Source organism: Photinus pyralis, unplaced genomic scaffold, assembly GCF_008802855.1.
Source record: "Photinus pyralis isolate 1611_PpyrPB1 unplaced genomic scaffold, Ppyr1.3 Ppyr1.4_LG9, whole genome shotgun sequence".
NCBI classification, from domain to species: Eukaryota; Metazoa; Arthropoda; class Insecta; order Coleoptera; family Lampyridae; genus Photinus; species Photinus pyralis.
The window spans coordinates 17900591-17969620 of NW_022170878.1; the positions used below are offsets into that span (position 1 = coordinate 17900591).

At 38.3% G+C, this 69030-nt stretch overlaps 6 protein-coding genes across 6 annotated transcripts; 4 read left to right on the top strand and 2 right to left on the bottom strand.

Annotated features, from left to right (window-relative positions):
* Positions 1-547: 547 nt before the first annotated feature.
* Positions 548-1078, top strand: LOC116181182. Its single transcript, XM_031501464.1, has 2 exons — positions 548-616; positions 664-1078. Exons 1-2 carry the CDS (start codon positions 548-550, stop codon positions 1000-1002), a joined length of 408 nt encoding a protein of 135 aa, XP_031357324.1. The 3' UTR covers positions 1003-1078.
* A 19792-nt stretch (positions 1079-20870) lies between these two features.
* On the top strand, positions 20871-21893 carry LOC116181123. The gene is made up of 2 exons (XM_031501398.1): positions 20871-21011; positions 21063-21893. The coding sequence occupies exons 1-2, from the start codon at positions 20940-20942 to the stop codon at positions 21414-21416; spliced, it is 426 nt and encodes a 141-aa protein (XP_031357258.1). The 5' UTR covers positions 20871-20939; the 3' UTR covers positions 21417-21893.
* Positions 21894-28537: 6644 nt separating this feature from the next.
* On the top strand, positions 28538-31261 carry LOC116180955. Its single transcript, XM_031501151.1, has 2 exons — positions 28538-30309; positions 30355-31261. The coding sequence occupies exons 1-2, from the start codon at positions 30238-30240 to the stop codon at positions 30706-30708; spliced, it is 426 nt and encodes a 141-aa protein (XP_031357011.1). The 5' UTR covers positions 28538-30237; the 3' UTR covers positions 30709-31261.
* A 171-nt stretch (positions 31262-31432) lies between these two features.
* On the top strand, positions 31433-57807 carry LOC116181086. Its single transcript, XM_031501345.1, has 3 exons — positions 31433-31490; positions 57288-57404; positions 57457-57807. Exons 2-3 carry the CDS (start codon positions 57336-57338, stop codon positions 57805-57807), a joined length of 420 nt encoding a protein of 139 aa, XP_031357205.1. The 5' UTR covers positions 31433-31490; positions 57288-57335.
* On the bottom strand, positions 40149-40713 carry LOC116181085. The gene is made up of 2 exons (XM_031501344.1): positions 40606-40713; positions 40149-40561 (listed from the first exon to the last, which is right to left on the bottom strand). Exons 1-2 carry the CDS (start codon positions 40669-40671, stop codon positions 40184-40186), a joined length of 444 nt encoding a protein of 147 aa, XP_031357204.1. The 5' UTR covers positions 40672-40713; the 3' UTR covers positions 40149-40183.
* A 7503-nt stretch (positions 57808-65310) lies between the features above and the next one.
* On the bottom strand, positions 65311-65888 carry LOC116181216 (general odorant-binding protein 69a-like). Its single transcript, XM_031501513.1, has 2 exons — positions 65821-65888; positions 65311-65772 (listed from the first exon to the last, which is right to left on the bottom strand). The coding sequence occupies exons 1-2, from the start codon at positions 65884-65886 to the stop codon at positions 65422-65424; spliced, it is 417 nt and encodes a 138-aa protein (XP_031357373.1). The 5' UTR covers positions 65887-65888; the 3' UTR covers positions 65311-65421.
* Positions 65889-69030: the final 3142 nt, after the last annotated feature.

Below are 69030 nucleotides of genomic sequence, written 5' to 3' on the forward strand. Positions count from 1 at the left end.
AACTTGGAACTAATTCCCTGAACACCAACTTAGGAAAACTATTCCTGTAGTTTTATTCTTCATTTAAAGACTTCCTAACATCGGTTGACTACCGGAAAAAATGCGTATTTGAATTTACACGCAACGGACTGTTACGTACCGGGTGACCCAATAAGACCGTTCCTTGGCCATATCTCGAGAACCGTTCGTCATCTGACTGGGTAAATCGGTGATGAAGAATCGCTGGAAAATGTTTTCAAGTTCTAAAAATGACCAACAGAGTGCGTAACTGCCATCTGAAATTTGAGAATGGCATTTTCTTTAAATTTCGCATAATAAACTAAAAAATTTTTTTCAAGAAATTAGACCGACCAAAACTTTAATTTAAGGTTGAGTTTTGCAATAACCCCATAAAGTGCTGAAAGCCTGATTTAAATATAAATCGCTTGTTTACACAGTTGTATCAAGCTGTAAAACTTTTAATGACGCATTCTTTGCAAAAAAACCTCTACGTACTGCGTATATAAATGCGGTGCTTCAAAACGAAAATTATCTTTTTGTAGCCAACATGACTAGGTCAGCAATCCTAATTTTAATCGTCATCATCCCCTCAACGGTGCTTGCCTACAGCTCTTCCGTAAGCCAGTGTTACCTATTACGTACGTTTCTTAGCTTTTGCCTTAGATAACTGTAAAACAACTGATGGACGCCTGGCGCACAAAAGCTACAAGCGAACATCCCGAATGCATGACCATATCGGGTGCTAACCAAGAGGAGGTCGACCTGTATTGGTTCAAGTATCGCGGCACGGACACCCGCACCTTTAAGTGTTACCTCGCGTGCATACTTCAACGATTCCAATTGGTTTTCGAAGATGGCAGTTTGAATGAGGATGCTATCGTCCACATCGACAAGGTGACGAACGACATGATTAAGGACTGTCACAGAAATTACGTGCACCCAGACCTGTGTCAACTGTCTTTCGATTTCGCCACTTGTATCATGAAAGATTTGCAAAATTGATCGTGTAACTAATCTTCAAATCTTGTAATAAACAATAGTTCTTCAGGTATTCAAGAAACTGTTCTAATATATTTTCCAAAAATTGTTATACACGGTCTTCCGTCCTTCCTAGCGATTCTTCATACGAAACCCTGTCAGAAATGGATTTTGGAAACCCAGGAAGCCTCTGCGAACCTCTTTAAGAATGAGTGGATTTGGTCTTCGAGCCTGGAAAAGCATCTCTAGGGATTGGAATCTTCTTTATTAACTCGTGCAGGGATGGTGTTTTGTTTGGGATCTTTAGGGACCGCTTGAGTAATAACAAATTTGACTCCGCGCCCATGTTCGGGGTATTATTTTGGTTACTAATGGACCCCAAGGGGTGGTTTCGATCCCTTGATTGGTGCCAGACAGTCGTGGGTGGTGTCATGCAATCTTCTTATGGAGTGTGCCGGTTCTTCTTCAACTTTGGGAAAATCTAAATTCCTACCATTAGCTTTTCTTTGTTGATCGACTTTGCATCTTCTGCGTTGCTGATACTGTCGAAAAGGATTGGTCACCGACGATAAGGGATGAATGCGGATCTGACGCATTATTTCCATAAAAATGATACTGATTCCAGAATTTTCTAGAAGATAGTGCTTGCAGTATTGCCTCAGGAACCTCAGGCTGGTTGGCCAAAAGTCAAAATCTGTAACAGTTTGAAGTATTTGAATTGTTTAGGAATGTTAATATACAGTGCGTTCGAGATAAGAGGGTCACCTCAATATCTCTTTTATTTGGGAGATATCGTTGAAAAGCAGGTTGAAAAGAGAATTTTTTTAGCAATAAAAATCAAGCAAAATATGGTTAATTCAGTTGAATCCTTCTCCGCCAGGGGGCTAGTTTTGACACTATGATCCAAAATCCTAAAAAAATCAAAAAAATTAAACGGAATGATATGATTTTTTCTTTATGACAAAGTAGCCAAATAACATCCAAAGAGGCCTGTGAAAACCGTTTTTCAAAATCTCGTGCCTAACCTCAAATATTGGGAAAATGAGATATTAATCTCATTTTCCCAATATTTGAGAATATTAATTATTTAAATGCTTAAATTGTATCTTAAATTTACTTTTGACCTATTTCCGGTATTTGTCGATGGCGCGAAAGAATGTTTGGAAAAGCACTCTACACTTTTAGGCAGGCTTTGGAAAATTAAACAAATGAAACACGATGCATTATAAAATAATATCAGACGTAATTTGTAAATTATTCTGCTGTGTTTACATTCAGAAAGTGCAGTTTTTTGAATTTGCAATCTTTTCTAAAATGCCGATTTCAAACCAAGAAGTATTTAATATGCTGGCGATATATTTGAGTGTTTTCAAAATGCGACCGTCGCTACCCGCATCTTCTATTTGCGTTATCCGAATCAACCACGAACCATCGCCGCCAGCATATTAAATGCTTCTTGGTTAGAAATCGGCATTTTAGAAAAGATTGCAAATTCAACAAACTGTACTTTCGGAGTGTAAACACAGCAGAATAATTTACAAATTAAGGCTATTATTATTTTATAATGCATCGTGTTTCATTTGTTTAATTTTCCAAGGCCTACCTAAAAGTGTAGGGTCCTTTTCCAAACAATCTTTCGCGCCATCGATAAATACCGGAAATACGTCAAATAAGATACAATTTAAGCATTTTTAATTATTAATTAATTAATCTCATTTTCCCAATATTTGAGGTTAGGAACGAGATTTTCAAAAACGGTTTTTGCTGGCCTCTTTGGGTGTTATTTGGCTACTTTTTCATAAAGAAAAAGTCATATCATTCCATTTGATTTTTTTGACTTTTTTGGGATTTTGCATCATAATGTCAAAACTAGCCCCCTGCCGGAAAAGGATTTAACTAAATTAACTATACTTTGGTTGATCCTTGTTGCCCAAGGAATGCTCTTTTCAACTATACCAAATTTGTTACAATCGGTCAAACACTTAAGAAGTTAAAGTTGGTTATTGCAAAAACAATTGAACGCCCCACACCATCTTTGTTTTTGAAATAACTGAGTTTTTGTTTTTGTTTTTGACGAAAATGATAGATAAACTGGTTCTCTTTAAAAATGTGAAAGAAGAATGTTTAGTTTATTATGCGAAATTTAAGATGCCCTCTGGTGGTCATTTTTAGAACTTGAAAATATTTTCCAACGATTCTTCATGACCGATTTACCCAATAATATTTTATACCCCTAAGTCATACGACGAACGGTTCCCGAGATATGGCCAAGGTACAGTCTTATTGGGTCACCCGGTACATGGTTGAATAAAATTGAGAAATTCGGGATTCAATATTTGCAAAACATGAAATCTAGCACGCCGTGTGCTATCAAGAGCGGTGTCTGTAATGTTACATGTGTAGATCGTATCGCGCAACAAAAGTGGCATCGATTTTCGGTTAAACCGGAAGTGATACCGGAATTTTCAATATACCACCGGATAGATCGTAATGTCACATATAAAATTATATTTGACCATTTTTTTGTATTTCGCCAAATAAAAAAGATAACTATAAATAAAAAAGTTGCCATGCCGCAGTCATGTAAACCTCTCATTTTTACAATATGCGATATGCTTGTCTTACAAGTGTGTGAGTACACATCTCTAGAAATAAAAAAAGTTGACTTTGCGCACATTCGCACGACTGATTTCTACAATGAGCGATATGCTTGTCTGTATTAGAAGCATCTGTGACTAAAATTTCAAAAAATCTCTATAAACATGAAAGGTGACATTGCGCAGACTGCGCATGCGCATATGAATCATCCAGATTTTTCTTGGTTGAGTTGCCAGAGCTATTAGCAACCGAATGCAAAAAAACGAACTAAATATCTTGAAATGTGTAAGCAGTAGTTAAGGCCTCGGGCGGACGGACGGACGGACGAAGTAAGGGACTATCGCCTTCCATATATTGATAAATATATTCAACGGAAGGCTAACTGGTGAACGGAGAAAACAATTAAAGGAAAAATGGTTGAGGTCTCTGGTCTGGAATACACAAGAATAAGATTTCTGGTCAGTTAGTAATCTCGGGAAAAAGTGTGCATGTGAAATATTTTTTATTGGGGACAAGGAGGACCACAAACAGAAAGGTTTATAAGAAGGAATTTCACTTTAAAGAGATGGGACGACAGCATGCGACATCTAACGTGGGGATTTCACAACACCTATTACAGGAAATTACAAATAAAATACGTACGTTACAGAGGTTTCTACAAGCCTTTTGTCTGCCATATAACACCTGGAATTGTGGTTAATGTCCGTTCCAACATCGACGTCGAAGTGATAAATCGTGAGATTTCCTTTAGTGTTGCTCATAGGGATTTACGCGTAAATTTGAGACCCATATGTTATACGTTATAGAAATACTAGTAATCTGAAATTGCGCACACTGATAAATACGGTTTCAACAAAAATTTCAAATAGAAGCCGAGGAAAAAATATTTACACGTTTTTCTAGAGACAAGTAAAAACCGCCGGCAGAAACTGACAAGTTGATAGAGCGTGAAATAAGAGTCGTCCTTATCTTAACAGATTTAAATGAAATTCATAAATTACCAAATTCAGGAATGGCTTTTAGCTTTCAGACGTTACGATGCAGGAATAACACGATAGAGCGAATGTAATGCCGAAAACCCGAAAGTTCGGCGATATTCCGTTGCCGAACAGCCGACGGTTAGTGAAACAATAAGATCCCTTTGAGAATCAAAAATGCCCTAAAAACCCACGGTCTACCAACCAATTTAAGGTCCTTTATAAATTAATTAATAACTCATTGCACATAAATAAATCACGTATTAAAATTTATGTTAGCAAAAAAGGCCTGCTGAACCACTTTGATAATGAAATATTGAACTGTGTTCAAAATATGGCCAATGAAAGTTATCAAAACTGAACAAAACCAAAAAAAAAGGAAACCGTATTATATCTCATTTCGAAAAATTTCAAGATTAGATACCAATTTAGTAGACATCCTTACAAAACCCGTGAGCAAAGACCCTTTTTGTCAATCCAAATTAGGATCTAGTATTGCAAAAAGTAAAAATTTTATTATAAACAAAGGGGGCTGATCGGCTATTGGTTACAAAGGGACGCCAGTCTCCAAAATTGCGTTGGTTCCTTTGATAGCCTAATATAAATAGAAAAGCGCACAGCGAGTCGAAGAGACTTGTGGCGTGTAGGGAATGCAACACGATCGCAGGAACCCGCAATACCAGAATCCCGCATGTAGATGACGCGGATAACGGATTATGGATGGAGCCATACAAGATTAGTCACCGGCGACAAGAAACAAAGGCGGATTTGACGAACTTGTTCCGGGAAATACAAAACGTTTTGTTCGAGTGTATTCGGTTAACGGGACAAAACTTTTTATTTCCCATTGTATTTCAAAGTTTGCGGGTTCCCAAGGGATTAACACCTAACGATCTTGCAAATACCGGGATGCTGAGGGGTTGCATTCCCTACTGACGTCTTTGAAGGTGTTCACACAATTTACACATTATGGCTCCATCCATAGTAGAAAAATGTCAAATAATTAAGTCAACGTTAATATAACATTATGATCAGATAGGATGCAAAAAAGGTGACCACGCAGGTTCCTATTATTTTATTTTGATGAAACGAAGGTAGATATAGAAGGCCGAACCTGGCTCAGTTCAAGGTCGTTCGCCTCCTAGTGGTGACCCTGGAAATTAGATCAAGGTGAAAGTCACGCGCCACGTAGGCGATGACCTTGGAAAGTAGGTCGCGGTAAATTCCAAAGGGCAAGCTGTACTGATCGTATTACATTTTTGGCGTGTGAATTTACATTTGCAAGGTCATACAAGCTCAATAGTCTCAATAATTGATGTAGTGTTAAATTCTATTTTCAAGGGCATTCAAGGTCATTGACCCCATTGTGTTAAATTACATGTTCGAGGTCATCCCAAGTCAATGACTTCAATTGTGGTGTCAAATAATTTTTCAATGCGATCTAAGGTTAATCGCTTCAATTGTGGTGTCAGAATTCATTTTCAATATCATCCAATGTGAATGACCCATTTCTGTGGTCCGAATGTCTTTGATCCCATTTTTGAGTACATTTCTAACTTTGTATGCCATTGAAATTGTACACTTAAATTTCAAGGTCACCGTTCACGTGACACGCGACCTTCACTTTGACCTAATTGCCAATATCACCCCCAACTCGGCACACGACTTTTACCTGGACTTAATTTGCAAGGTCAGCGCCACGCGGTACGCCACCTTGACATACTTTCCAAGGTCACCGCCAGGTGAGGAGCTGCCTTGAACTGAGCCGGGTTCGGTCTTCTATATCTATTGACGCGATTGAGTGATTACTAGATAAAGAGAGACTGTTTGTAACCAGATTTTTAGGTCAAAGTATACCAAAAGAAGAACTCATAAGGTAAGTCCGTACCATACCCATTTGTTTGAGATAGCAGATGCAAACATTTTGAAATTTCTTAAAATAATCCCTAAGCATGCCAAATTTGCCGCTCCAACTGGAGACTCCCAAAAAAGGTCTGCATTACGCACTACGGCAGGGATTCACCCACTAAAGTTAACACGTCATAAGCAAAAAACACACTACCCCTTCTACTAACACCTCATTGTTGCATCCACAATCTGTACCCATTCGTAATTGTAGCGGAAGCCCGCAGCCGGACGGTGCCAGATCGTGAAACCGATGTGGACTTCAATGAATTTTGAATATCTTGGCATGATAAAAATTGAATTTAATTATTGCGTGGTTATGGTTCTCGGTAATTGTAACGATTTATTTCTTCCATTACGAAGAATTATTATAGTTTAAGATTAACTACTTGTCGAAAAACCCCCGTAACATTTGAAGCCATTTGATAGATGACCTATTGATGGAATTTTACCACTCAATTACCGCGCAGAACGTCGTAAGTACCGCCATATTGCATTTAAGTAATTTATGATCGATTTTCAAACGTCAATGGTGTTGGAGACCAGAGTTGGTCAATTAAGTATCGTACCTGGTGTGAAATCAGATTATGAGTAGGGCGAAGCCCTTCAGGCATTAATTAACTAATTACAGACTGGACACTGCGGCTTGGGAAGTCTTTCTTTTTTATTGTTTTCAAGTTTTGACCCGAGAACTGAGCTCACTTCTTGGCATCAACGTCTAACTTTATTCAAGGTAAGAGATGCCTTACGTGTTTTATTGTACTTGGCCATATACGTGCGAATTTTTGCCGTGACATTTACTTGACATTATTTTATTCTTTTGGGGGAAGTTAATCGGGAGTTTAACGTACACGTTTGGGGTAACACTTTCGACGCAAATACACGTTTTGAAGCACCAGGAATCCGAATCAAACAAAATCTCAATGATGTCGGTCTGTCATTCTGTCAGTCTATCGGTCTGTCGGTCCGTCTGTGCTCTCATTTCCGGCTAAACGGCTGAACCGGTTAGAACCAAAGGGCAGAATCACGCATGCGCAGGTGTGCGTGTGGTATCTGCGCTAGCCACAGCAAAATTTTTATTAACTTTTTCCTGTATTAACCTAAAAGAAGAAGTTTCTACCACGCAAGATCGAATGTTTTTGTCCAATGCATGCATTTAAGACCAGTTTATCCTTTGCTACGAATTTTAACTCAAAAACCGAGTCGCTTTTTTTGTTATTGCTGCATATGCGCTGGAATAACTGTAAAGAATCTTCCTTTGCGCAAAAAAATACGACACCGGAACGTTTAATTTATTTGTCCCCGACTGAAACAGATAAAACCAATTAAAACAACCGGCAGTCCGTTGACAGATCTCCTAAAGCTATTATGAGAGCAATACTCGATAAAATTTAAATACGCAGAGCAAAAATATAACTTCTAACTTTAAAATGGAAATTAGTACTCTCCACTATGAATACTTTCTAAAAGAAAATCGAAAAAAATGAGATCCAAATTAGGAACTATTGTTAGACAATTACTTTCAAAATAAACCGACTCCTTTAAGATTGTCAGTTTCAATATCTTGAGCTATCCGTCGGCATAATTTTAACTGGAATTTAACATTATTTACAAATTAAAAATGTAATAGCACGAGCAGGTATTTCCAATTTGTAACTGTCCGTTACATAGTCACCCCAAATGTAAAGCCATAAGTGACACACAATTCCAATTAATTAAATTTGGTCCGCTCGTGGGTAGTGTATTGAAAAATTTCTCATATTTCTTATCGTATAAATAAAATCTCTAGGTTATTGAGTTAATTTTCATTGAATTGAGAAGAATAATCCAAACTACGTTCGTGGGACTAACTCGAGCGTAAGTACATTTTCAGTCTTCATTATAAAATTGCAAAATTTTCAGATACGAGGAAACGAAATTTTCCGTTCGTGGGGTTTGCGAATCAAAGAAATCCCCCAGTGTCTGAATATCTCGGGCGCCACAGAGGAAGAGGTTGACCAGTTATTCTTTCATCACCAGCTATCCTCTACGCGCGGCATGAAATGTTATATCAGCTGTATGCACAGATCTTTCAACTTTTTGCATGAAGATGGCAGCATTAATGCAGAGGAGATCGTTAAGAATGTCGCGCGGATTACTTCCGAAGTGGCCACTCTCTGTGCCAGTAACGTGCGCGATATATCGGACCATTGCGAGATGAATTACGGGTTCTTTTCTTGCGCCATGGATGCCACGACGTTCGATTTTGATGATGAATAGGCTGTTACCCTTTTACTGAATACTCAGATCGTTATTAGTTATTTATTTAATCAGTGGGATAACGGCCTCATTAACTTACGAATGCGACAATTGCGCATACGAGGGCGTTAGCCCGAGCTATTGTAAGAGCATGAGTATTGTAACGGAAATGCTGCAGACATGACGTCGCCTTTGGCACTCTGGAATTTTCTACGCGTATTCGAGAATGTACTGGACTTACATTGCTTGCGTGTATAAATGGTTGCGGACCGAACATCGCGGCAGTCTACTATCGAACGAGATCGAGTGCGAACGAAACATAGAGCGCGAAAAGCTGATATAAATTTCGAAGTGTGTGATATAAATAATCGATATAAATTGTACGGATTTTATAGTGTTTTAGTTTTGTTTAATAAATATTGATATAAATCGAACCCGAATTTATAAATAACGTTACATTGGTGTCAGAAGTGGGATTAATTAAATTAATTAAAAGTTAGTTTAAATTAAGTGCTTGTGCTTGTGTATGCCTGTAACAAGATCTGCTGCCGCTAAAATGGAAGAAACGATGCTCAATTTGCTCCAGCAAATCCAAAATGGCCAACAGGTGTTGCAACAAGAAATGAAAAGCACCCAAGAAAATTCTAGAAATATTCAAGAGAAGTTCGAGAAGTTGGAAGAAAATTCTAGAAAGATTAATGAAGAAATTTCTAGAAATATTCAAGAGAAGTTCGAGAAGTTGGAAGAAAATTCTAGAAATTTTGAAGAGAAGTTCGAGAAATGGAAGAAAATTCTAGAAATATTCAAGAGAAATTCGAGAAGATGGAGGAAAATTCTAGAAAGATTATCGAAGAAGTCTCTACATCAATTGAAGAAAAAGTTGAAGATAGAATTACGGAAGTTTCCAAAACATTTAAAGCAACATTCGTTGAGATTGAGCACAAGTATGAAGAGCTGCGCGAGCAATTCTTGCGACTGACTACGGAAGAGCGTACTAGTAGTGCCCCAGATGAATTACTGACGGACCGTCTTCTTGAGGTGCCACAGTCTACTCATTACAAGAAGGTCGACCCAGAAACAAATACAAGAGTAGAAGGCGACGTTCAGCAAACCCGAGTAAAGCCACCTACTTTTGATGGTAAGATTCCTTGGACCACGTACGTTCGACAGTTTGAAGCAGCGGCTGCGGCAAATAAATGGCTTCAAGACAAAACTACAGCCCTGATTCTTGCTCTGAGAGGAGATGCTCTGGATGTGTTGCGGACTATCCCCGAGGATCAACAGAACTTCCAACAAATAGTAGCGCGACTCGATATGCGATATGGCGATAAACACCTTCAGCAAGTTTACTATGCCCAAGTCAAGAACCGAATGCAGAAATCTGGAGTTTGCAGGAACTTGAAGCGGACATCGCTAGACTGATTCGATTGGCATACCCTACGGCACCGGAGAGCTTTCTTGATCAACTGGCTGTACAAACATTTATCGATGCCGTTCGTGATGGAGATGCCCAGCAGGCTTTGAGACTGGCTAGGCACGACAAAATTGAGAAAGCTTTGGCCCATGCGTTAGAATTCGAAGCCGCCAAGAAAGCTAGTCATGGAAGTGCGCGAGTACGTATGGTGGAACCTCGCAGTGAGAGCCGGGTAAGAACCATCGAAGAGGAAGGTGGCTCTGAAAGTTTTGAAGAAAAGGTCAGTAAAGTAGTGGAAGAAAAGGTCAATAAAGCAATACAGTCACTGGCAAAGAAACGTGAACCACGATGTTGGAATTGCGGCGAGATTGGACACGTTCGCCGCAACTGCCAAAAACCATTACAGCAATCGGAAAATCTATCTAAAGGAAAGTATCCAAGAGAGCTGATAGATATGGTCATTAAGAACACTCCAGATTTGGACAATAGACAACGACAAAAGGTGAAAAATATGCTTGTGGAATTCCGAGATGTGTTCGCGGTAAACGACCAGGACAAGGGCATGACAAGCATAGTCACCCATAAAATAAATACTGGCAATTCCCAACCGATTAGACAACAGCCAAGGCGACTCCCATTGGCTAAACGAGACGAAGCGGAAGAGATTATTAGAGACATGAGAAATCAAGGTGTCATCGAGCCATCGAATAGTCCTTGGTCATCACCGATAGTGCTTGTAAAGAAGAAGGATGGCTCCACAAGATTTTGCGTTGACTACCGTCTATTGCCCCCGCGACGTTTGAGAGACTTATGGAAGCAGTTCTAAGGGGACTAACGTGGCAGACATGTCGGGTATATTTGGATGATGTAATTGTCGTAGGAAAAACTTTTGAAGAACACCTAAAGAACCTGAGAGAGGTGTTTGGACGATTACGAGAGGCCAATTTAAAACTAAGTCCCAAGAAATGCTTTATGTTCCAAAAAGAAGTTAAATATTTGGGGCACATCGTATCTCGTGATGGTGTTACAGCTGACCCAGAGAAGATTATAGCGATTCAAGAGTGGCCGATTCCTGAGAACAAGCACGAGATTCGAAGTTTCCTCGGTTTGTGCACCTATTATAGACGATTCGTGAAAGGATTTGCCAACATTGCCATACCATTAATAAAGTTGACAGAAGAGGGCAATGAGTACGAATGGAGTGAAGACTGTCAAAGAGCTTTCGAACATCTCCGGCAAGCTCTTACTAGCGCACCTATCCTTGGCTACCCCAGAAATGAAGGAAAGTTTGTGCTAGATACCGATGCCAGTAACACCGCCATTGGAGCTGTTCTCTCTCAATTGCAAGACGGACAGGAAAGAGTCATTGCCTATTTCAGCAAAGTACTGTCGAAACCCGAGAGGAATTATTGTGTGACTAGGCGAGAGCTCCTGGGTGTGGTAAAGGCATGCGAACATTTCCATAAGTACCTTTACGGCCGCAAGTTTCTGATAAGGACAGATCACGCAGCGCTAAAGTGGCTCTTGCAGTTCCGAAACCCAGAAGGACAGGTGGCAAGATGGTTAGAACGTCTTCAGGAATATGACTACGACATTGAACACAGGGCTGGAAAAGTTCACAATAATGCAGACGCTTTGTCAAGAAGACCGTGCAAAGACAACTGCACACATTGTTCTAAAATAGAAGACAAGATTGGCCATCTGCGACGAACAGCTGTAGAGAGTGAGGAGTGGAAGCCAAGCGAAATCAAAACGGCCCAAGAAAACGACCCAAGTATAAAAACTGTTCTGAATTGGATGCGCACCGGACAAAGACCAGACTGGCAAGACATTAGTGCCACAAGTCCTGAAGTAAAGAGTTATTGGGGAAAATGGAATAGCCTGACTCTGAAAGACAACCTGTTGTATAGGACCCTTGAAAGTGAAGATGGCACCGAATCGACGCTGCAATTAGTAGTACCTAGAAGCAAAGTGTCGGAAGTATTGCGAAAATTGCATGACGGCGCTTCCGGAGGACACTTTGGTATTACGAAAACGTTGCAAAGGGTACGTGAGCGATTCTATTGGGTCAACCGTAAAGAAGATGTCCGGCGATGGTGTCAAAAATGTGAGTTATGTGCTACTGGAAACGGACCAGTTTCCAAGAAGAAGGCACCCATGAGGCAGTATAACGTTGGTAGTCCGATGGAACGAGTTGCTATCGATATCGCAGGACCGTTTCCCGAGACAGATGGCGGAAATAAATATATCCTAGTGGCTATGGATTATTTCACAAAGTGGACTGAAGCTTACGCCATTCCAAACCAAGAGGCAGCAACAGTTGCAGAAGTGTTGGTAAAGGAGTTCTTTACACGTTTTGGTGTTCCTATAGAAATCCATTCAGACCAAGGAAGGAACTTTGAATCGGCTTTGTTCCAAGATGTTTGTCGATTGGTAGGAGCCAATAAAACCAGAACAACACCTTTGCATCCTCAGTCAGATGGAATGGTTGAGAGAATGAATCGAACGATGGGTAAATATCTTTCAAAAGTCGTGGCAGAACATCAGAAAAATTGGGACCAGTACCTCCACCTGTTCCTTATGGCATATCGATCAGCCGTCAACGAGACCACGGGTCAGACTCCTGCCTGCCTTATGTTGGGTCGTGAACTACGCCTTCCATGTGATCTCGAGTTTGGGCGTAAACCCCATGAAGAATATGTCGCAGGTGAAAATTATGTTGACCAACTAAAGGCGAAGATGAACGACATTCACGACTTGGCTAGAAGTCATATTCAGATTGCCAGCGATCGCATGAAAAATCAATACAACCTCCGCTCGGCCAATGAAACTTTTGAAGCTGGAGATCTGGTATGGCTGCACAATCCACAGAGACGAAGAGGTCTTTCTCCCAAGCTACAAAGACAATGGGAAGGTCCGTATGAGGTGATCAAGAAAATAAATGACGTGATATATTGTATCAGAATGAACCACCGGAAACCGAAAGTTGTCCACATTAATCGACTCGCACGATATGCCGGATCCAACAACAACGAAGAAGTTAGAGGTATTCGAGAAGAGGAACGCGGCTTTGGGATCGAGCCAAACTTTAACGATTTTATGTCAAATTACGCCCAGCGGAAGAAAGCTCGATTTGGCGTTACTCAGGAAATTTGTCAAAATATTTTTGAGCTTCCGATTAACGTTTCCATCGCCCATTGTGTCGCCGAAGACCTTCGCATGGGTAGAGGTATAGCTTCCGTATTCCGGAAAAGATTTGGAAGAATCGACGAGTTGTTAAAGCAAAGACCACGAGTGGGTAAAGTACTGCGCTTGGAAGATAGTCAACGCTCTTTGTTCTACTTGGTTTCAAAGAAAACGTCAGAAGGCAAACTCACCTAGGAAACTCATGGCATACTATGACATAAATAGCTTGGCGATTCCGAAGATTGGATGTGGTTTAGATGGGTTGGACTGGAAAATAGTGCGAACCATGATCGAAGTGATTTTTAGAAACACTAGCGTTCGAATTACAGTATGCTGCTTCAACCCACAGGGGACGACCCTCCGCAAAACTGTGGACTGTTACTTTTTCAAGAAAGGTGTTTGTCGAGCAGGCTCTGACTGCAGATTCCGACACGAGGCATTAAAAAGTAATACTAACGCAGTTTCTGAACGAGACGTCCAGAATTAAGAAGGGGGCAGTGTAACGGAAATGCTGCAGACATGACGTCGCCTTTGGCACTCTGGAATTTTCTACGCGTATTCGAGAATGTACTGGACTTACATTGCTTGCGTGTATAAATGGTTGCGGACCGAACATCGCGGCAGTCTACTATCGAACGAGATCGAGTACGAACGAAACATAGAGCGCGAAAAGCTGATATAAATTTCGAAGTGTGTGATATAAATAATCGATATAAATTGTACGGATTTTATAGTGTTTTAGTTTTGTTTAATAAATATTGATATAAATCGAACCCGAATTTATAAATAACGTTACAGTATGTTAATGGCCGTTAGCCCAAGTATTAAATACAACTTTTTATCTGCGACTGTTCTTCTACTGCTAAAAACGAAAAATAAATTTGATGCATTTTTTTTAAATTTCAATCGAAGTAGCATAGTTAGCAGTTTTCGACGCCATAGAAACAAGAAAATCCTAACGTCAAGAAAATTTGTACGTCAAAAATTTTGCTTCTGATTTCTTTACTTATGTCATGAGTGAGTCTGGAACTCTTCCATCAGACGTTAATGTTTACAATATATAATCTTGATAGTTGATTTTTGATCATACATTGTTTTGACAAGGGCTTATCCCACTGAGTGTGGTAATGAAATTCTTATCCCACTGAGTGTGGTAATTAAGTTCTTATCCCACTTAAAATGACCGGGATAAGTGAGAGTTATCCTACAGGCGCAGATAAAATATATTATCTACCCATGTGGCGTTTATAGGTAGAATTAAAATAAATTCATTTGATATTACTTACGCAATTTGTTCACTTGGAAACTGGCCTGGGAAACGAAAACGATTTTACCGAATTGAGAGTATACAAATAGTAACCAAACTGAGAAAATGATGCAAAAGTTGCTCGAGGTCAAGAAGCGATTTTTGTGCTATATATAGTTATGGATACAATCCCTATGGTTAGTCTGTCTAATGTAGGCAACTTGATGTAAATCTTCTGGTCGAACGAGCGGCCGGTTGTCTAAACACCGTCGACAGATTTCTGTCAAAGGTCGAAATAAAACAACCTTTAACGTGTTTTATTCTCCTGATGGTACGAGATGTGGATTGAAGCTTGTAAAACATCCTAAAACGGATTGTTGAACTGCCTCTTTGAAGGGAAATGGGGGGGGGGTGATGTTTGGAGTTTGTCACAGAGAAACCTAACCCAAAAATTAATTAAGTTTGACACTTCAATATTTAATTAAGGCGTCCGTTTGGTTTGGTTTGCGGAAAATAATTGTGAGATTGCCCTGATGCCGCTTAGTGGCGATTGTTATTTCATCAAATACGTAGATTGAAACCACGCGGCACGTTTGCCCGGAGAGCTTGCATATTATTTGTATTCACCTACTATCATGTGACTAAGTATGGATGGTAACGGATATGCGGCAATTATATATGTCGTATGGTAAAATTTAATTATCAATTTGCGAAGAATATAGATTGACTAAATAGTTACGGGCAATATATTACAGTTCGCGATATTAAAGTGTATAGTTTCGAATAAAATGTTTACTGAAAACTAGCACTTTGAAATCTAGAAATTTTACAATTTTTTTGTAAACACTCTGTATCATTAAATTCAACTTTCTCATTACCAAAGTGTTTCCTTTCCGTGTAGCGCAGTTCAGTGGAAGCTCGACTGCGGTACAGGGTCCCTGGTTCGAATCCGGGTTCGGGCATGGATATTTGTAAATGTATAGTGGGTTGGGTTGGTAGAGCAGCCTCGGCTGAAACCCCGCCCACTTAAAAATAAAGGCAAAATAAATAAAATAAATAAATAAATAAATAAATTATTGGTTTCTATTTCTTGACTTTAAAATCAAGGTCGCTACGATTTATCAAAGTGGGGCTGGTTTATAGAGAATTATTCGGAAAAAAATTAATAATTTGGCCTGCAGAGGTTAAAGAATGACATCGAATTAGCTAAAAATAAACAGGCTGTTACATTTCAAAAAATCAGCTGTGTATTGACACCGTAAACATGAGACACTCTGTACATTCAAAAATAATTTCTGTAGATGCACAACCTTCTATAGTTGACATTTGCACAAAAGATTTTTTGCTATTTTTTTACCAGATATGAACTAGGGAAGACCGACGCAGTGTTATAGGACCCTGTATAATTGTTATAAAACGTAAAAAACGAAGAAAGAATGGGAAAATTTCGGAAAATTTCGTCTTTTTTGCATTTGACTTCAATTATCTCGTTATCTATTGCTCTGAGGGAAAATGAAGAGAAATGAATTTGTTTAGAATCGAATTTTCTATAAGATACAATTGGTATGGAACGTGCATTTACAAAAGTTATTGTTTTTTTTTGGGAATATATAAAAAAAGTAATCCCCAAAATTAACAATCGGTTACTAAGCAAAATTCATCCTCTCTTTTATATTATCCGTAACTTGATAACAGAACAACACGGCAACCGATCACACGATCACCATAGGTATCATAGTCATTGATTAATTAAGAATATAAATTAAAAAATCCATGCTTTGTCTTCCAAAGTGAGTGACTCCCAGATTGTCCCCCAATTCTTTCCGCTAGTGGAACCCTAAGCAAACCGTTCCCAACAATTGTCCCGATGATTCTTGCAAATCGACGGACTGTCAAATTTTTTTTTCAAAATCCGAAGAAGTTTGCTAGTTAACAAATGGAATAATTTCCGAAATATAACAAGAAATGTAACTCCATAATAGGCGAACAGAAACGTCTCGGAAAATGTACATTAAAAAAAAATACGTCGAAATCTGTCCGTCAATTTGCAAAAATCATCGGGACAACTTTTTGAAAAGGTTGCTTTGGGGTTCCACCAGCACTTTATTATGTTTTCTGTTCTGTTCCCTTTGCCTTTAGTCTTGCTTACGGAAAACTCAAACCGGCTGGTCAGAAACCAAAAGATCGTTTACAGTTCGTGATTCAAAGGACATGGTTCAAAGTTCATTGATCAGGGTGCAAAGTTCAAACTTCAATATCGAAAGCTCAAAGCTAAAGGCTCAAGGTTAGACGTTTAAAATTATAAAGGTATATGAATCAAGGTTTGAGGTTTAAGGTTCAAAATAGGTTCAATATCCAGCGTTCAAGTTTTGAGTTCAGGATTTAGTATTGAATATCTTGGTTTAAAGTTTACAATTCAAGGTTCGATGGTTTAAATATATCAATTCAAGATTCCAAATTCCATTGTGGTTAATTCCAGGTTTTGAGCTCAAGGAATAAGGTTGAGGTTTATGATTAAGGTTCAATATTCCAGCTTGTGTTGAACTTGCAACTTGCAACACCCAAGGCTCAATGACGTAAGCTTCAGGTTCAGTGTTAATGGTTCCTGATTAAATTCTATAGACCAATGGCCAAAATTAAATTCAGGACGGATATTCGTGATCTCAAATTCAAAATTCAAGATTCAAGATACCACTGCACTATTTAAGGTTTATGGTTTAATAGACCATATACAAGGTTCAAAGCCGGAGGTTCAATAACCATTGCTCACCATGCACAAATACAAGGTTTAATGTTTGCGGTTAAATATTCATGGCACAAGTGTAGGTAATGTCAACGGTTAAAAAAGCAATCAGATCTAAAGTTTAAATTTTGAGGTTTATACTTCAGGCTCCAACGTGCGAGGTTCAAGGATCAAAATTCCGATTTGGGTTTCAAACTTGTAAATATAGATTTAAGATTCAAACCTTAAGGTTTGCGATTCAAGCTCAATCTTTTTCCCGGACTCAAAGTCAAGGCGCAAGATTTGAGGCTAAGATCCAGGGTACATTTTCAAAATGCATAACTTAATACTTAATGTTCAGATTTCAAGGCGATTTGCGATTTGAGGTTTAAGGTTCAAATTTAAAATTTAAAGTTCAAAGTTTTAGGTCAAGGTTCAAATTTTAATGTTCAAGGTTGAAGTTCACATGCGCAAAGTAACCACATTTTCAAGTACAAACCTGAAAGATCGAGATTGAGATTCAAGATATGGGGTTTTTTAACTTTTGGTCCATGGTGTTCGGTTCTAGGGGCCAATTTTGCGTCTAGAAGTGTTCTACGGCTTCCAAAATTCGGCACTCAGGATCTATGATTCAAGATCAAAAACATAAGACACACGATCCGAGGTCAACGAGTCAGGATTCACGGTTCATACTTTAAGGTTCAGTATTCAACGTTCGAAACCCAAATGTCACAGTGCACAATTTGAGGTTTGAGGTTAAAGCTTTAACGTTTAAGTTTCAAGTTCAGATGTACAAAGTTTAATCATTATTCATGTGCCCAGAGCGAAGACAGGATTCAAGGTTCAAATATTTGGTTTTTCGGTTAGAGGTGTCAAATGACCGGTTACTGTGGCGGGCGAATAAAACATCCAGGCGTTCTATTTCATCCCTTTTTTCCAGGTGATGCGTGCTCGACTTGTGTGATTTCTATACCTTTCTCTCGCACCGATTAATTACGACAACAGTGAATAGGTACCCTCTGGAACGCTGGGAATACAAGGGCGCTTATTTCAGGAACCTCTTCACAGAAGTGTATTACGGAGACGGTAAAACTGTAAACTTCGGTAGCTGCATTTATTTCGAAGCATTTAGCCCACCATCAGATCAAGTTTTGTGAATTATTATAATAATTATGATTCAATTCAATTAATGAATGTTATATGAAAAGACGTTACCTTGAAGTATTCCTATGGTATTCTACTCTTCACCCTCTTCGCCCTAAAACGGTTACTAAGCCACCCACAAGCACCTGACCAGCTAAATTACTCAATGTACTATCAAATTCTTTTATATGAAATGTAACATTTGGCGTCGTAGCTCTCAACTAATTTTTGTGTATAACAAGAACTTTTTTTAGAGACAGACTGTCGCACAAAAACAGCAAACTTGCCAATCAACAGAACGATAGGCGGCTACGTTTCAGCGTCCTCAAAAAAAACAACGATTAACGTTCACCACCAAACAAGTCACGATTAACGTCCATCTCTTCTATTTAATACAAATTCCTTTTGTGTTCCATTTTCTACTGTGTCTTCGAATAAGTTAAAATACGCAACGATAAGGGGCTTATCGAAATGACCAGAGATAACACTTTTACAAAAAGGATTAACTCCGTCATTTAACACGTATCTCATTTCTTTACAATTAATTAAACAAAAGAGAAGCGATTATTTAAACGAAATTGGCATTAACAAAATCGCATTGTCTTCACATACCATAATCGAAATTGTGTTCATTCTGAATTGGCGACCAACATGCAAATTGAAATTCACATATACAGGGTGAGCGAACATTACGGTAGTGCCAGAGCCAAACAAAACGTACGCTTAAATAGTTTACACAACAGCACTAACCCATATTTGTTACATGTGATTTTCGGTGCATTTACAAGTGCAATATTACTTTCTTAGTAGAATAGTGAATTAAACTAATCCCGTGACTAATCCGTTTACAAAAACGTAACGAGTACGAGTACAGCAATTTTAGCTTTTACCCTGTAGATAGGATATTTGTCAACTTGACTTTTTCTAAATGTCAGGGCTTTTGTGGCAATAAAATCCATATTTACTGAATTGTGTATAACTTTTAAGACAGATTTGTCCGAAATTTTGTTTCAATGTTCTCTATAATAGTTCTAAAAGCTGAGAATCGGAAATGATTGGGAAATGTGAAAAAATGGCTATAAAACATACTCGGTGATCCAAAATGAGTGTACAAAATTTGAATTTCCCGCAACATTTATAATGTTGATGTCATATCAAATGCCATGGATCACTAAACAATAATCAGAATTAGTAAATTTAACAACCACATCTTCACTCACCAATTCTGTTTTCAAATATTCATTCTAACGTTGCCCGGAGGATACTCATGTTAATTAATCGATCACCGTAAAGTTCTTTTGAGTTACACATGTGCAATAGTTCTGGTTATTTATTTCTCTTCTCATAAAAAGATATGCTTCCTCATCAAGACTTTCTATGTAAATATTCTTATACTTTACAATGCGTGAGCCGTCGTACGTCGTAATCCGAAGTTGGTAATCCGCAATTTCATACCGTTATCCGTAATCGGTAACCCGAAATGTGTAAGTCTTAGCTTGTGTAATCCGTCGTCGGCTCTTCGTTATCAGTAACGCTTAGCCCGTAATCCGTGGTACATAATCAGAAAGGTGTACTATACACCCCACAGTTTTTACTTTATAGGCCATACTCTATAGTCCACGGTTCACTATTCACGAAGGCGTGGTTTGAGGACACAACTTAATTAAATTTAGGGTTAACGTAATTGGGCTCTGCGCTTTATTATGATAAATTAAAATTTATCTCTTGTGAAAGACTAACGGCAACAATTTGTAATTGGAATTACCCAAATCTGCGAGTAGCTAATGTAAATTATATCATGAACAGAAATTAGTTTAGGGTAGTTATAAGAAATTAACAACAGCAGACAGTGAGGACGGAATTTAGCCTTAAACTTAGATTCTTCAGGCCAGTTTAACCCTTAACACCAGTTCGCGTTTCCGTAGCCAATCGGTCCCGAGTACTGCTACTTATCCGTGCGCTCGTAGTGCGTCGAAAGTTAGGAGCCCTGTTGACGAAAAAGAAGTGAGTATAATCTCAGCACATCCGACTTCACCCTTACCGAGAAACATAAAATGACATACGATGCCAATATAGTCTGACCCAAAAGATGGGCGGCGGTGATGTCGTGGCGGGCGGTTTAGGTCATCGGGTTTAGCACACACAAAAATTAAAATGAAACACTGGGCCAAGCACTAGATTGCAAAGGTCGTGCACAGTGTAGTCTTAATTCATTTTAATTTGTTTGTTATTATGAATATTCTCAAAATAATAATTTTCTGAGTTATATATGTTAATTTTTCGAATTGTCATAAATTCTTCGAAATATGATTCAATTTGCAAATCTAATTTTTTAGTTGTTTCCCATAGAAAATCACTTATGCATTTTTGTGGAACTTTTCCACGCTTATAAATTAATTGATTACAAAGCTAATTGAATTTCTTATGGAATTGGGAAGAAAAAATTCGTGGGACCAACTCGTTGTGTGTAGCGTGCGCATCAGTAGATTGTCGTTCAAGTAGTGTAATTAAAGTGGTTGTAGGCAATTCAAAATGACGAAGACTGTGAATGCGCTCCTATTAATTCTTGTTTCCTCTGTGACCGTCTTTTCTTTTAACTCTACCGTAAGTAATTTTCTTTTCGTCCTCGCTCTACAATACTGCAACACTGTTTAGGTCCCAACAAGGGATGTTTTCGACACGTGGTTCTCGCGAGTCAAAGAACACCCAGAATGCGTGAGCTCATCGGCCGTAACCGAAAATGATCTGGATCAATTCTTTCTTCATTACCAGCTTCCATCTACCACCAGCTTCAAATGTTTCCTCACTTGTTTCTACGGATCTTACGACCTAACGCACGAAAATGGCACCATCAACGTAGACGAGGTCGTCAAGGACGTCGCGCGGATTACTTACGAAACGGCGGCCGCTTGTGCCGGAAAAGCACGCAATATACCGGACAAGTGCCAAATAGTTTATGTGTTCCAGAATTGTATTCTTCATGGCAACTCCTTCGAACTGACGGAATAAGTTGTTGCTGTATTGCAAAAAGCAATTTTTTTGTGGTTATCTCACAGTGGGAAGCCTCATCAGTCATCATGTCAAATATAGAAACCGTTGTGAACGTACGAGTTATTGGGAAAGTGGCACTAATAAACAAAACGTGGAAAAGTTGTATACATCTTTGAGAACTGGCAACCGCGCGTTTTCTTAGAACAAAGGAAAAGCTGTCGGTGCCGCCTTGAGAGCACGAATGCTTCTTACGTTGCAGGCATATAGGTTTGGGCTATCGTCGGGAGAGCATCGTGTAGGTGTTTTGTGTTATTTAATTGCAGGTAATAATCGTTGCTCTCCTGTATAATTATGTAATTTATTTATGTTCTGTATACAATATTCTATGTTTTATGTATTACTTTCGTTATTTGTTTTTGAAATTGACATACTTTAACTTCGGTGCTAGATCACACGTGTGAAAAATGCCGTTAAGTTTATTACTTCATTATCATTTTTGGTGTAAATGTTTGCTCAATTGATGCATTGTCTTACTTACATGTTTCTGTTTCCTTTTGCCTTTGGTCTATCTTACAGAAAGCTCAGAAACCAAAAGATGGTTTACAATTCGTGATTCAAAGGACATGGTTCAAAGTTCATTGATCAGGGTGCAAAGTTCAAAGTTCAAGGCTAAAGGTTCAAGGTTAGACGTTTAAAATTATAAAGGTATATGAATCAAGGTTTGAGGATTAAGGTTCAAAATAGGTTCAATATCCAGCGTTCAAGTTTTGAGTTCAAGATTTAGTGTTGAATATCTTGGTTTAAAGTTTACAATTCAAGTTTCGATGGTTTAAATATTTCAGTTCAAAGTTCCAAGTTCCATTGTCGTTAGATTCCAGGTTTTGAGCTCAAGGAGTACGGTTGAGGTTTATAATTAAGGTTCAATATTCCAGCATGTGTTGAACTTAGTTGTTGCAACACCCAAGGCTCAATGACGTAAGCTTCAGGTTCAGCGTTAATGTAAATAGAGATTTTAGATTCAAACCTTAAGGTTTCAAGTTCAATCTTTTTCCTGAATTCAAAGTCAAGGCAAGATTTGAGGCTAAGATCCAGGGTACATTTTCAAAATGCGTAACTTAATACTTAGTGTTAAGAGTTCAAGGCTAATTATACACAGTTTGGATTGGATTTTAAGGTTTTAGGTCAAGGTTCAAATTTTAATGTTCAAGGTTGAAGTTCGCAATTATGCCAAAGTAACCACATTTTCAAGTTCAAATCCGAAAGATGGAGTGTGGAGATTCAAGATACGAGGTTTTTTAACTTTTGGTCAATGGTGTTGGGTTCTAGGGACCAATTCTGCGTTTGGAAGTGCTATCCAGCTTCCGAAATTCGGAACACAGGATCTATGGTTCAAGATCCAAAACGCAAGACACACGATCCGAGATCAATGATTCAGGATACACGATTCCTACTTTAAGGTTGAGTATTCAACGCTCGAAATTCAAATGTCACAGTGCACAATTTGAAGTTTGAGGTTAGAGCTTTTACTTTTAAGTTTTAAGTTCAGATGTACAAAGTTCAATCATTATCCATTTGCCCATAGCGAAGGCTGAATTCAGGTTCGAATATTTGGTTTTTCGGTTAGGGGTATCAAATGGCCGGTTAATGTGGCGTGCTCGTGTATGCACGACTTGTCCCATTTCTATACTTTTCGCCCCACCATCAGACCAGATTTGTGAATTATTATAATAATTATGATGTATTCAATTCAATTAATGAATGTTATATGAAAAGACATTACCTTGCAGTATTCCTATGGTGAATTTCAATTGGATATAAATTACGAATGCTCGATAAAATGCACATTTCTACTCTTCACTCTCTTCGCCCTAAAACGGTTACTAAGCCACCCACAAGCACCTGTTCAGCTAGATCACCCAATAAAACACATGTACTATCAAATTCCTTTATACGAAATGTAAAATTTGGCTCTTTGATGGTGGAAACTCTTCCCTGAGAAACAACTGCTCCTTCGTAAACTGCACAGTTTGATTTACATCCATTTCTATCACGATGGATTAATTGTCTTAATACTCGCAGTATTGAACTACATTTTGTCTATAACAAGAACTTACGATTTTGGAGACAGACTGTCGCACAAAAACAACAAATCTGCCAATCAACAGAACGATAGTCGGCTACGTTTCAGCGTCCTCGAAAAAAACAACGATCACGTTCACCACCAAACAAGTCACGATTTAGCAACGATAAGGGGCTTATCGCAATGACCAGAGATAACACTTTTACAAAAGAATTAACTCCATCATTTAACACGCGATTTCTTTACAATTAATTAAACAGCTTAAACTAGCTCAGTGGTGGAGCGTTGGGCCACAAAACCGGAGGTCGGGTGTTCGAACCTGAGTTGAGGTGAGTTTTTCATCTCTGGCAGAGATGTGAATATCCTTAGATCAGTTTCGAGCATTCTGCCGGCTACTCCGAATTAGGTTTGCAGTTTTGCTAATTCGTAAATACCGGAGTAGTATAGAACAACTTAAGACCTTCTGCAGGGGCACCTCTAAAAATCAATATGCGGATCACTCTGTAATTGGGCGTAAGCCTGTTGAGGGCCTAGAACAAGAGGGACAATAAATAAATAAATAAATAAAAATAAACAAAATACAAGCGATTATTTAAACAAAATTGACATTAACAAAATCGCATTGCCGTCACATACCATAATCGAAATTGTGTTCATTCTGAATTAGCGACCAACATTTAGCGTCTAAGAATTTTGAAATTCACATATACAGGGTGACCGAACATTAGTGTAGTGCTAGAGGACACAACTTAATTAAATTTAGGGTTGACGCCATTGGGCTCTGCGCTTTATTATGATAAATTAAAATTTATCTTTTGTGAAAGGCTAACGGCAATTATTTGTAATTGGAATTAAATTTACCCAAATCTGCGAGCAGCTCACGTAAATCATATCATGGACAGAAATTGGTTTAGGGGAAATTAACAACAACTGACAGTAAGGACGGAATTTAGCCTTAAACTTTAATTCTTCAGGTCAGTTTAACCCTTAACACCACTTCGCGTTTCCGTAGCCAATCGGTCCCGAGTACTGCCACTTATCCGTGCGATCGTAGTACGTCAAAAGTTAGAAGCCCTGTCTACGAAAAAAAAGTGAGTATAATCTCAACACATCCGACTCTTACCAGGAAACATAAAATGGCATACAATGCCAATATAGTCTGGACCAAAAGATGGGCGGCGGTGATGTCGTTACGGGGGGTTTGGCTGTCAGTTTTTAAGGTTTTAGGTTTCAATTGTCCTAGCACAAACACAAAAAATTAAAATTAACCACTTGGCCAAGCACTAGACTGCAAAGGTCGTGCACAGTGTAGTTATAATTATGTTTATTTTTCGAATTGTCATAAATTCTTCGAAATATCATTAAATTTGCACATCTAATTTTTGAGTTGGTTCCCATAGAAAATCACATGAATTTTTCGTGGAACTTTTCCACGTTTATAAATTAATTGATTACAAAGCTAATTGAATTTCTTATGGAATTTGGAAAAAAAATTCGTGGGACAAACTCGTTGTGTGTGGCGTACGCATCAGTAGATTGTCGTTTAAGTAGTGCAATTAAAGGGGTTGTAGGCAATTCAAAATGACGAAGACTGTGAATGTGCTCCTATTAATTCTTGTTTCCTCTGTGACCGTCTTTTCTTTTAACTCTACCGTAAGTAATTTTTTTTTCGTCCTCACTGTACAATTGTGACACTGTTTAGGTCCCAACAAGGGATGTTTTCGACACGTGGTTTTAGCGAGTCAAAGAACACCCAGAATGCGTGAGCTCATCGGGCGTAACCGAAGAGGAACTTGATCAATTATATCAGTATCAGCTCCCATCTACCACCAGTTTCAAATGTTTCCTCACCTGTTTCTACGGATCTTACAACCTAACGCACGAAAATGGCACCATCAACGTAGACGAGTTCGTTAACGACGTTGCGCGAGCTAGCTATGAAGCTACGGCTGCCTGCGCCGTTAAAGCGCGCGGTGTATCGGACAAGTGCGAAATAATTTATGTGTTCCAGGATTGCATTTTTCATGGTAACACCTTCGATTTCGAGAAATAAAATGTTGCTGTATTAGAAAATAGTCAGAGTTAAATAAACAACCTTTTTTTAGTTTATCTTGACAAGTCTCAGCACGTCAAATATACAAGCCGTTTTTAACGGATGCGAGTCGGCTATTAACCGAAAAGCAGAAGCTTTGATGTAGTATAGATTTAGAGGTTCCACCCTGTATATACAACGTACGGCGATGCACATATTTTTGAGAGTTGGCATACGCGCGACTTCTTAGAAGAAGGGGAAGGCTGTCTGCACCGCCTCAATAACAGAAACGCTTTTTACGTTACAGCCATCTTGATTTGAGCTGTCGTCTAGAGAGCATCGTCAAGTTTGTTGTTCATTTAAATCTGTGGAAATTGTCGAATAGCTTGATGTGTTCCTTTTGGCAATAGGATTTTATTGCACCAGAGATGAGTCACCTATTGTACAAGTACAACCATCACGTTCTGCTACCTACTTGCATCCTAACCATTGCTTTGTCTTAAAACTGGTTTTCACCTGTATGTGTATCATCCTTTGTGCATGAGATGTACATTTATCATGTTTCATTATCAATGATGTAATGCAACTTATTATCTTGCGCATTGACAACATTTTCACTATTACTCATTCGAGTTCTTGTCCGGATGAACCCTCTTGGTTCTTCTATAGAATAAGACACTTAAAAATCGCGAGTACCTTAGTCTCCAAAGATCGTGAGTACCCAAGTCCCCCTTACAACACGGTTTCAAATCTGGAGAATAGCCTCGTGGTGTTACTATGTATAAGGCTATAATCGCTAAAAATCGTTACAATCGGACAAATATCGAGAATATCGAGAATATCGAGAATATCGGGAATATCGGAAATATCGAGAATATCGAGAATATCGAGAATATCGAGAATATCGAGAGTATCGAGAGTATCGAGAATATCGAGAATATCGGGAATATCGAGAATATCGAGAGTATCCATAGTATCGAGAGTATCGATTGTATCGAGTGTATCGAGAATATCGAGAGTATCGAGAATATCGAGAATACCTTAAATATGGCATATGACCGTAACGCAACCACTGGAAGGTTAATGAATTCAATTTCTCTTGACTGTTAATAATCCCGAAAATCCTGAAGATGCAGAAGTGTAGAACATAAGAAGAAGTCAAATGTCCAACAAACCTACAAGGCTAAGGACGCTGAGAGAAGCCGTAAGGTCTAGGACATATTCAAAGAAGTCGGAATATCCAGAGTTTCCAGAGTGTCTTTGTTCTGCCGATAACGCATGTGATCTGAAGCATCCAGAGGAGAATCGGGCCATAAACTCATCCAGAGGTTCAAAAAGACCGGAAGGCCTGGAAGTTTCAGAGGGTTCAAAGGAACCAAATGGTAGAGAATATCAAAGTGTGCAAGGTATCCAGAAAAACCGATTTAAAAAAAAACAAGAAATTAAGAAGATTGGAAAAGCTTCGACCAGAAAATCCAGAAAATTAAGCATTCAGGAGAACTGAAAAACGGAAAGCTCAGAAACTTCAGACCCGGAATATCTAAATGCAGAGTCTCCTAGTCTTGTAAGTAACACAGCAGATAAATATGACCTTGAATCATTCCGATCATCCAATACGGTTATAATTCTGGCGATTTAATAAATGTACATGATCCAACATTTCGAAATGACAGCTTCTAGAACAAGGGCTGGAAGATACGCGAGATTTAAATAATAGGAAAAAACCTTCGGAACTGCCAATAGAAAAAAATGTGGAAGAGAAAGAGATATCTGAAATATCTGAAATGTCTGAAACATCTGAAACATCTGAAATATCTGAAATATCTGAAATATCTGAAATATCTGAAATATCTGAAATATCTGAAATATCTGAAATATCTGAAATATCTGAAATATCTGAAATATTTGAAATATCTGAAATATCTGAAATATGAAATATATGAAATATCTGAAATATCTGAAATATCTGAAATATCTGAAATATCTGAAATATCTGAAATATCTGAAATATCTGAAATATCTGAAATATCTGAAATATCCGAAATATCTGAAATATCTGAGACATCTGACACACCTGAAACATCCAACACGTCCGAAACGTCTGAAACGACCGGAACGTCCGGAAAGTCCGGAACGTCCGAAACGTCCGAAACGCCCGAAACGTCTGAAACGTATGAAACGTCTGAAACGTATGAAACGTCTGAAACGTCTGAAATGTCTGAAACATCTGAGACATCTGAAACACCTTAAACATCTGAAACATCTGAGATATCTGAGTGAAACTTCTGAAACGTCTGAAACTTCTGAAACGTCTGAAACATCTGAAACGTCTGAAACGTCTGGAACGTCTGAAACATCTGAAACATCTGAAACATCTGAAACATCTGAAACATCTGAAACATCTGAAACATCTGAAACATCTGAAACATCTGAAACATCTGAAACATCTGAAACTTCTGAAACATCTGAAACATCTGAAACATCTGAAACATCTGAAACATCTGAAACATCTGAAACATCTGAAACATCTGAAACATCTGAAACATCTGAATCATCTGAATCATCTGAAACATCTGAAACATCTGAAACATCTGAAACATCTGAAACATCTGAAACATCTGAAACATCCGAAACATCCGAAACATCCGAAACATCCGAAACATCCGAAACATCCGAAACATCTGAAACATCTGAAACATCTGAAACATCTAAAACATCTGAAACATCTGAAACAAACATCTGAAACTTCTGAAACATCTGAAAAATCTGAAACATCTGAAACATCTGAAATATCTGAAACATCTGAAACATCTGAAACATCTGAAACATCTGAAACATCTGAAACATCTGAAACATCTGAAACATCTGAAACATCTGAAACATCTGAAACATCTGAAACATCTGAATCATCTGAATCATCTGAAACATCTGAAACATCTGAAACATCTGAAAAATCTGAAACATCTGAAACATCTGAAACATCTGAAACATCTGAAACATCTGAAACATCTGAAACATCTGAAACATCTGAAACATCTGAAACATCTGAAACATCTGAAACATCTGAAACATCTGAAACATCTGAAACATCTGAAACATCTGAAATATCAGAAGTATCTGGAATATCGAGAATGCCTGAATATCTGGTGTATCTGGAATATGGAATACTTACAATATCTGGAATATATGGAATACCTAGAATATCTGGATATCTGGAAAGGATGTTGGAAACCTAGAAACTTGGGGGATCTTGATCTTGACATGGTAGGAGGAAGGTTTGAATCTAGTGTCTGGAGAATTTAATTTGCACACATGATTGTGGGATCCGAAAGCACAAAAGGTAGTACTGGGACGTGGAAACAGAAGTAAATAAAACTACAGAATTCAGATCAGATATTGAAAAGACTCAATTTATCTTGATTGCTAAATAATCCAGTAAAGCCAGAAGGTTCGGGAGATGTATAACATAAGATGAAGTCAAAGATCTAGCAGATACAGACGAATCAATCCGAAAAATTTAGAATACCAAATAGTCTTCAAGTCCAAAGGGGCTCAGAGAAGGCCGAATGTCTAGGATATGTTCAAAGTGGTCGGAAACCTAGAGTTTCCAGGGTGGCTCGGTTTTGCAGATACGCATATGATCTAAATCATCCAGAGGAGAATTCGGCAATAAACTTCAAATTATCCAAATCATCCAGAGGGAGTCCAGAAGATCAAATTGAAGAAATCCGAAGGATTAAGAAAACTTAGACCAGAAAATCTAAAACACTCAAACCATTCAGATCTCAAAAAATAAAAATAAGTCCAGAAGCTCCAAAAAGCTTAACGGACCCGGAAACCCCAGACGCAGGGTCTCCTAGTCTTGTAAGTAATGCAGCAGATACATATGACTATCAAAGGATCCAATAAATCCAGATAATTCAAAGAGTTGAAGATTTAGTAAATGTACATGATCTAAAATTTCCAAAGGGTAGCTTCTGGAAGAGGGTCTGGATATTATGGAAATGCAGTACCATCGGAACTGTCAATAGAAGAAGATGTGGAAGAGACAGGACTGTGTGATAGCGATGTACGGAGAAAGAAAGGGAGAGATAGGTCGGAAGGGAAAACGTATGGAAAACTAGAGAGAAATGGAAATAGGGGACTATAAGGAGCACTTGATCCAGATGCTACAGAAAAATTAAGGAGCAAAAAGAGTATAAGAGGAAAAGCCGAGTGAGAAGAGGACGGGGTGAGAAGAGGAGGAATAGGGTAAAAATTACAGGAGCAGATGAGAAGGCAGGGGGTCGAAAGGGATGAGTCAAAAACCCGACATTGATAATATAAGCCACAGATCAAACTAAGAAGAAGTTGAGGAGGCTAATGAATGAGATACAAAAAATAAGGTCTACGAGAGAAAAAGAAAAAAGTGGTAGTAGTACAGGTTTACAAAAGAAGGAGCAAAGACCAACTGAAACGCTATACAAGGGCAGAGTATAGGGCACCTGCTAAAGGACTGTAGAGATTATCTCTGGATTACTCGCGCTTTTTCTGCAGTAGCAGATTTGAAGACGAAACCCGCTTCACATTTAAACTCAGAAGGAACTATCCGTCGGGAAATTGAAACCTCCAAATTACCACATGTATTACCTTACGCTTGTAAATTAACTTATTATGTAAATCATTTTCGTGGGACCAAGTGCGACAAAGTGTATATAAAGGGATGTGGGGTACTAGTAAACTCACTCATGATGAAAGTAATGATGGAGTTATTGCTTATTTTACTCGCCTCCGCAACCGTTTTCGCCTTCAACTCCAGCGTAAGTATCCATTATGTGGCTGCGGTTTTGACAGGTACCTTTTAGATATCCACCAGGGACACATTCAACGATTGGGGCGAAAAAGTCAAAGAGTTTCCCGAATGTCTGACTTCTTCCGGCGCAACCCAAGAGGAAGTCGACCAGTACTTTGGTTTTTACAAGCTATCGTCGACGCGCAACTTCCGATGTTACATCAGCTGCTTGTACAAGGCGCTAGAATTTCTTTCTGATGATGGCCTCAACGTGGAAGAAATCGTTAAGGGCGTCCCGCGTCTTTCCTACGACGAGGCGGCCGCCTGTATCGAAAGCGTACGCAATGTTTCGGACGATTGCGAGATCTCCTATGGGTTCGCCTATTGCATCGTTCATGGGAAGACCTATGATTTTAATGAGAACTAATTTGTTACTGTGTGAAATAGTCAAATAAACAATAATACAGTTTTTTTGATCGGTCAACAGCAGTTGGCAAATGTGAATTGAACAGACCAATGTGCAGACTCGCTGGACAACGAGAACAGATGTCGAGTAGCAACACTTTTTCGCCCTTATTTCTGAACGATACGTATAAAAAAAAAACGAATCCAAAAAGGGAGCTGATTTGCATTTTTCGTCGCCAAAAGATACAGAAACAGTTTTGCATGGGTACACGGTTTTATTACCGAATAGACTGTAAAATCTCGATTTAAAATTCAAATTGAGCTCTTGTTTTTTCTAGATACGCCTAGTCGTAGAGGACGTTTCGGCACTAAATCACTTCGAAGCGAAGTTATACCGGCACAAGGCCACATGGATGGAAAGATATTGTGGGCCGAAAGTCCCTTTGGTATCAAGTCTTCTGGGGACGACTTCGCCGGTACCGCATCACGTCGTCAATTCTGATTTTAGGAATATTGTAATGCCAACTTATTAACAAGAAATTAATTTATAGCACAATAAACCTTTTTCTTAGTCTAATTGACGTATTTCACAAAATACAGGTTTTTCACGCAGAATTGAGCGTTATTTAAAAAATAAAACCAAAAGCCTTTATTGACCAGTGTTTTTTTTTTGTTTTAGGGTTACTTGTCAATCAAAATAATTGTTGTAGCTTACGACAAGTCAAGTTCGACCATTGTTTGATACAGTTCACTGGTGCCAAAGCTTGAATAACCCAAAAATGCCATCGGGTTTACCAAGAAAAAGTAAGCAACTTAGTTCTAATTTTAATCGTTGTGTTGAACGAAGTCAACATAATAGCTAGTGAACGGTTTTAGGCGAAAGTGTATCGCCCTTGCGACGTTCAACAATCAGCTGCAACGTACGTTAATGTTTTTGGAAAAAATATAATGTTCTTGGAAACTTGAAATTCGCGATCTGTTACACAATCTGAAATGCTTTGTGAATTTTCTATTGCTTTTCTTGTTTTTGATAATTTAGTTCGTGCATTTCTGTGGGCTATGCCAGGGTTTTTGCTCAGAAGAAGGTTTTCCTGGCACAGCCTGGTTGCGTGCATAATATGTTTTACACGTTCTCGCCGTTTCTTACGCACAAAATTATGCGTTTTTGTTCAATTTCCTTTCCCAATTGTGTATAAAAATAGCCGCCAGTTTTAACAGCGACTGCTACCCGAATTCGAAAGTACTGTAGTGTATTTAACCCCCCAGGTTCAAGAACACGGAAATAAAGTCAACCCGGCAACGTTTAAAAATAGCCACCCGAATGACTATTCCCTCCAAAACTAAACAAGATCCCGCTTAAATTTGAAAAGTGGTGATCAAACATCTAAGGCAGGACCACCTTACGTTAGTTGTAAATAACGCTATGACCTAAAGGAACGTAAAATGAAGCACTGAAATTGTGAAAAGTTTGTTTAATAATGATCGCAATTATTATTGATTGTAAAAGCTCGGAAATTTAAGTCGAAATAAATTACATTGCAAAAATAAAAAAATGGTATATACAGGGTGGAACCTCTCAGTACCGCCAAACGTCTGCCGTTTTGCTATGAATGTAACGGTGGCGGTGCTCTTGAGTAGGGGGTAGGTCGTGATTACGGTTGAAGTTCCCAACCAGTGGTTGTGCGTCAATCGCCGCATCGTGTTTCGGTGGTATAGTCAGTTTGGTGTAGAGGTTTAAGGCTCGGACTGTAACCTCAAAGATTGTGAGTTCGAATCCCGCAACGTGCCAGTTTTTAGTGGCACCGAGGGAAGGACGATTCTTGGGAGAAGACAGCGACACATCAGACGAGAACAAGGACAGAAGGGAAAGGGCGCCTAGATATTTTCGCTCCCACGTGGGTCATTAAGACTGGTGGCATGATGATAAGTTTCTTTCTAGCACTCTCCGATATTTTAGGAAACAAATCTCAACCACGGGTAGGCCAACTACGCAAGTGTTTATCAAACGCAAGAGGACCCAATCGCAGGTTGAAGTTTCACCCGAGGTTGGCCGACCACGGGTACAACCGGAGTTTGACCCTCAAAATGGTTTTTCTTTTAATTTTGCCTTTACGTCCAAGTATTGTTCACCTTGTTAGTAAAAAATTACGACAAAAACATTAGACAACCTGTTACAAATAACTACCGAAACATTTTTTTTAGTAATTGGTCAATAGGGGTCGTTGATGTAGTGGGTATACTAAAGTCACTAGATATAGAAAGTACCGCAATCATCCGCCATTTTTGGGCAAATTTGCTGCCAACTTAAAAAAATTGACAAATAAAATCTGAATAGCTGTAATTTTTTATAACAAATATAATACAGATATCTACAAACAGGTGAAACAATCCCTAACATTAAAGTTACTAGAATCTGGTAACTTCCGCCATTTTTGGGCAAAAATCATTCGTTCTCTCTCTCTAACACACGAGCCCAATGGATTGCGGTACTTTCTATATTTAGTGACTTTAGAGTATACTACCCCTATTGCAACACTGTCTGTATCGGGCGTTGTATATTAAATTTTTGCGGCCTGTCTTTTTCCCCTATTTTGACCCCGCTGGGACCGAAAATGCTTGTTGACAAAGCGAAATATATATATTAAGGATGACGGAAAATAAAAGAAGCTTTCCCACTTTTACGATACATGGACTACACAACCTTACGCATGGTTCATTTTCTCTCCTATACAACTACAGTTCGTGGTATTGTAGGGATCGTAGGGATGAGTCGCTTTCTCACTTCTCTCGTGTGGAATCTCTGAAACGGAACCTAATTTTTGAACTAAACAAACTCGATCCGCGTACCGTTTTAAGGAAACCCGAATTTCCGTTACGCGCTCGGTTTTTCACAAAACGGAACAAAATTTTTAGGCCCGAAGAAGCGCTCGCATTCTGCAGTACGTTTCTTGATATCGCCTGTTATTGTCAAACATATTTTCGTTCATGTTCGCTATGAAGCGGTACATGTGTTAATTTGTCTATTCTGAACAATAAAAAAAAATGCACGTACAATTGTTTTTTACAGTGTATCAGTTTAAGACATTGTTATATTTGATTTCCATTTTCTCCGTGTGAGACTTTTATACAGGGTGATTCAAATTCGAAGACCACCATGGGGATCTCGAGAACTGTATCAGATAGGTAGGTAGTTTAAATTTGACAACGTTGCGTATTTTGATGCTTAAAAAATGCAGTTTTGAAACTGAAAAAATTCCGACTGCTTTCGGGGATATCCGGAAAAAAACGAAATTTTGCAAAATCGTTTTTATTTTTTACTGAAGTTATTTAAAAAAAATATTTTGAAATAAATGGCACATTATTACGGCCACTTTTTTCCCTCTACAAGATGCTAGTTTTAAGTTTGACGTTTCGTCGTGGAAGTAATTTTTACTTTTTGTGCCATTTGATAAAGAATTTTTTTCTGATTTCGAAAATGTAAATATCATATTCTTTCAATCAAAAATAGTGCTATTAATTCGTAAAAACGCTGCGACGATCTGCCGAGGCCAGTGATGCTCTCCGTATAAAAATCGAAGAGAAAAGCGACGCGCCATGTTTTTAAATGAAAACTGTAGGTCGAAGAATCAGTGACGAAAAGATGACAACGATTAACAACAAAATAAAAAGGTAACAATTCGTTGTTTTAAATGTAAAAAGCCAGGACACAAAGCAAACCTGTCTGAAAAACAAGCAAGCGAATGCAGCGGTCGTGGATGATGTCTGTCTCAACGTGTCAACACCGAAGATACACGACCCAAGCATAAAATAGGGCTTGGACGTTGGTACGACCAGTTCCACGAGCACAAGCTCTCGGTTTCAATACCGAAATCTCCAGATCTACCAGGGGATAAATAAAAAATCAAGAACCTAGTAGATAGTCAGTTTGTGGAACTTTTGTAAACGATGATGAAGAGAACCACTCTGAGTGCCGAGAAACCAACGACGAAATGCTCGAAGGCTCTTCTGTATGTTATGGATTATCCGAATCTCTGGAATCTTCTGAATCTCTTGGTGGATCTAGCCCAATCTGCTAGATGTTTTTGATTTTGTAGATTGTCTGGGTCTTTCGGACCTTCTGAACCGCCTACTGAACCTACATCTGTTTTGGATTGATCGTCAAGATCTTCAAGCTTTGTTGAATTTCTTGGCTCTTCTTGGTTTTCACTTCTTAAGCATCCTTTCTTGATGGTTTAGATCTCTCGGGTCTCTTAGACCTCTGGGTTTCTCAGGATCTTCTGCCTCTTTTGGTGTTCCCGACCTCTAGTTACTACGTCCTGGTTATGGTTTCGGGTTTCTGGTTTTTAGCGTCTGGTTTGTGACTTCAGGCTGCTCATCCTTGGTTTCTGGTCTCCAGTTTCCGTTGTTTTAACTTCTGGGCGCTATTTTCTGGTCTCTAGCGTCTGCCCATAGTTCATGGTTTCTGCTTTTTGGTATACAGTTGTAGGTCCGCTTTTCCCGTTGTTCTCTCTTGGTCTCGAGTTTCGATTTTTGTTCTCAAGTTTCTAGTTACCGGCAATTACTTTGTCCTGATCTCTGAAATTCACAGTCCTTGGTCTCTGTCGTTATCACATACATATAAAAAAAATCAAATGCCATTTTTCATCCACTAACGCAAAATGCAAAATTTTTTGCAGGTTCTAGCATTTCCGCATCTTATAGATTTTGACCTTCACATCTTTATTTCGTGCATCTTCCTAACTTTCAAGTTCTTCTTGACTTTCTAGATCTTTTTGGTCCTATAGATATCCTAGAGCTATATTTCCAAAGTCTGCCATACTCTCAAAATCTATGTTTTCTGTAGATTCTATACCTTCTGGATTTTTTGGAGTTTGAAATCCCTTTGAATCCTCAAGATCCCACAGAGAATCACTCAATTTATCTATTCCCTACATTCAAATTTCTGAAAAAAAGCCTTTCAGATCTTCTGGATTCTCTAAATTTTCTAGATATTTAAAAGTCTTCTGGTTTTTTCAGACCCGCTGGAAGCTTTAGATCTTTCGGGATTTATAGGTCTGGCGTATTGTATGTACCCTTTCTTTTGAATTACCCGGTTACTCTGGATTGATCGTCTGGATCCTGAGGATTTTCAAACTTTTGAATTATTTTGATCTCTTGGATCCTCTGGATCTCGCGGTTCTTCGAAGGCTATCTTCTGAGTATTTTGGATTTCTTGAGTCTGCTAGATCTTCCGGGTTTTCTGAATCGATCTTCTGAATTTTTTTTCGGATTTTCTCGATTTTTGGGACCTTATGGATTTTTGACCTTCTAGACCACGTACCTAGAACTTTGTTGGATATTAATAAGGTGCTTAATCTAGAAAGCAGAAGATTAATTTATGGTGTCGGTTGTCTGGTTTCAGGTTTGTGATGTTGTTTTTATCCCTTGGTTCTATTTTCTGTTTTCTACCGTCTGCCCATAGCTTACGGTTTCTGGTTGTTTACAGTTGTAGGTCGGCGTCTTCCCACGATTTCTTCCTTGGTCGTGAGTTTTCGGTTTCCTTACTCAAACTTCTAGTCACTTGATTTCCTGTGTCCTGGTCCCGGAAATTCACAATCATTAATTTCTGGTACTTGATATTCTCATATAAAAATAGTTTATTTTTCATCCACCAACGAACCCCCTAAATCTAAATCTGCTAAGTTTTCTGAAGGTTCGAGAATTTCCGCATCTTAAAGATTTGAGTCACCTTCCTAACTTCCTAGATATTCTGGACTTCTTGAACTCGTGGATCTTCTAGATATCTTAAACCGGTACCTTCAAGACCTATGCCTTCTGTACATTCTGTACCTCCTAGATTATATAGACCTCTAAGCACCTTTAAATACTTTGGATCTTCAATATGCTAAATGCACTCACTTAATTTTTCTATTACGTGCATTCAAATTTCTAAAATAAATCATTCATTTTGAATCTTGTGTTCAAAGTGTTCTGGATCTTCACAGATTTTACACGTCTGCCGTATTGTCTGTACCTCTGGATTACCCGGTTGTTCTGGATTGAACTTATGATGGATCTTCATGATTTCTTAAATCTTCTGAATCGTCTTGATCTCCTAGATCCTCTGGATCGGTTCTTCAAGATCTATTTTGGTTCCTGGTTTTTCATAATCGATGGATTTTTGTGATTTATGAACCCTCTGGACCTTTCAAATTATACAAGTATTCAGGATCTTCTGCGCCTTCTGGACCTTCAATGCCTTCTAGATCTTCTAAGTGTACTGATTTTATGCGTCTTCTAGATTTTTGAGACCTTCTAGATTGGTTGACCTTTTAGACCATCTAGGATCTTTGGTTTTTTGAAGCCCTTACAAAAATGGTCTATAGTTTCTGGTTTTTAATTTCATTTTTGTTTACTACCAATATCGTCCTAACTTCCTAGACCTTTTCGAGCTCTTAGATTATTTGAACCTTGTAGATCTTGTACTCTAGACCTATTTTTCGCAGTATTTTCAGGAACTTTGTCTTTTGTATACCTACTGGATTTTATAGACACCTTTTATAGACTCCTTTAGGTGCTCTGGACCCTAGATCTTATAGAAACTGGATTGTCAATGCCTTCAAAGATCTTCTAAGTGATCTGAGTTTATGCGTCTTCTAGATTTTTGCAACTTTCTAGATTGGTTGACCTTCTAAACCATCTAGAATCTTTGGTTTTTTAAAGCCCTTACAAAAATGGTGTATAGTTTCTGGATTTTTAATTTCATTTTTTTTATTACCAATATCTTCCTATCTTCCTCTTTTCGACATCTCAGATTACCTGAATCTTATAGATCTTCTACTCTAGACCTATTTTTGGCAGTATTTTCAGGAACTTTGTCTTTCGTATACCTCTGCTGGATTTTATAAACCCTGAAGGTCCTTTAGTTACTCTGGACCCTAGATCTTATATCATTCAAATTATCTACTCAGTGCATTTCAATTAAGAAACGAAATCACGTGATTCTAGATTTAACAGATCTTCTGGATTCTCTGTAGTTTGTAGACCTTTTGTATCTTATGATCTATTTGTTTATACTTCAATGTCTTAATGTATTTCCCGAATTTCCTTTTTTCTTTTCTTCTTTGGACATCTGGTATCTTCTTCATGATCCTTCGTCATCTTTCGAATATTCCAGATCGTCTATTGGATTTTCTGTCTCCTAGATATTCCCAATCTTCACGATGTCCACGATCGCCTAGGTTTTTGAGATCTTCTGGTTCTAGACCTTTTGCGTCAAGTTAAGGTACCCTCTGATATCATATCTACAGGGGATGTTGAATATTAATAAAGAAACATGGAAAGATTTCCGAAACTCGATTTATGGTATTTGATTTCTGGCCTACATATTCTGGTTAACAATAGCGGGTTCCAAATCACTAGTTTCGGTTCTCCACTTTCTGATCTTGCACTTTCGGCTAGGTCTTTTTTATGGTTTTCCACTTCCGATCCTTAATTATATCTTCTTAATCCTCTAGATCTTTAGGACATCCTGAATCTTTTGATTATTCCAGACACGCTAGATCTTTTGGGTCTTCTAAGTATACATTCGCAAGGTCTCCTTACCTCCTGCATCTTTTATTTCCTGGATTGCATTTAGAAGCACTTGATCCTCTAGCTTCTCAAAATTCGTCTGAACTTTTGAGATATTTAAGATCTCCTAAGTTTTGTGGGTCGTCTACCTTTTGCGTTATATCTCCCCAGACTTCTGAGTCCTCTACGTATTTCAAGCATTCTATGGATTATGGATTTCTTGGATAATATAATATTTCAGATACTTTAAATCTAGTAAGCTTTCGGCTCTTTTGAATATTTGGAATCCTACTGGTTTCCCGCATAGTTTGAATTTTTTAGATATCTGAAATCACCTGGTTCTTTTAGGTCTTCTAAATTTTCTGCCTCTTCTAGATCTTCTGGATACAGTTTATTAATTTTCGGGATCGCCCTGGTCAACTGCATATTGTATATTTTCCTGGTATATTTTCGATGATCCTGATTCTACGGATCTTCTGGTTCTTGAGGATTTTCTTCACTTCTGAATCATCGCAATCTTATATGTGAGAGGTTTCACCCTGAATATACAACTTACGACGATGCACACATTTTTGAAAGCAACCACGCAATTTTTAGGAGGGGAAAGCGTTTTGCGCCATATTGTCTTGATTTGCGACCGTGAACGCGTCGCTCCACAAATGTTGTGTTTTGTATCCCGCATTTTATATTTTTTGTGTGTTTCAATCTTTGATTTTGAAATATACTTGATTTAACCGCAATGCAGAATCACATATGTGATACCGTTATGCTATTGTTTGTAATTGTTTACGTTTTTGGTGTAATGCTTGCTTAATTTATGGTTATTGATGTTGATTACTTGGTCTTATCCGTGAAGTAACATTCATTATAAGTCTTAATCATTTTATTTTAATATGTGGAAATTATCGATTCGTTTGATGTATGTACTGACGGGGGTGGTAAAAACTGTAGTCAAAATTGAGTTACGACACCTAATTCCGTGCTTGTCTTTGACATTCAACTGTAGGCTCGAAACCCCGAAACCAGGGGCGGGCTACCTATCTTGCAGGCGCGAGATTATGCTAATTAAAGCTCTTCAGTTTAGAATCTAGAAGAAAGAAGAATCTATGTGCGATAAATGAGTGGCGATTCAATACTTTCCACATATGTTGTTTTGAGTTAAATTTGCCTACAAGGCCATGTAATTTTTCATCTTGCTTTTAACAAAAAGAGTTCATTGCACCAAAGATGAGTCACATCCACATTTCTTAGAATCTTGGTACCTGCTTACCTGACCCATAATTCCCAAAACTTGTTTTTAATCTGTATGTTACCTCTTTAAGTATACCTGCTACTTTTTGTGATGTTATAATTTTATGTTACGCATTCACATCATTACAAACAATTAATTTTACAACACAATTTGATATTAATTTGACTGGTTTTTTTATTGGTGAGTTCTTTTTTTTCCCAGCCTATTTCTACTTTTATTTGGTGAACTACCATTTTCAAAGTTTATTTTGACTTAAATTTGCGAGCTTTTACAATCAATAATAATTGCGATCATTATAAAACGAACTTTTTACAATTTCAGTGTTTTATTTTACGTTCCTTCCCTACTGTGCTTCAGGTGAAAGCGTCCTACCATCTCTACACATAAATCCATGGAAAACTAGCACTTCACTGCAGGCTAAAGGCACCTACCACCACCATCCCCGGATCCAAAGATAGATGACTCATACAATAGCTCACCACCCACATCTTCATGTGGAACAGATCTTTTCAATCATTTTAGCCGTAGAAATCGAATCTGTCTAATAATAGACATTGAAGAAAAACGCTTCTGCAGAAGGAAATGGACTCGGGTTATGCATCTACTGTGTTTTCAAGGATCGCACCTTACACAGCCATTCACAGAAATAAAACATTAAATAGAAAAACCTCAACCACCAATTAACTTTATTTGATCAACTATCAGAATCATCAGCCAATTGCACTTTGTAAATATTGTTGTAATGCGTAAGACAGAAAGCAAGTTCGTACGCTTTTTCGCATTTTTCGGTCGCCTTGTCGTACTTTCCCACACAGACATCGACCATGTGATCGGTCACGTGCTCCACGTCCCTGATAAGCTCGTCGATGTCGATGCTCCGATCGTCTGTGAAAAAGTTAAATCCCTCGTACATGCAGTTGAGGAAACACTTAAACGTGCTCGTCGGGGAGAGCAGAAGCAGGTCAAAGAATTGATTCACTTCCCCCTCGGTTGCGCCCGTCGCTTGGGTGCACTCGGGATGCTCCTTGGCGAGCCGAGCCTTCCATCTGGCGTAAATTTCCAACGTTGTGTCCTAAAATGCAGAATTGACGGTGAGGGTTGGATTGAGTCACTTACGTTATCGTGAAAAGACAGCACCGCTGGAACTGTCACTGCCACTATCAGCAATAGTTTGAGAGTCATCGTTCACTCACTGGAGAATCCCCTGAGCGCTGTTTTATACAGTTCGCACTACACGTGCCTCAAGGTTTATTGCTAATACAATCATGTACAGGGTGTGCCCACGTCCATTCCATCAAATTCCTCAAATGAGGTGGTTGGAGGAATGCTCATGCAAGTGTTCCATGATCAGTCAGTAGGGGACTTTGGGGGGTGTGAAGATCGAAATGGAGGGTTGGTTAGTTTTCCGACTGTATATAAATTTATGCGAAAGGTTCTGCTTCAGTTAACATCAACTCTATCAGCATTAACAAACGTCAAGGTCCGGCGAAACTAACGAAAACAACATTAGCGTTCAATATAAAAAGTACGTGAGAAACACTCCGTTATTACCTTCTTGTGTTTCTTGCACAATCCGATTGTAAATTGTCCATTAATTTTTTCTTGCGAAAAATCTACGCAGATAGTATGATGGATTGCCCTGTTTTCTTGTATCCGTTCCGGGTACACAGAGTAGGTCCCCAAAGCTCCTCAATCAGCACCGCCGCTTTTTCAAAATTGTAGATCAAGAAAGTGCCCTTAAAGTCTAAAAACCTTGAACGCTTAAAAACGTATACCAAAAGACTTCTGCGCCGTTGTAATCTTCCCTGATCCTTCAGAAAACACGTCTTTCCCATCCGTGAACGCTGCAAGTATAATATTTCCCTTGGGAGACCAAAACGGAGCTTAAACCCAACAGCAATTCCTCGGGGCATGTTTAATTTTCTAGCAATATAATAAACGCGGGTACCTACCTGTTTAACTAAATCTTCCATATTCAAATCAAATGAGGCAAAAAATCTTAGATTATGTAATCCTTCCTAGTGTATTCAAAAAACTATCAATAGAAATGTTAAAGAAACAAAAACGGTAATGAACAGTAAATTCTAAATTACTGACAATCACAGACCACGTTCTACAGGACTCGGGTGCGTGAAGTTGGAGTGTCGACCTGAAAGGAATTAAGTTCCAAGCATCTCATAATTTTGTGCTCATTTTGTGCTAATTTGTGCTGCTAATTTCAAATTTTGTGCTCATCACGTTAATGAGTAATTCATTTTTTTTCTGATAACACTCACCTCACAATTTCGCGTTGTAGTGTCAACATGGATATTTTCAAAATTTTGTCCTAATATTGTGCTACTATTTCAAGTCCGGTACTCATCCCGTCAATGGGCAATTCAAATTTTTCGCATGACTCTCTTGAGCTAGGTGGATATAATTGCGATCGCCGTTTTGTGGACAAAATTTCAACAAACATTTGAGATCATTTTAAGGGAATTTTAAAGAATAAAATTTTCCGTCTGTGTGTACGTAAGTACGTACCTATGTACAGGGTAAGTCAACGATTGCGCGGAGTAACTTAATGCCTTGAAGGAAAGATTTTTCGATAGAGTGCTTTTGTATTATGATATGGTTGAATATTCTTCACATTTTAAAAATATTTGGAATTATACAGGGTGCGCCCACAAAGTAGGGCAAGAAAATGGTACATTTTTTTAAATAGAACCCCCTGTATTTGAATGCATTTTGGAATTCTACGTATAATTGTACGTCTTTTTTGTTATATGGTAAATATCCGAAAAGCTAGTCGTTTTAAAGATAATTCGATTTTTAAGAAAAATTGGGCATTTTCAAGCGCCAGTATATTGTGAAAATTATTACTTAAATTTTGATTCCAGGTTTTATATCTTTTCTCCTGGGTTAAGTAAAAGTCAAATAAATACATCTACTATGAAACATTAAAAAATAGCTTACAGGGTATTTTTGGTAGGTCCAAAGTTGCAAAACTTCATATTAAAAAATCTCACTTTTTTTATTTTATTTTATTTTATTTTTTATTTTATTATTCCTCTCTTGTTTTGGGCCCTCAACAGACATGCGCCCAATTACAGAGTGACCCGCATAATGCTATTTAGAGGTGCCTCTGCAGAAGGTCTTAAGATGGTCTATACTACTCCGGTATTTACCTTACGAATTAGGAAAACTGCACGAAAACCTAATTCGGAGTAGCCGGTAGAATGCTCGGAACTGGCCTAAGGTAATTTCCATCTCCGCCACAGATGAAAAATTCACCTCAACCCAGGTTCAAACACCCGACCTTCGGATTTATAACCCAATGCTCTTACCACTGAGCCATAAATCCGATCATAAATTAATTAATTTAAATGGAACACCCTGTATATTTTTCTGTCATCTTTTAGCGCCTCCAAAAACCTTCAACTTTTGATAATAATATCCTATACCTATCTCTGATATTTTTCAAAATATGGTTTTCTTGGTTTTTATATTCTAATCTTAAATAAGTTATATGTATTTTACATAATAACGAGGTGGCCATTCAAAAAAAGGCAATTTTTATCTGTTTGGTCTAAAGCTAAAAACGTATTTATTAATTCATTTTTCGAATAATTCATTTAAGTCTAAAAAATGGAGAATAAATTTGATAGTAAAACCATAAACAAATATCTTGGTTTTCTACTTTTTATATTTTAATCTGAAATAAGTTCTAATTCACATAATAAAGAGGTGAATATGAAAAAAAAAAGAAAATTAATATCACTGACTGGATGACATTAGGGGTTAAATTAAATTTGCTTTGTAGTCAAATGTTTTTACTTATTCTCCAGTTTTTGGACTTAAAATAAATTGTTTGAAAAATAAATTAATCGATATGACTTTCGTTTTGGACGAGATAGATAAAAATTGGCTTTTTTGCATAGCCACCTCACTATTATGTAAATTACATATGTATAACTTATTTAAGATTAGAATATAAAAACCAGGAAAACCAAGATATTTCGAAAACTATCAGAGATAGGTATAGGACATTATTATCAAAAGTTGAAGGTTTTTGGAGGAGTTAAAAGATGACAGAAAAATATACAGGGTGTTCTATTTAAAAAAAAAATTTTAATATGAAGTTTTGTAATTTTGGATCTAGAACACCCTGTAAGCGATTATTTTAATGTTTCTTAGTAAATGTATTTATTTCACTTATACTTAACCCAGGATAAAAGATATAAAACCTGGAATCAAAATTTAAGTAATAATTTTGACAATATACTGACGCTTGCAATGCCCAATTTTTCTTACAATCGAATTATCTTTAAAACTACTAGCTTTTCGGATATTAACCATATAATAAAAAAAACGTACAATTACACGTAGAATTCAAAAATGCATTCAAATATAGGGATTCTATTAAAAAAATGTACCATTTTGGCGCCCTACTCTATGGGCGCACCCTGTATAATTCCAAATATTTTTTAAATGTGGAGAATATTCAACCATATCATAATACAAAAGCACTCTATCGAAAAACCTTATCTTCAAGGCATTAAGTTACTCCGCCCAATCGTTGACTCACCCTGTACATTGTGCGTTGGCCGTTTTCCTAGGTAACGGCTTGACGGTTTTTGTTCAAAGGTTGTTATTTTGCTATACATTGCTGTGTGCAATGGTATGTGGTCACTACACCACTCACAAAACACCCGTCCAGCTAGGTCAAAACAAATCAAAATTGAAACATAATTTTATCATCTCTCCTCGTACACATCCGGCATCTGCTAAAAGAAAAATTCTAATATTGACTTAAAATTTCTCAATTTGAGAGACTTGGTGGCCACGAAAGAAATTGACATGAAAAACTCTATCCGGGTGGCACAATGGATTCGAATAAACACAATTAATTGATTGACAAACATTTATTACACAGGATTGGGAAAAAATCTTTTTTAAAGACGTTTTTTATTACTATTGCGGCTATCGATTTCGACCTTATCAGGTCATCTTCAGGCCGAGCGTCATTTGGTGAAGTGAAGATGCATGTAATATTTTAACGATGTTATATATTATATTAGTTGTCAGGAATGAAAAATTAAGTGTAATAAAAGTGAGGTTGTGTATAAGTTATACTTATACACAACCTCATAGTAATAAAAAACGTGTTTAAAAAAGATTTTCTTTAATTCCCAATCCTCATCATACAACACGATTAAAGAACGATGGAACAATACATCAATCGAATTTATTCCAAAGCACAATTAAACAAAAAAAAGCTTATAAAGCTTGTTTGGACATATTACACGGACGCAGGCGGGCAACGAGTAAAATAAGAAACCTTAAAATTACTTAAAGTACTTTTCTTAACAATCCAAATAATCCGACCGAGATTAGCCACATAAGGCGCACTTAACTCACTCACTGTTTATGAATTTATTTGGTCTCAATTACAATAGAATTTTGTGATAAAATAGTTACCCAATTTTCCTGTATAATTAGTCGTAATGACAATTATCAGGCCGAAGAACGTAATGAGGTCTGTGAATGCGATATGTGTTTGCACAGCTTGCAACCTGTTTTAATTTAATAAATTTACTATTCCTAAATATTTTCTATTTTTTGTTAATGGCACAACATAGTATTTAGCACATTTTCCAACTGATGTTGGAAGACGCAATCATGGCCACTTTCTCCGGGAGGGAAGGGGTGTCAATGTTAGTGTTAGACTTTGCGACTCTGATGCTTAAACGTCGCTCAACAACACGTACGCTACTACAACTGCGGTAATCGACTACTCTCTACGAAATCGCCGATGTACTGAAGCATGTCGGAATAAGCTTCATCTAAATTAATTGATTTGCGCCTCTTTATATTTTTCACTCGATGCTCTAATTTAAATTTAGTATTCTCGCTCTATCTAGGTATTTCCTTTGTAAACCCGTTTAGTTTAGATGTCAGTTATTTCTATAGTAGATTTCTTATTTCCTTAGTTCTTTGGTTCGCCACTAGAGGTCGTGATCTTCTTTTCATTTCTGCATACACACTCCCTGTACTTCTTTCCTTCAGAGCCGATCTGGCCATGATATTGTAACGTGATTTATAAATTCGGGTTCGATTTATGTCAATATTTATTAAACAGAACTAAAACACTATAAAATCCGTACAATTTATATCGATTATTTATATCACTCACACTTCGCAATTTATATCAGATTTTCGCGCTCGATGTTTACGTACTCGATCTCTTTCGGTAGTAGACTGCCGCGATGTTCGGTCCGCAACCCTTTATACACGCAAGCAATGTAAGTCCAGTACATTCTCGAATACGCGTAGAAAATTCCAGAACGCCAAAGGCGACGTCATGTCTGCAGCATTTCCGTTACACTGCCCCCTTCTTAATTCTGGACGTCTCGTTCAGAAACTTATTACTTTTTAATGCCTCGTGTCGGAATCTGCAGTCAGAGCCTGCTCGACAAACACCTTTCTTGAAAAAGTAACAGTCCACAGTTTTGCGGAGGGTCGTCACCTGTGGGTTGAAGCAGCATACTGTAATTCGAACGCTAGTGTTTCTAAAAATCACTTCGATCATGGTTCGCACTATTTTCCAGTCCAACCCATCTAAACCACATCCAATCTTCGGGATCGCCAAGCTATTTATGTCATAGTATGCCATGAGTTTCTTTAAGCTTTTTAAAGCAGACCAGAGGTTTTCATAGGTGGGTTTGCCTTCTGACGTTTTCTTTGAAACCAAGTAGAACAAAGAGCGTTGACTATCTTCTAAGCGCAGTACTTTACCCACTCGTGGTCTTTGCTTTATCAACTCGTCTATTCTTCCAAATCTTTTCCGGAATACGGAAGCTATACCTCTACCCATGCGAAGGTCTTCAACGACACAATGGGCGATGGAAACGTTAACCGGAAGCTCAAAAATATTTTGACAAGTTTCCTGAGTAACGCCAAATCGAGCTTTCTTCCGCTGGGCGTAATTTGACATAAAATCGTTAAAGTTTGGCTCGATCCCAAAGCTGCGTTCCTCTTCTCGAGACTCGAATACCTCTAACTTCTTCGTTGTTGTTGGATCCGGCATATCGTGCGAGTCGATTAATGTGGACAACTTTCGGTTTCCGGTGGTTCATTCTGATACGATATATCACGTCATTTATTTTCTTGATCACCTCATACGGACCTTCCCATTGTCTTTGTAGCTTGGGAGAAAGACTTCTTCGTCTCTGTGGATTGTGCAGCCATACCAGATCTCCAGCTTCAAAAGTTTCATTGGCCGAGCGGAGGTTGTATTGATTTTTCATGCGATCGCTGGCAATCGGAATATGACTTCTAGCCAAGTCGTGAATGTCGTTCATCTTCGCCCTTAGTTGGTCAACATAATTTTCACCTGCGACATATTCTTCATGGGGTTTACGCCCAAACTCGAGGTCACATGGAAGGCGTAGTTCACGACCCAACATAAGGCAGGCAGGAGTCTGACCTGTGGTCTCGTTAACGGCTGATCGATATGCCATAAGGAACAGGTGGAGGTACTGGTCCCAATTTTTCTGATGTTCTGCCACGACTTTTGACAGATATTTACCCATCGTTCGATTCATTCTCTCAACCATTCCATCTGACTGAGGATGCAAAGGTGTTGTTCTTGTTTTATTGGCTCCTACCAATCGACAAACATCTTGGAACAAAGCCGATTCAAAGTTCCTTCCTTGGTCTGAATGGATCTCTATAGGAACACCAAAACGTGTAAAGAACTCATTTACCACTTCTGCAACTGTTGCTGCCTCTTGGTTTGGAATAGCGTAAGCTTCAGTCCACTTTGTGAAATAATCCATAGCCACTAGGATATATTTATTTCCGCCATCTGTCTCGGGAAACGGTCCTGCGATATCGATAGCAACTCGTTCCATCGGACTACCAACATTATACTGCCTCATGGGTGCCTTCTTCTTGGAAACTGGTCCGTTTCCAGTAGCACATAACTCACATTTTTGACACCATCGCCGGACATCTTCTTTACGGTTGACCCAATAGAATCGCTCACGTACCCTTTGCAACGTTTTCGTAATACCAAAGTGTCCTCCGGAAGCGCCGTCATGCAATTTTCGCAATACTTCCGACACTTTGCTTCGAGGTACTACTAATTGCAGCGTCGATTCGGTGCCATCTTCACTTTCAAGGGCCCTATACAACAGGTTGTCTTTCAGAGTCAGGCTATTCCATTGGCCCCAATAACTCTTTACTTCAGGACTTGTGGCACTAATGTCTTGCCAGTCTGGTCTTTGTCCGTGGCGCATCCAATTCAGAACAGTTTTTATACTTGGGTGGTTTTCTTGGGCCGTTTTGATTTCGCTTGGCTTCCATTCCTCACTCTCTACAGTTGTTCGTCGCAGATGGCCAATCTTGTCTTCTATTTTAGAAAATGTGTGCAGTTGTCCTTGCACGGTCTTCTTGACAAAGCGTCTGCATTATTGTGAACTTTTCCAGCCCTGTGTTCAATGTCGTAGTCATATTCCTGAAGACGTTCTAACCATCTTGCCACCTGTCCTTCTGGGTTTCGGAACTGCAAGAGCCACTTTAGCGCTGCATGATCTGTCCTTATCAGGAACTTGCCCTCTTCTGTCAACTTTATTAATGGTTTGGCAATGTTGGCAAATCCTTTCACGAATCGTCTATAATAGGTGCACAAACCGAGGAAACTTCGAATCTCGTGCTTGTTCTCAGAAATCGGCCACTCTTGAATCGCTATAATCTTCTCTGGGTCAGCTGTAACACCATCACGAGATACGATGTGCCCCAAATATTTAACTTCTTTTTGGAACATAAAGCATTTCTTGGGACTTAGTTTTAAATTGGCATCTCGTAGTCGTCCAAACACCTCTCTCAGGTTCTTTAGGTGTTCTTCAAAAGTTTTTCCTACGACAATTACATCATCCAAATATACCAGACATGTCTGCCACGTTAGTCCCCTTAGAACTGCTTCCATGAGTCTCTCAAACGTCGCGGGGGCATTACACAATCCGAAAGGCATTACTGTGAATTGCCAAAGTCCAGAGCCTATAGAAAACGCGGTCTTCTCTCGGTCTGTCGATTCCATCCCCACTTGCCAATAACCACTCTTTAGGTCGAGTGTGGAAAACCATTGGGCTCCAGATAGAGTGTTCAAGGTGTCGTCTATTCTTGGCAGTGGATAGCTATCTTTCTTGGTGACCGAATTTAATAGACGGTAGTCAACGCAAAATCTTGTGGAGCCATCCTTCTTCTTTACAAGCACTATCGGTGATGACCAAGGACTATTCGATGGCTCGATGACACCTTGTTTTCTCATGTCTCTAATAATCTCCTCAGCTTCGTCTCGTTTAGCCAATGGGAGTCGCCTTGACTGTTGTCTAATCGGTTGGGAATTGCCAGTATTTATTTTATGGGTGACTATGCTTGTCTTGCCCTTGTCCTGGTCGTTTACCGCGAACACATCTCGGAATTCCACAAGCATATTTTTCACCTTTTGTTGTTGTCTATTGTCCAAATCTGGAGTGTTTTTAATGACCATATCTATCAGCTCTCTTGGATACTTTCCTTTAGATAGATTTTCCGATTTCACAGAGCGAATAGCCGAGATGGGCACACACTGTCCAACTGCAGTTCGTTTGCTTAGCTTAACAGGACTATCTTTCAAATTCCAAATTCGAATCGGAACGCCATTTTGAACTTTTACCAGAGCCCTAGCCACTAGAAATTCCTTTGCGTTTAGTGCTTCGACTATCCGTAGGCTTCCCTGGCGACAATATCCATCTAAAGTGGTCATTATAATTTTTTCAAGTCCGGGTATAATGACATCATGAGTGGTTAACAGGCGGATGACATCTTCTTTGTCTTCATGGAAAGGGAGTTCTTCATCGCCGACCTTTAACACGCCGTTTTTCACGTCTAAACAGCTCCGAGTTTCTTAAGAAGATCCATCCCCAAGATGAATTGATCAGAAATATCAGCAATTAGCACCTGGTGATTGATGGTGGTCTTTCCGATGGTGACAGACATTTGTATTTCTCCGTGCGTTTTTATTCTTTCACCAGTTGCTGTTTTTAACTGCACGGTCGAATATGAGATCCGAGAATGATTCTTCAATAACTCTGGTCTTGCAATAGTTCTTGTTGCACCTGTGTCTACTAGCAAGGATCTGTCTTCTCCATTAACTCGGCCGTCGATGTACAGACTCAGAACTTTTCCAGACGACGTAAACTTTACAGTGAAGATCGGGGCTTTGTTTCTGCAGATCGACGATAGCCCCTTCCTGTCGACCTTTCTTAGTTTTCCGACTGCTGTAATGGTTTTTGGCAGTTGCGGCGAACGTGTCCAATCTCGCCGCAATTCCAACATCGTGGTTCACGTTTCTTTGCCAGTGACTGACTGTATTACTTTACTGACCTTTTCTTCAAAACTTTCAGAACCACCTTCCTCTTCGATGGTTCTTACCCGGCTGTCACTGCGAGGTTCCACCATACGTACTCGCGCACTTCCATGACTAGCTTTCTTGGCGGCTTCGAATTCTAACGCATGGGCCAAAGCTTTCTCAATTTTGTCGTGCCTAGCCAGTCTCAAAGCCTGCTGAGCATCTCCATCACGAACGGCATCGATAAATGTTTGTACAGCCAGTTGATCAAGAAAGCTCTCCGATGCCGTAGGGTATGCCAATCGAATCAGTCTAGCGATGTCCGCTTCAAGTTCCTGCAAACTTTCTCCAGGTTTCTGCATTCGGTTCTTGACTTGGGCATAGTAAACTTGCTGAAGGTGTTTATCGCCATATCGCATTTCAAGTCGCGCTACTATTTGTTGGAAGTTCTGTTGATCCTCGGGGATGGTGCGCAACACATCCAGAGCATCTCCTCTCAGAGCAAGAATCAGGGCTGTAGTTTTGTCTTGAAGAGTCCATTTATTTGCCGCAGCCGCTGCTTCAAATTGTCGAACGTACGTGGTCCAAGGAATCTTACCATCAAAAGTAGGTGGCTTTACTCGGGCTTGCTGAACGTCGCCTTCTACTCTTGTATTTGTTTCTGGGTCGACCTTCTTGTAATGAGTAAGCTGTGGCACCTCAAGAAGACGGTCCATCAGTAATTCATCTGGGGCACTACTAGTACGCTCTTCCGTAGTCAGTCGCAAGAATTGCTCGCGCAGCTCTTCATACTTGTGCTCAATCTCAACGAATGTTGCTTTAAATGTTTTGGAAACTTCCGTAATTCTATCTTCAACTTTTTCTTCAACTTCTTCGATAATCTTTCTAGAATTTTCCTCCATCTTTTCGAACTTCTCTTGAATATTTCTAGAATTTTCTTCATTAATCTTTCTAGAATTTTCTTCCAACTTCTCGAACTTCTCTTGAATATTTCTAGAATTTTCTTCATTAATCTTTCTTGAATTTTCTTCCAACTTCTCGAACTTCTCTTGAATATTTCTAGAATTTTCTTCCATTTTCTCGAACTTCTCTTCAAAATTTCTAGAATTTTCTTCCAACTTCTCTTGAATATTTCTAGAATTTTCTTCATTTTCTCGTTGCAACACCTGTTGGCCATTTTGGATTTGCTGGAGCAAATTGAGCATCGTTTCTTCCATTTTAGCTGCAGCAGATCTTGTTACAGGCATACACAAGCAGAAGCACTTAATTTAAGCTTACTTTTAATTAATTTAATTAATCCCACACCTGACACCAATGTAACGTAATTTATAAATTCGGGTTCGATTTATATCAATATTTATTAAACAAAACTAAAACACTATAAAATCCGTACAATTTATATCGATTATTTATATCACTCACACTTCGCAATTTATATCAGATTTTCGCGCTCGATGTTTACGTACTCGTTCGGTAGTAGACTGCCGCGATGTTCGGTCCGCAACCATTTATACACGCAAGCAATGTAAGTGCAGTACATTCTCGAATACGCGTAGAAAATTCCAGAGCGCCAAAGGCGACGTCATGTCTGGAGCATTTCCGTTACAATATTTGTTGCGTGCAAAATCTTTCTCGATATGCCGTTACTTTTTACTTGGTTTAGTGTCTACCTGTTTTGGCTATCAGCTTGTTTCTTTGGAGTATTTTCTCTCTGTTTCTGATGTGCCGTGGCTGTGCTCCATTGAATAAGCTTTGCCGCATTTGCGGTTAGCACATGTGACTGTTCAAAGTAAAAAAAAGTCCATGTAAATGAAAAACCAATACCACCACGTGATAAGAAATGAAAAATTACATTAAATAGATATGTCCGAGCACTATTTTTGCATTTTCCAAGAGTTGCACGAAAAGTAGCCGTTTTGACGCGGCCGCTGGCGGCGGTCTGGTTGGTCCTACAGATTTAGTTGTTACATGTTAAATGTATATAATTTTGTGGACTACAATTTTGTATAGAATAGTTTTTCTTTTAAAACGTACCGTTTTTGAGTTATAGGCGAAAATGTAAAAATGCCGCAAATAATTTGCGGTTATCTGCGACTGCCGCAGTTAGCTCACCTCTGGCGTGTTAGCAAAGTGAAAACCATCATATTTCTTTTTATAAGAACGATATCGTTACAAATTCAGGTGTCATAAACTAGAATGATATGGAATTTCAATTATAAGGATTGCTGTGTACACTGATTCGTGCGCCAGAAAGACCGTACACAGTACACAAAACAATTACAATTTCAATTAACACACTTTCCACTAACGACCGGGTAATCGCAGCATCCTCTCCTCGGGCAGACAAGGACGTTCCAATAAAAAAACTCAACTTCAAACTGAGTCACGTTGAAAACACACTTATGGGGGCGGGGACAAACACTTCTTCTTGCAGCATCTTCTTCAAACTTCAATCTCACATTAGACGAAATTGTCAATGCTGGATGTGGATTCAAAACAAATAATCATCGATGTAACTTTAACAAAACGGTGCTGAACGTAGCAAAAAAAACTGATTTAAATTTTTAAAGAAAGGTAGTTCTGCGTTGACTGTGGCAGAAAGTGACGCTTTTCTTGTTAACGTCCTATTTACGGCGAAACCCTTCTTCCGAAAATTAAAACAACCAATCATACACAGTCGACAACGATCAAAAAATAGAGGGTGAATAATTGGTATAAATCAATTTATCAGACATCAGAGAAATCCAAACTTAAATTCTAGGAAAAAAATAAAATTTCATCTCTCTTAACTACACAGAAAAAATCATAAATATCATCCACTCGTCAATTAAACATTTACAATTGATAACAGATAAAGATCCAACAATTCCCAGAAATTATACGTTAAACCTAAACAAAAACAACCTTGACCGCTTTCTTGCATAACAAAATAATCCCCTTGCCGTTTCCTAGACCAACGAAAAATTAATAAAATTTAACTACAAATGTTAATTACACAAAAGAAGACCGCCCTTGTCCATCTTAATTAAGATTTCTGAAATTTCTGCCAGACGAAATAAACACAGCAGTATATAATAACTAATATAACATAACTAACATAACTAAATCTGGTATTATTGCAGTTGTAGCAGGCGCTTCAAAATCGCGCATTAATTATCCGCGCAGAGTAAAATTCATTACGCGAGAGACATTTTTGTTTTTTCTAGAATTGTATTTCGAATTAATTGTGGCCAACCACAGGACACAAAAATGTTTTTCAGACAGAATTCTTAAGAAATGGTTTTCCATGTGTCAGCAGTTTTAGTATAGGGTGACTTCAGGAACATTAAAACACGCAAGGGAAATTATTATTTTTCAAATAATTGTTACTAATCGATTTTTAAATGGTGTCTCTAAGATTTAAATAACAATTACACTTACATAACTCAAAATATTATATACAGGATTAGTGAAAAGTATGGAATATATCTTATATCTTCGGATTGTACAGCAAAAATATTTTACCTATTAATATGAAAGGTAAATGGGAAATTTGTCGGTATACATAACGCAATAATGAGACATTATTTTGAAAGCCAAATAATTGAATGAATGAATCCTGTTTGGTATCGTCGAAAAGGAAAGACATCCGGAGTTTCTGAGTTCAGTTTGCCGTTTTCTGTATAGTAACGATTGGTTTGGGCTTCGTTGCATAAAAAACCTCTCAAGTTCGAGAACCTTCCGCGGTGCCATGGAGACAAGGAGATGCCGTAATTAGACCGTTCATGTTGTAATTTTGGAATTCTCGTCATGGTGAAGATGGGGGACAACTAATATTTCAGTATTCAGTATCAGTGACGTTAATTGTTTATAGTTCCCCATAGTAAGTAAAAGCAAGGATAGAACAAGTTTTGAACCGAGTTGGTTGTTTTGCTCGTTATCAGTTAGCGGCGTGCCTGAAATAATTAGATAAGCTAAATTAATTAATGGAAAGTGTGCATAAGCTTCCATTCGGCCTTTTAAGTATGTATAATTAACATTCACTAATGAAATGAGTTACAGTAAAGGAGTGCCGATCGAAAAGATTTTGGTATCAAATTTTCCACGCTTAATTAACAAAGCGGTTGCCGTACGTCTTGGAATTTTAGCACCAACAGGAGCCAGGAAATTAATTAAAACCGAATTAATGCGCACAGCGTCCAGAGCGAAGACAGCGTGAACCTGGAAATTTCCTGTTCCACTCCTAACAAATTGGGGTTTCTTTATAAGGTAAACGCTCAATTTTTGAAGGATCTTACTTGCCATTTTTAGGTGCCGTAATTTTGACCTTTTTGCGTTCTACTTGTCGTAAGTCATTTGATTGCCCTAATTTTATTTGCGAAACCGTAACCGTTTTGGCATTTTTTGCACTTAACCTTTTCTTTTACTTAGGTTTCCCGATTCGTTTCTCTCCCAGACACCGCTAATAATTTGTTCTTTGTTGCTTTACATCCCTTAGGAAAATTACCGTCAGGGCCGTAGGCCATATTTTGTTTTAGGTAATCCGGAAGTGACCATCGCGATTATATTGCTCAGCTCGTGCCTATCCCTGGTACAACCGTTTCTCCACTCGAGATTACCCGAAGGCTTTCAACACCGTTCCGCCGAAACCGCCCCTTTGTTCAAGGTTTAGATGAAGATTGATTAAACCTCGGTGGCGCCCGAGTGACCGTCCGTCCGTCCCCAATGAAATACCCACTTTGAGTTGTCAACGGTTATTTTGTTCCTTAAATAAATGCACTTTAAGTAATTGTTGTGTTTCATTGGATTAGCTGAAGAAAAACGCAATTCGACTTGCTTCTATATTCTCGAAAAATCCCGAACGCTTCCGAACGCAACCGACTATTCTAGAAGGTTCTTGTCATATTTCTCGAAAAGATTACGTCATTTTTCCTCTGTAACAGAGATTTGCTAGATCAGTTTCGAGCATTCTGTCGGCAACTCCAAGCTAGGCATTCCTGCAGTTTTCCTAATTCGTAATGTAAATACCGTAGTAGTATAGAGCAATTTACGACCTTCTGCAGAGACACCTGTAAAAAGCATTATGTGGATCACTCTGTAATTGGGCGAAAGCCTCTTGAGGGTCCAGCACAAGAGAAGGAAAATAAACGACAAAATAAACAGCTAAAAAAAGTGCCCTCTGGCGGCAAACCTAGAAACTGTATAACTTTAGAAAATAATTTCCCGCGATTTCTATTTGGCTCTTTTGTTAACAAAATCTTTTTGCTCAATCTTGTGCAATTAACGGTTTAATAAGTATGAGGATTGGGATTAAAGAAAATCTTTTTAAACACGTTTTTTGTTTTTTACTGTTGCGGCTATCGATTTTATACACAACCTCACTTTTGGTACACTAAATTTTTCATTCCTGACAACTAATATATAACATCGTCAAAATATCACATGCACTTTCACTTCACCAAATGACGCTCGGCCTGAAGATGACCTGATATGGTCGAAATCGATAGCCGCAACAGTAAAAAATAAAAAACGTGTTTAAAAAGATTTTCTTTAATCTTTAATCCTCATCATACAACACGTTTAAAGAACGATCCGATGGAACAATACATCAACCGAATTAATAAGTATGGCCTGTGACCTTTATTAATAGGACACCCTCTATATGTAATTTTGTCTAAATTGAACCGTAGACTTGTTTTTGTACCAAATCGATTTATCTTACTTTCCACTGCATCTTGTTTTTATTAATTTTTTTAACTGTATTTGACTTGAACCTGATTTCTTATTGTTCTCTTGCATTCTGTTGCCATTATTACCAGGGCCGGATTTAGTAGGGGGCCATGTGGGCCCGGTTCCCTAGCGGCAAATTTTGAGGGCGACAAAAAATTTGGAAAATAATTCTACAGTACTATAGTGGAAAAATAACATAACCTCTTATGAAATTGAAGTTGTTACGCACACTCTTACCAACTTAAAAGTAATCATGAAATAGGGAGTAACATAACCTCACATTTCGACGAAATTATGTGAACTTTGTATTAAGATTGTAGAAAATTTAGAGCTTCTCCCGCAATTTTTGTTGTCGAAAACCCTTAATTAATGTGCCCTCTAGCCATTTTTATCAATTTCAGGATCGTGCTTGGGGGACTTGATAACGTCACGTAATTGGTTTGGGGGGTTTGAGGTGGGCGGGGGGGGGGGGGGGGTTGAAGGTCCATAGGTGCAAAATATGTAGAGCCGGCGCTGATTATTACAGAATGCCCCACATTCAACAGGTCCGTACTCATAATTTGCGCGTTTTTTACCACCCGCACGTTACCATTGGGGTAAAAAAACCCCCCCCCCCCACCCCCATAAAAAGGACGAATCGCGCATGCGCAGGTGTACGAGTGGTATCTGTCACTACAAATTTTTATCGAATTCATTTATTTACAGCCCTCCGATTTTGGATTGACGGGCGGCTTTTGCGCTAACTTTAATTTACTTAAGCTCTACTAAGGCTCAAACGCGACTTGACAAAACGTGGTTTTATCGCTGATGGCATCACGCCCACTTCCCCAAAAACAGCCTTTCTCTATTCCACCCCAACCTCTTCGATTTCAAAAGAAAGCTCTCCACAAAAAAGGCCATCTATCATCGCTTAGTTCTCGCTTCTTACGCTGCTCCATGTCACTTAATTCTGATTCAGTTGTTTTGGTCACGTAAAAAGCATTGATATTGTGTTTTCGCCCGTCAGATTGGCGCTGATAATTTTTCCGGACTACGATCATGACGTATCCGATATCCATTGAGAGTAGAAGAAGAAGAAAATAGAAGTCACCAAATTCATTGAGTATCTATTGACTTTAACAATTCGAAAATAATAACATTTTAGGCCTTTAATGGGAACACCCTGCATACTTCGTAAAACTCTACACCTAAAAATGGTTGGTATTTTAAAGGGTTTAGAAGAATAATACGAGCAAACCCTCAAATCTCAATAAAAGTGAGCTACCCTTAAAAAATTCAACTCTAAAATATATTAGCTCATATTTATTTGCTAAATATTCAGGTATTTGAATACTCGGGTATATCTAGAGGCATTACACGCAACCTCAATGTTGGCGTGCTTCTGAAATAAAAACTTTCTTACTCTGCTTAGAAAAAATTAACAACTCTGTATACATTTATTGCAATTGCATCGTTACTCAAAAAGGGCAAAAGCCTAATTCCTAACTAAACACTGTAGCAGATATCCCTACTGGCCAGATAATTAATTCACTTTTAGTAAACAACGTAACAAGTAAATCTTTATTAAGAGAATCGAATTTATACTTGCGCAACCGTTCCCTGTTACAGTCAGCTAACACAATTGTGACATTTATGATCATAATTCTAACAAACTACCACTAATTTCGTGGGAAAAAAACAAACTCGGTTATTAAATATGATTTATTTCATTTAGGAAAATTATAAAAAGACGAGCCAATCGCCCAGTTGCATAGTACCAAAGATGACTTTCTACTTTCCACTCCTGATCATCGCGACAACACTGCGCATGGCTTTCGCCTTTGACACGACTGTAAGTATTCACCATGATATCGTTTCCTCCGTGAAGCTTGTGCTCTCTCCAGGACAGCCCTCTGCTCGCGGCCGAAAAGTGGGGTTCGCGTTCGCAGATGGAGCACCCCGAATGTCTGCAATCGACGGGAGCGACGGCGGAAGAGGTCCACGATTTCTTCGAGCTGGTTGGGATGTCGACGCGTTACGAGTTTAAGTGCTACATCGACTGCCTTTTCAAATCCTTCGGTTTCATAAACGAGGACGGGACCATCGAGGGTAACGCGTTGGTACAACAGGTCGAAATTTACACAGACGAAATGGTAGATTTTTGCCGAGAACCTTATCTGGCCATGGAGGACCAGTGCGAACGAGCGTACGAATTGTCTCACTGTTTAACTCACTACAAACATTCTTACTTTTAATGTAATTAGTAGATAGTGTTGTGTTGTAGTGGTTTGTTAACATCAAATAGACGTAGATTTCCATTTTCGTAATCCTTCAAACCTTCACAAAATGGCGGCTTTTCATGATCAGGTTAAAGATTTAGTTAAACGGGTATTCGTCTATTCGAATAAGAGATTATGTGTCAGATATCAGATAAGCTTGACTGAGACATGAACCTCCGCCCCCTCCCCCCGCCCCAACTCAGTAGTGTGAGTGTCATTGGTGGATACTATAGGGGGCGCTGCCAAGAAGCTCCTCGTGCATGCCACAATTATCAGCGTACTGCATGAAAAGGTTGCATTAGATTTCAAGTAACAATATTATTTGATAGAAGGCTTTTTTTACATTGCTACCTAGCTATGATGATGATCTCAGACAAACAAGTTGCTAGAGTGTCAAATAACTGCCAAGTACTGTGACGTAATTCTGCATGAGTCCACAACATTGGGTAGTGCCCTGTACTAACGATTGTAACGGGTGCTTTTTAGTAGAACTGATTTATTTTGAGTTTCTTTACCCATCGGGCGTAGCTGCATTTTTATTAGAATGTGATACTTGGAACCATTTTCAAAATCATTGGTTTACAGTTGAATTTCGTAGGGGTAACTCAGTTTTATTGAGATTTGAGGGTTTATTTTATTTATTTATTCTTCCAAACCCTTTAAAATACCAACAATGTTTACTGTAGAGCATTACGAACTATACAGGGAATTCCCATTATAAACCAGTTTATTTCACAATTTTATTTTACCTTTAATTGCTGGTGACTTCTATTTTGTAAGTAAATGAGTACCGGATATCTCACGACCAGTTCATAGTCCGAAAAAAGTTATCAGCGCCAGTCTGACGGACGATAAAACAATATTAATGTCTTTTATGTGACCAAAACAGCTGAATCAGAATTACTCCTAGTGATGCCATGGAGCAGCGTGAGAAGCGAGAACTAAATTTCCTTGAAATCTGGTAGGTTTTGATAGATAGCCTTTTTACGCACTTGGTCGAGTTAAGGAAACGAAGTCGATTGGTTAACGATTAAAAATGGTTTTTTTTAATTAAAAAGGTGGAGAAGGAAAAGGGGAGGTCTGTTTTTGGAAAACTAAGCGGGAAGCCATCAGCGGGAAAGCCACGTTTTGTCGTTTCGCGTTTAGTTGAACTTAAGTAAAAGAAAAAACCGTAATTCAATTTAGCGCAAAAGCCGCCCATCGGTCCAAAATCGAAGAGCTGTAATTAAACGCGCAAATTATCCGTACGGAAGTGTTTAATGTGGCGCATTTCAAAATAAGTTTCGCCAGAAACAAAACGTCTTGGTGATAACGTTTATGGAAGTTAATTATATCGCAAACGCTGAAGTTTCGTTGAATGGTAAATTAACCGGACGTTTTGGGAACCCATTCAGGAAGCAATATCGTGGAAATTCAATAAAAATAAACTGTTCTGGTAAAACGAGCGTGTGATAGCTTTGGAATTTAAAACTATACAAAAATTATAATAGTACGAGCAGCGAATAAATCTTCCAAAGCGAAAGCTTCAAGAAATAAATGAAAATGGACCGCTGAAGTTCGAATTAAGCCTGCATTCATTGAACAGCATCGTAGAAGAATACAAGATGTCGTCGTACAACTATCACCAATGAGCGTGTCTGTTAAAAAGCAGCATGCCATTTTGTTTTTAACCAACTATCCCTTTGAGAAGAGCAGTACTAATTTGTACCATATGGAAGACATCGATTTCAGAAAATGCTACAAGTAAGGTAACGAAATTCTTTTCGATTTGTATTCAAAATAACTATCTGTTATTGAAAGTAATCAGGAAAATTTGTAAAGGAATCGCACGCACGCACAGTTGGAAACTCTGGGGAAAAATTACAAGCAGAGTCGTCTAACTTTCTCGTCCAAATGTCGGACGTTTCGCGACACTTTCAAGAAAACTGAAATATATTAAACACCAAAGTCAGGAAAAAACTTTCATTGGATAACTAATCCTGCCAGGGCAGAGCGGTTGAAGTCGAAAACCTATCACGATTGTTATACAGAGCGTTTCGTATTTTTTCCCATACCATTCTCCGGTTCTTGTTTAGCCTTGAACTTTAAGTGTTGTCATCCGCATGGTGGAAGTAGAAAGCCAGGTTGAGTGCAGTCGAACTAAATAAAAAAGTTTATTGCCCTCTACAGCAAACGTAATCTCTAAGGCGCGCCATTTTTTTTTTTCAGAAAAGGGACGTACAGTTTTGTACCTACGGTAAGCCACTTTAATTAAAGTAACGTAATCTCTTTGGTTTGTAAAAAATAAGTATGATTAGTTCCTGTCAATAAATTGCAGTAAATTATTGTAGTAGTAATTGTTTGACAGAACGAAATTGTGTCGTATTTATTAACTACTTTGGTTGCATCTAGAGGAATTTTGTTTTTTTTCATTCTTTGGGAAGTTGCCATATTACGACGATATAGTTTTATTTCAATGCATTTAAACTTTAAGCCGTACTTGCAGGTAATAACCTGTTTCTCAAGACACCTTACTATTCTTCTAAGTGCTTATCTTCTTAGCGGCTCAAATTGTTCTTAGTTCTTCTAATTCCTCTCATTGCCCCTCGGTTTTCTCCAGTTATTTGCAACTTTTTGCACTCCCCGTAAATTTCCAGTCTCCCTGTCACCATTCCATTCAAGTTTTCGTTACGTATCCCTAAAGCTATTTCCACATGCTTGGTGTTACTCTTTATTTATCGGTTTTACTATCTCCTAGTGATTCAAAGTTTTACGCCGTAGTTCGTATTCGTCACGCAGCTTTAATTTTTGTGGGTTACAAACTTCCACTATCGCTCGTATTTCCCGTAATAGTTGTTTGTAAGTCATAATCGAATAATACCAAAAAGCTTTAACTGGTTTTTTAAAAAAGTTCATGCGTCTTTCTTTTCATGTACCATAGTCTCACGCAGGGTATTCCATAAACAGTACAGGCCCTCCATTCAATTCCCGGTGACTGATATAAATGCGTTCGCGCTACCACGCTCTGCACACCCTCCACTAAATTACAGGTGTTTCACTTCAATTCATTCGCTGCTTAATCTAATTTCTTCTTTATCACCTCGACTTGCTCTCAGTTATTAGTCTAGAAGCTAGCCCATGTCACGTGTGCAGTGCGGAGATTTGTTAAGCATCTATTGGTGAATTTAAAAAAATTTGGTCACATAGTCCAAAACATGGTAGTTTGCTCACCATATTTAAAAATGGCCCCCATGTGGCTAGGTTTTTTTTAAGTATATATCCTGACACAATGGTTCAACTTTAATTTTTTAAAGAAAGTTTTAATGATGTTTTAAGTGCAAACAAGTTCTGTAATTAGAAATTATTTGGTAAATCCAAGTTTTTAAACATGCAGGCAACGAAGGCTTGTTGATTTTGTTGTAATTACTTTTGATAAATTTCATTAAATTACCCAGTGATCTAATTTGTGCCTGTAAGGTAGAAACCCATCTATGGCGTTCTTCAATTGATAAAATGGCCCCCCCCCCCCCCAAATGAATCTTTCTTGCACAATATTGAGAAAATCCTAAATTCAGTGATTTCTACTCAGGAATATCGATGTAGAAAGCACAATCCGGTAGGTAATAATGAAGATGAAAGTAAGCCAGAAGTAAGAAGCCTAAAAATGTAAAAAGTAAATGCGTAATTTTTGTTAACATACCGAAAAACGGCCTTAGAACTTGTAAAATACATCTGCAAGTGCGTCATCGAAGTGTCAAAATAACAAGAGAAAACTTCCCTTAAACTTATACAGCTTCAATAAAAATCCCAAAATAGCTGACAAAAATTATCGAGTAGGTAACTGTTCTGGCATGTTTTTGTCTGCTCGTCTTTGTAAAAAGACGTGCGTGCGCCGAAAGAAATTAAAGAAATCTCTGCACGATCTCCGTCGGCAAAACCAAGAACTATGTGAAAGAAACATATACCAAGAAGAATAACAAATTTACTACAGGAACATTTTACATCTGAACTAGTGGATTACGTAAGGATATAAAAATTATAATAATAATGGGTACATATAGGAATGACGGTATTTTAATTCCACAAGTGAAAGAAGCATTGTGTGGGACGATATATTTAAATAAAGAATCTAGCAACGTGCCGGCCATTTTTAAATATAGCGACCAACGACCATGATCAATGTTCTGTAAGTTCCTATAGGTGTTTAATAAAGGTTCCCTTCAAGTTTCTCTCACACTTCTCTGGAGTTTCTACCAAATTTCTTCTCAATTTTATCTCTTTTCGAGTAGGTACCTAATAAATCTTCTCATCAAAATTCGTTTCACTTTCACCAAAATTCCAAACGGTTAATTAACAAATTTGTAATTAACACCTGATGGAATTCTAGGTACGAAAATAAATGAAAACATGAAAACTACTGTCAGGGTCGTAATTCGGGTTCGATTAATCGCAAAAGGAACCATTTACAGATTAAATAAGTTTATTTGATTGAAAAAAAACAGGCACTCAGGACCAACGGCCATGTACCACACACATACAAACGACCGATAGACCATTAATTAAAGCAAATCAATTCGTGTCAATAACCCAAGATCTTTGGTCACTTTGAAACTGACGCACAAAAACAATCGACACCAACACTGCTTCACGAACTCTACTTTACTTTCACTTAAAACTTGATTTTAACGAACTGCCTTTCTTATAGATTTAATTAGCGTACGCAGCGATAAAAAAGCTTTTTACATACCACCGGAGAAAGGCATGTGATAAACTTTTACAAATACTACGCAAATAATTGCCAGATGATTAAACAAGGCCATTATTTTTACAAAATCTCTAAAGAACATTCACATTTAAAGTTAAAATAAATTTGAAATCAACATACAGGATGTCTCATCGTTACTGTAGGTACAGATGCCAAACTAGATGCCCGCATGGGGTTATTATTATATAAAAAGAACACATTGGTGTGCGCGAGATTTTAAATTGATTTTAGTAGTTAAAATGGTTTCCATGTTTCTACGAGGTTAAATCTGGAGTTGAGTTTTTGCGAGTTGTGAGAAAATGTGACGAAGGACCAGTTGAGTGCGTGTGAAAGTTGGAAGCGCTAGACTGTCGTGACATAAAACGAAATTAATTAGAAACACGTGACAGTCCTTCTGAATTAGACCATCTCGTTAGGCCGGTGCTGCGTAGGGTTGTTTTTTTTTCAAAATCTGTGTGAATTTTCCGTTAATGTAGGTTCGATTTGTCTGACTTTCGGGGATGGATGGGGCCGGCGGGATTCCGGGAACTTTCCCGGTGGGCCGGTAGGATCCATGAGCGCCTTGTGGCTGGCAGCGTCACTCAAATGAAAACACAAAACAGAGATAGACCCAGGCTACGCCGCCACTTGCAAAGAAGTAAGTAATTTAATTAATATTCTATGGTGACGAGTGCAAATAAAAAATTATCAAAGCGCGGGCCTTACAAAACAATCAAACCAAAACTGTAGAAGAAGATAGGAAAAATCACCAAGTTAGTACAACACACTTCAGGTTGGCGCCCAGATGTCGCTGACCGCATCATGTAGCTCCGTCCCTAAAGTTTTTAATTACACGACACCGGTAGGTACACACCTTGTCTTCCTCCAAGCGTTTTTCTACAGACTCGCATTTGCTGCCAGCCAGCTAGCCAGCCGGCTCAAGTGAGATTAAAAGCTAAGAATGAGTAAATTGGAAGATATTTGATAATTTCTATGTAAGACTCTTAAAATCAAGCCATTGAATCGATTAAATGTAGATTTTTAGAAAGTATCCAGATATATGTACGGATCTTCCCTTTTTAAATTCACATAATTTTCCTGATATTAAGAATGGAGTATTACCCAATAATCTACTGGAAAAACGTTAGGAAAAAATATTACCATTTAATGATCTGGCCACGCATGCTCGAATACGAGAAAAAAGTTTAAGATCCTGTCGGGGGCAAACAGAATTGGGATTTCTTGAAAAAAATGTATAAAAAATGTCGACCGTCTACCGCATTGCTCTAAAATTGCCGTTTGTGGTGTGTCAAAACTGTTCTAGATGCAGTTATTACCAGTAGAATTTATATCAAGAAACATTGTTGCGAATATTCCAGAAATCCCTAAGCGCCATGAAAGAAGAAGGATCGGCGATAAAGAGCGAAGACAGATGTGACGCAATCTTTCCGGGAAATACGACGTGTTTTGTTCGAGAGCATTTTAGAATACTCGGAAACCTTTGAGAAAAAGCGACGTTTGCTATATAAACAAATTGAACTGCGTTTCGGTCAGTTCCAATGTCAACGCCGAAGTAAAAGATAGTTCGCGCTTATAATTACTGTTATAAATTAATCAATTTTAGAACTTATAAATTAATTAATTGATTAAATAATAAATTACATAGGTACTTAAATTTACGTTCCTATATTCGGCCCTCGCTAATGCCTATGAATACCTGTTAACTGATTCTGAAATGTATAAAAAATCGATTAAGGAACAGATTGTGTAACAATAATCTAGAAGCATTTATGTTGGGAAAGAATTATCAAGAATCAGAGTTAGAAAAAACATTAATATTTTAAAGTTAGGGCGCATTGAGTACTCCCTCCCTCACCCGCTAAGTGGTCCGATAGGTAGGTATATTTCATGAACCGGTTTATGGTTCCCCATCCACCCCTGCTGAGTGACTTCTCTGGAGATATCATTGAATAAAAGAAATGAATGCTATTGGTTGAACAGCGTAGCTTTAAAAAATGAAATTAAAGTCGTTCGGAGAAGAGCCGTAGGGAGAATTCGTGAAAAGGTTAAGACGAATCATAGTCATACGCGCGATACCGCTGGAAAAATACGCGTCAAGACATGATCGCTTTCGCGCCGAGCGGATCACCCGCATCGATCTGTGTGGAGTGGTTAATAAGTTGGTGAAGACATTCAATTCCAGCTCCCGGAAAATTAGTACGCGCGTCCTAAGTGCGTGAGAATTTAAGGCGATCATCCCATAAACTCCCAAGGGTGATTTTGGATCGTGAAGGAACTTACTGGAATGTCAGTGCCAATTGAACCCTTTGGTCCTGAACTCGAAAAGTAGACTGCATTACGTAAGTCCGGCGTCCTCCTGCGGTTATTGTTTTGGATGACATTCTCGTCTACCGACGGATTGCGTAATTTTGTGCAATCGTAAGAAATTTCGAAAAGGTCAAACCGCATCCCTTCACGGTTGAGCATTGATTTATTTGGACCATTGCCTTCGAGATCCAATAATGGAACATGGACTTTCATGGTTGAAGATACACCTTCAAGATTGGTTGAACTCTTTGTTACCTTGCAGCAAGTTTTATTATAATGACCACAAACTTATTATATTAGAACTTGATATTTCGATATTGGCACTCCAATTTCCAAGGAGCTAAAGATTTTGAGGGGTTGGTTGACATTACATGACATCAATAAAGTAGTAAAGTTACATCGACATTATAAAGGTGAAACCGACTGAGTAACGTGCTTTGTGAGAATTTTATTATTCGAACATTGGTTTGGCTAACAGTACTATACCATTTATCACACTGTGGATACCTACACCCCATTAGAAAAGACACTAGCAACCTTTAAACATATACATGCTCATAATGCAATGCACAATCAGCAATTCCATAAGTAAATGCGCAGGGGTCCGTTTCATTAGCGAAATTCGTCGCGCAAAATTGGATCATCTCATCTGTTGCCTTTTCAATATCCTTTACCAATTCGTCCTTGTTAAAGGTTCCATCCTGGTTGATGAACTTGAAAGACTTGAACAAGCAGTATATATAGCACTTGACATTTGGCGAGACGGCACGAGTCTGCAACTGGAAGAAGTTGTCCACTTCCTCTTGCGTGGCACCAGACGATTGCACACAGTCGGGATACTCCTTCGCGGCCTTCGCCGACCATTTGTCGAGTATCTCTCGGGTCGTTTTCTGAAAGAGCGGTTTTTTGTGCAATTGTGCGGATCAAGTGGGCCTTACCTTGGAGTCAAACGCGAAAACGGCGTAGCTGACCACTGACACTACCAGTAGAACCTTCCAAGACATTTTTGACGAGGCAAATGCTAATCATATTTTTCCTTTTATACGCTCCTCTCAAGGCTAAGAGGAGATAATGGGTCGTAAATGAGAAAAAATAATGTAATAAATGTACCTAATAATAAAAAAATTATATATGCCAGACTCATCGGCCGATTCGTAAATGTTTATAGCCTGAGATTGGTTTTCTGAACAAGAGAGCGTCGAGTTTCAAAGCTCTCATGAATTCAACCCCTAAAAATACTCATGGTGTAAGAAAAAGGCTGAGGTTTCAGTTCCTCCAGGAGGGTCAATGACGCCAACGGTTAGCAGATTTCACATTGCTATGCAAAATATTTCCATAAACAACACATTTCGATGCATTAACCATGATTATATACATGATTATGTCGTGTAAAGGCACAAATAAAAAATACGCCACCTTGTACCATATCGTCGTAGTAGAATGTCCAAAATTTTGAACAAATTTGCAACAAGAACTGTAGAAGAACGATGACGGGTGCTGCTGTACTCAAAACATTACATTCTCTATACGGTCCTTTGACCCTTTTCCATTTTTGTTCTTCCCACATTCCTTTTGTCTTCATTATCGTTTTCAAACATTCTTTCACCAATTCCTCATCGCCGTCACCCCTCCCCCTTTTCCTGCGCGTTTTCCCCATTATTTCCTTGCATCTGGTACCCTAACTATTTAATTTCGTTTACCTTTTCTATCCTTTCCTCCCCCCATTTCCATTCTATCTCTCTTTTCCTTTCCCCCTCCTCTTTTCTACGTTTAGCTCCAATCCTTTCCATTCCCATAGTACATTTCCATTCTTCCCATCGTTTCCTTTATCTGTTCCTGTTCCTCCTTTTCCATTTTTCTTTCTAATCTTTCGTTCAGTATCATTGCATAAATTCTATACGCCACCGTAGTCATTAAGTCATAGGGCTTAGCAAAATGAAACTGAATTTTGTACAGAAAGCAAGCCACTTTTCCCAGTAATACTAGGGACCAATATGAATGATTTCGTCCGAGGAAATGAAAATTTTACTCACTGTACCTAATTCAAAATGGCGGACGTTTTCTAAAATGGCGACTGCATAATTTCAAAAATTTGTAGACCCAAAACGGTTGCACCGATTTTAGTGATTGGGGTGTCAATCAATTCGTATTGACACCTGTAATCAAAAGAAAAAAATTATGTTTAAAAAATTAAAGATGGCGTCTGAATATAAAGAAAATTATTGTGAAATTTTCTAATTAATTTCTTCGTTCTAATGAAAATTACTACTAAATATCCTATAATATGTTCACGTATTTTCTCATTTAAATAAAAGCTGACAATATTACCTACAAACCAAAAAATAATTGTTGACAATCCGTCCAGTAGTTTTTGCACTATACGAATTATAAGAGAAGCGTGTGGTTTTGAAAGCCGTCACTACACGCGATGTGGCGCCTCGTACAATCAAAATGAGTGCACTGATTTCAGTAATTTACATCACAGACAATATGTATTTATCTATATATCTTGGTATTTATTTCCTGTATTATATGACGTTTGTGAAAAACGCCTACTTATAGGTGTTAGTTGGGCTCGAACATAAAGGGTTTCGTACCGTTACACACACAATGGTTTATTTATTTTAGTCACAATTTACTAGGCCCTGTTACAAAAAAACAACACTGCCGGCCCCCCCCATTTCTTTATTTTTAAACGTAAAAAACAGAAAAATTATTCGTGCAGATCTAAATTAACGAAATGTAAATTATTGTTACTCTTTATCTTCGTCGTCCGATGTGGTTGTACTGAAAGAAGAGAAAATTCATATGGAATCAGAACAAAGTAGTAAACAAATTATAGTGATATACCTTTCGTTTTTGCAGCTGCATTTGCATATGCTGCATTGCACCCACCCGCCGACACGTGCAGCGCATTGTTTCGCATCCTTTTTTTACAGTCGCAGTGGTCTAAGTATGATATCTCCTGCCATATCTCCAGCTCCAGCTTCAGACCACTGCGTTACCCAACTACCATTAGATGACTTCCAAGCCCAAGAGAATGGCAATTGCACAGAGGCAGCATCAAGAACAAGGGCATTTCCCCATAAGTGACGGAGCGTGTGTTTCTGTAATGCTTCGATTGATGTAGTGTTCCATCGGTCTTTAAACGTGTTGTATGATGAGGATTGGGAATTAAAGAAAATCTTTTTTAAACACGTTTTTTTATTACTATTGCGGCTATCGATTTCGACCTTATCAGGTCATCTTCAGGCCGAGCGTCATTTGGTGAAGTGATGATGCATGTAATATTTTAACGATGTTATATATTATATTAGTTGTCAGGAATGAAAAATTAAGTGTAATAAAAGTGAGGTTGTGTATAAGTCAAGTCATACACTTTTATTACCTACACTTCATTTTTCATTCCTGACAACTAATATAATATACACAACATCGTCAAAATATTACATGCATCATCACTTCACCAAATGACGCTCGACCTGAAGATGACCTGATAAGGTCGAAATCGATAGCCGCAATAGTAATAAAAAACGTGTTTAAAAAAGATTTTCTTTAATTCCCAATCCTCTTCTGTAATGCTGCCAACGAGGGGTAAACCGCAACCCAAATTTTGTACACTGATTTCCTATAAATATTAGATTTCCTCTGAGTTCCTTCGAGTTCTTCAGAGTTCATTTGATTTCTTCGGAGTTTCCCTGATTTCCTCCGAGTTCCTCCAACTTCCACGAAATACCTCTGATTTCCTTGGAGTTCCCTCGATTTTCTTTTGGAGTTCCTGTGAGTTCCTCTGATTTTTTAAAGTTTTTTAATTATTTCATTGTTATTCCGTTGATTTAACAATTTCCTGGTAAGTAAAACCCGAGGTAAAACCATAAAAAAAATATAAAAGTGTCAAGTGTCAAGTTAAAAAGTAATCGTAAACGATTTACATAAAGCGCATTTCCACTTGCATTCATTTCCCATTTGTAAGATGCAACTTCTGTAAAAATCGTAAAAATCCGGCCACAAATATGAAAGATAGCGTTGCACATGGGCAATCCATTGTTGACGTGCTACTTCAATTTCAGTTTATGAGAAGAATTTCATTTCAATGTTTTCTAAATAAGAAAGTTGGAACTGCGCATGCGCAAACCTAAATTTTAAAA

Excerpts from the sequence above, each read along its gene's own strand:
- LOC116180955 (XM_031501151.1), top strand. The coding sequence starts at position 30,238 with ATGATGAAAGTAATGATGGAGTTATTGCTTATTTTACTCGCCTCCGCA. Across the intron at positions 30,310-30,354 it reads TTTTCGCCTTCAACTCCAGC|ATATCCACCAGGGACACATT; the intron begins GTAAGTATCCAT and ends GGTACCTTTTAG.
- LOC116181216 (XM_031501513.1), bottom strand. The coding sequence starts at position 65,886 with ATGTCTTGGAAGGTTCTACTGGTAGTGTCAGTGGTCAGCTACGCCGTT. Across the intron at positions 65,773-65,820 it reads TTTTCGCGTTTGACTCCAAG|AAAACGACCCGAGAGATACT; the intron begins GTAAGGCCCACT and ends CCGCTCTTTCAG.
- LOC116181123 (XM_031501398.1), top strand. The coding sequence starts at position 20,940 with ATGACGAAGACTGTGAATGCGCTCCTATTAATTCTTGTTTCCTCTGTG. Across the intron at positions 21,012-21,062 it reads TCTTTTCTTTTAACTCTACC|GTCCCAACAAGGGATGTTTT; the intron begins GTAAGTAATTTT and ends AACACTGTTTAG.
- LOC116181182 (XM_031501464.1), top strand. The coding sequence starts at position 548 with ATGACTAGGTCAGCAATCCTAATTTTAATCGTCATCATCCCCTCAACG. Across the intron at positions 617-663 it reads TGCTTGCCTACAGCTCTTCC|ATAACTGTAAAACAACTGAT; the intron begins GTAAGCCAGTGT and ends CTTTTGCCTTAG.
- LOC116181085 (XM_031501344.1), bottom strand. The coding sequence starts at position 40,671 with ATGACTCTCAAACTATTGCTGATAGTGGCAGTGACAGTTCCAGCGGTG. Across the intron at positions 40,562-40,605 it reads TGCTGTCTTTTCACGATAAC|GACACAACGTTGGAAATTTA; the intron begins GTAAGTGACTCA and ends TCTGCATTTTAG.
- LOC116181086 (XM_031501345.1), top strand. The coding sequence starts at position 57,336 with ATGACTTTCTACTTTCCACTCCTGATCATCGCGACAACACTGCGCATG. Across the intron at positions 57,405-57,456 it reads CTTTCGCCTTTGACACGACT|GACAGCCCTCTGCTCGCGGC; the intron begins GTAAGTATTCAC and ends TGCTCTCTCCAG.